Here is a 72,089-nt window from a genome sequence, read left to right on the forward strand (position 1 = left end):
TGGTATAAGCTTTATATACCCACGGTCATGTGATGCTGTGTTTAACCAATCAGAGGTTGTTATTTTTCCAAGCTGTGTTATAAATACTGTATTACTTCGAATTAACGCCTCCCTCGAATTAACGCCTCACTCAGATATCAGCTTTTTAATAGACGCCGTCCTCGAATAAACGTAAAGAAACGTAAAGGAATGTTTTTCCACACTGCTATAGGGCAGCAGTGTGGAGTAGTGGTTAGGGCTCTGGACTCTTGACCAGAGGGTTGTGGGTTCAATCCCCGGTCGGGGACACTGCTGTTGTACCCTTGAGCAAGGTACTTTACCTAGATTGCTCCAGTAAAAACCCAACTGTATAAATGGGTATTTGTATGTAAAATAATGTGAAATAATGTATAATGTGATATCTTGTAACAATTGTAAGTCGCCCTGGATAAGGGCGTCTGCTAAGAAATAAATAATAATAATAATACCCCTGCTCAAAAAATAAAGAAACGCTCAACTCTGGCCATGATGTACATGTGACGCCCCCAAAGAGAAACTGCAGCCTCAATCCACCATGTAATACAAACTAATGTACACACACCTTAGTAAGCAAATTTTATTTTATGGTACAATCCCGACAGACAACCCAAGAGTAACTACTTACAGCACAGCAGTCCTTCACGTATTTTTTGAGCTGTCTGTTTACCTCGTCCTCAGCTTGGATGGTGAAAACTTATTAAACTCAGAGGAACTTAGAGCTTTGCCGGTCACTAGTCTAAGCGCTATCCGAAGATATCTTCTTATAGGGGGTTTAGTTTTTTATTTTTTTTTTTATTTTTTTTTATTCAACTAGAATTTTACTCAGTCCTGTACAATTATATTTATAAAAAAAAAAAAAAAAAAAAAAAAAAACGTGCTTACTATATGAGAAGATTTAGTTTCGGTTTCTCTTACAGACAAATTACAAACAAGCAGGTAAATTACAGCAAGAAAAAATATATATGTAACCGAGTAGGATATATTTTAGTTTTATCAGAAATCAAACCGATATTCAGAGGTAATATTTTTCCTAAAGAAAAACAATTGCATCACACTCAAATACCGTTCTCTCTCCTCTCCTTGTCCCACCCCATAAAAAACAATACACACTCCTGATTCGCTGGTACAGTACTCCTCTGACCTCCCAACTCCCACCTAATTGGCTCTCGTTAACTGTCAGTAAACGTACTGTATTCAAGCCCCAAAACACACAAGAGTATAGTGCTGCAGCTCTAAAGTATACATGGAACATTTCTAAACAAATTTCTTTCTTAGACATTACCATCACGGTTTCTAATTGTACCATAAATACTACAATCTTCTACAAAGAAACAGACTCTCATTCATATCTAAGATACGACTCCTCACATCCCAAAGCTTGCCGCAACTCCATTCCATACTCCCAATTACTAAGACTGAGACGCATTTGCAGTGATGATAGTGATTTGTGAAAACAAATGACATGTGTGCATTTTTCAGAAAACTGGTTTTCCAGACACTATACTAGAGAAGCTCAGTTAAAAGTATCGACAATAAACAGAAAGGATGCCTTGTACAAAACCAAAACACAGAATACCAACAATCGTATTCCCCTTGTTCTTACATATCATCCTATGACCAAAAAAGTACAACACATCATAAAAAGAAATTTTTGCATTCTTCAAGATGATCCTTCTCCAGCTCCTATTTTCAGTAACCCTCCTTTAATGTCAAACAGAAGAGACAAAAATCTAAGCGAGCATCTGGTCCACAGTAACATTCGACCCAATCTGGACAGTCTTAAGGGTACGTTTCCATGCAATAGGTCATGCTGTGCAACTTGTAAATAAATTCACAGCAACACAGTAGTTAAGGGAGCAAAATCCTCATTTACTATCCATGATACTTTTACTTGCATTAGCAAAGGAATAGTATATTGCATTGGCTGCATCAAATGTAACAAGCTATATATTGGTGAAACAAAACGACGCTTGGCTGATCGCTTCGTGGAACATCTGAGAAGTATACGAATTAACACCTCTACCTTTCCTGTCGCCAGACATTTTAACAGAAATGACCACACTATAGAAGACATCACAATTTGTGGGATGGTTCAATGCTATGGAACTAATGCTGTCAGGAAACAAAAGGAATGTGAACTTATTTTCAAACGAGGCACTTTGGAGCCATTTGGAATGAACATTCTATTCTGAGGTCATCATCATCATCATCAACATTCTGGAATTTTGTTTAAAAGACTACTTGTTTGTTTTTTTTATCAACTTCTTAAAGCACTGTTTTTTTGTATTCAGCCGATGAAACGTCCTGATAATTGATTTGTAATCAATTATTCTACCTTTTTAAGTACCTGAAATATCCTTTTCTTTTTTTCTTATATATATATATATATATATATATATATATATATATATATATATATATATATATATATATATATTACACGTGTGAATAAACAGGGCTGAATTGCAACGCAAAACAATAGAAATAGGGTGTATTTTGTGAACAAAAAAAAATCATTTCCAGGGACATGTGCTAAGTGAAGTGGCACTCCCCCCATCCCCCCCCCCCCCCCCCCCCCGAGTCGATCATATCAGTGAAAATGGGCAGGTTCACCAGCATCATACAGCAGTGAACCTAACGTGAAGGCACTACCTTAAAAGTGGCTTCACGGCTTCAATAACCTGCAACAGACACACGTTGTCAGCAATAAAAGTTCATTTGAAGTGTGCCATTTAAAAAGGTTGTCATGAGAAATGTGGTAAAAGACAGAATAAAAGAATAGATAGATTTTTATGGTATGTCAACACAGTAGGTAAAAATGTTTTATTTATTTAATCCCTGAATAACCCTTAGTAATTATGCTCTGCAGGAATACATATATATTGTAGAATATATAGTAGACTATATGAATGGAAATGTTTTAACAATGATTATACATATGATTATGATTACTATATAATAGAGGTAGGCAACCTCTGTCCACGAGGGCCATTATACTTAACATTTAATTGATATAACTAACTGAATAAGAAAATACTGAAAGTTTCAATAAACATATAAGCAAAAGTACAAACATAAATATGTTGGCATCCATTGCTGTCTACTGCACATTACACATTATTATCATGAGCAGTATTTATTACTGTAGTCATATTCCCCAAGAAGTTCATATCCTAAATATTTTTTACACAAGTCCAGCAAACTTGCTTTTGACTCTCAGCCTAAGGGCCTTTATACACTAGACGCGACGCAAAGAGCGACAGGACAAAGTGACACGAGAAAATCAGTCAAACCTATGCTTTTCAATAGCACCCTTTAGACGCCACAACAAGCGACGTCGCCACGACACGAATTCCAAAGCGAGCGATGAAACAATAAATAGAACCTGGTCCTATTTTGTGAATTTGTCGCGCGACCACTACACAACTGAGCAATCAGAAAACAGCTTAATGTCATGTGGTTTGAAATCAAGCAGTTTCACTTTGTGACGGGTGCCCACCCCTTGTGTGTATTTTATTATTTATGTAGGTATTCATTTATTATTATTATTATTATTATTATTATTATTATTATTATTATTATTATTATTATTATTATTATTATTACTACTATTATTACTACTATTATTATTAAATATATTGTGTTTATGTGTGGACGGACGAAAGCCGTCCGACATGATTATTTGTTATTTAAGATAACGGCGAAAAGCCGTGCGTTTGTGTTTTGTTTAAAACCTCGTGCAGAAGGTGACCCTCTCCCAAGTTAATTCATTGATTAATTGTTGCTAATCGGGAGATGGTCACCTGTATAAAAACCTGCAGCTTTCTGCGCTTCAGGAGAGTGTCAGAGGTGAGACGTGATTCGTCATGAATAGAGAAACAGTTGCTATATCTAAAATATACTTGTTTAGAATTGTTGTTTGTTTTACTTTGCCCAGAGTGCCATTTGCTTTGTTTAGTATGTTCTTTTGTTTAAACTGTTTATTTTGTTAATGATTAAATACGAGCGCAGCATCGCCGTTTTGCACGTACACCATTGTTATTGTTTTATTTCCTGGTCTGACTGCACCACCCACACGCACCACCCACACGCACCACAAATTTCCGGCTGTCGCGTCGTGTCTGTGATCGCTTCTGGTGTGCACAGTGATCTCAGAGAATTTGTCGTGTCGCTCCAGTAAAAATCGTGTCGCGTCTGGTGTGTGAAGGCCTTCACAGTCTAAAACAAACCAAGCATATAAATGTAATGTGTATATATATATAATTAATATTTGCATCTCGCCTACTCTTAAGAACCCATGTCCTGCAATAATGATGAGCACTAAACAAACTTTGCTTGACTCTATGATTCTTTAATGGTTACATCATTTAAAATGATCTTATTTTAATGCAATGAGGGTAAACTCTAGGTCCAGTCCAGTATTTTATTAGGGGATCTACAAAGTCCACAGTTGTACCTGTTCTTGAAGCCTAAGGTTAAAGAGGTTCTCAGATGTGTAATTTTGAAAGAAACATCTTGTATTGTGTATTTTCATTTTAAAACGTCACATGTGGTACTACACCAGAAAAGAAAAAGCTCTCAGTTTGCGTGCCTTGCCCTATAGAAAATCCGGTACACTAGTACTAGGTCATTAACCATTAACAGTGTTTCAGGGTCAAGCATCAAACTGGTTGCAAAGCATTTTTACTGGACTCTCCGCCTTGTATACTCTGGAACATTTGTTAACATTGGGTCGATGGTAGGGATATGAAGAAAGCTTCCACTGCCGTAAAGACATGGATATATGTAGTGTTTACATTGGATCTGGATGAACAGCTGGTGCTGCTTACCCAATAAAAATAAGTCCTGACAAAGTTGACTATGATATTCCAATCTCATGGTGGTCCCGAGTGGTTGGTGCCTTGGTGAAATGTCTGTGTGCCTTGTTTGTTTAGTCACTGCCAAATAAGGTACAGTTGCTTCAGCTGTTTGGTCAGTTAGTCTGCAAAGAACAGGAGGGGAGGGGAGTAGTGTGTGCGTGCGTGCGTGCGTGTCTTACAGTAAATGATCTTTCTCCAGTTAGCAGGACTGGGGATTAAGGATGGCTCAGTGTTGTGGGGGTGGGGGATAGATTATTGTACCCCCCCCTGGCTGAGCCATGATGTAGGGCACCCCAAAACAGTCTAAACAAAATCCTATGCTGACCACCTTTACATAAATATTGAACATCACTATATCACCAATGATCTGGGAGGCTGGCAGTGGGCACCCCAGAAACAAATATCTTCCACAATGTAAAATGACAGTATCTGGACGTTTTCTTCATTCACAGGTCCTTTTCCTGAATGCCTTCAAACACGTCGTCTTCTTTGCTTCCCCGGACTGTGGACTTGATTCTTGTCAGTGCTGGTCTGGCTTTGTCAGTCTAGAAATAAAAAAAAAAGAATGCATTAAAATGAGAATGAAAAAAAATGAATGTATGGTGTTACAGTTTTGATACCCACATCTTTTAATCTGTTTTTTGACATGGTGCTGGAAAAGGAAACCAGTGATGTTAATCTTCAATATTTTGTTTCTAATTTATGACATTATATCTATCTATCTATCTATATGTCATAAATTAGAAAAAATATTGAAGATTAGCATTGAAGATTAACAAAGGGTGTCTGCTAAGAAATAACAAATAATAATAAATAAATGAATAATAATACCCACATTCAAAAAGGAAATATCTTTGTTTTTCCCATTAGGTAAAGCATTGATCTATAATAGCTAAACACATTAATGAAATTATCTGCCAGATTAAGTTCATTTTGGGTTATTATAATAATAATAATAATACAATTCAGAGGGTAGAAAAGTGTTTTCCATAAAATCAGACCCTAACCACTAACAGTTAATACAATTCAGTCATGTTACATATTCCATCTTGTGAAAACGTTGTTTTTTTCAGTGGTTCCTGTGACTTGCAGAAGCAACTGGGAGCATGATGTGTGGTTGTGTTAATATGGTATGTGGATTACTGGAATTTCTTTTTTTAAACTGTAACCGTTTATGAGTTAATTTGGGAGATGCAACTGGGAGCAAATCTTTATATACTTCAAAATGCAAACATCTTTAAAAATATATTTGACAGACTGGCTTGCTATTACAAATATGGAATGGATCTGAAAGCAAAACAACTGGCTGCATATTTTATTCTGAAGCAGTCAAATTACAGAGGCCGACACAAAGTGTATCATTAGCAAATAATTCAACCTCCCATGCACACTTTCAATGTAACGTAACACCAGAGAATACATTCCACTGAATATATTAAGAAAGGGTTGTCTATTTAAGAAACGTTTTGCACCCTCCTAGCTGTTGATAATCATTCTGCACAGTTCTGCTTACCCATGCAAATAAACAATAATATGATCAACATTTTGCATCTGAAGGGAATGGGAAAATTCCACTTAAAGTCCACAGGGACTAACTGCGTGCACTACAGTTTTTAAACAAAACCGTCACACAGCCCCAAGTTCCCATGTTTTGATGCCAGGCAATGAATTGGTGTCAGGACAGGGTTGTGACAGAGTTATGAAATTATTTTTGTTTTATTTTCTTAAAAAAAAAAAAAGTAGGGGGATTTATAATATAAACCAGCTGTTCTAAAGTACAAAAAACCCCATGTACCAATATTTTTTTTATTTATGTTCAAATATCTAAAGTATTGCAGGGAGATGGCCTTGTGCTTTTAAAGAAAAGGTACATGCTCAATAAATCAAAGATATAAGGTAGGTTAGAATTGCTTTCTTTTTTTTTTTTTAGATATGACATTTTCTTTTTAAACTTAATATTTTCTAATTGTGTTGACCTGCCTTCAGCTCACAAATTATTAGTTTGAGAAAGCAGGGAATCAAGTTTTTCTGAATTAGTTAAGATTTTGTGCCCTTAGAAAAGCCTTGCTCTATTTTACCATGTCTGTTGCCTAACCTTCAGACTGCCTTCCGAGACTCACTGCAGTACCACATACTGTCACGCTGATGCCTGCTGAACAGTAAAGCTGCATCCACACTCGACGCGAGTGATGCAGATGAATAATTTAGAAGTCACTGCAGTCAAATGGGAATATCCACGCCAGCAGCAAGCGACGTCGCTTTGAGAAAATTATGCATCGCTAAAATAGAACCTGTTTCTATTTTTTTTTTTCGTTGTGCGACTGGAATGAATCTGACCAATCAGAAGCAAGGTTAACACCCTTGAAACACGTCAAACACACGCCTCAAAACACGTCAGGACTCAAAACAAGTTAATCATTTTATGTAGTACCAGTAGTCGTGGCTTGCATGTGGTGCATTTAGCAGCACCGAGACATTTTCTTTCCGATTATGCAAATTGCATAAAAATAGGTTTATTAATAAACAAAAATAAACCGGACCATACATGCAGTCTATATATCCAGCATTTAAATGAAAAACGTGCACTTTTGCTGGCTTTTAAAAATGACACAAAAAAGGTCCCACATTCACACAACTTGAACGTGACCTATTTTCAAAACTATGGATTTTTTTTGGTTTGTTTGTATGTATTTATGATAAATAACCTTTTGTTCACTAAATTGTTCTGTGGCAGAAATCTGTGACAAGAACAATGTCTCTACATACGCATAAAGTGAACATATGCATAAAGAGATTCACCAAACAAACAAAAATATTATCGAGGTCCTACTATTCTATACGTTGTAAAACAAAGCCAGCAACACGTGTGTATTCTATGTGACTCATCCCAACATTACCAAGCTCAGAGTTTTGAAAATGATGAGCCATGTCTGTTCACCAGACTGTTTTAAAAGTAAAAACTAAATGAAAGTCTTTTGTCTTGCCATGGCACATGTCCTTGTTCTGTGTATAATTATTCATAAGTAAATTAAGTCAGAGACGGCTCAAACACTCACCCATGATCTGATGCTTCACAGTCTTCAATAGCGTTTACGATAAATTAGAAAAACAGATTTGCAGAACGGCATCAGTAGTAATACAAGGTAAGTGGTGCCTTGCGCATAATAACACGGATAATAACTAATAATAATAATAATAATATTAATAATAATAATAATAATAATGTTGCACTTTAAAATACTTAATAAAAAGGATCAATGAAGGAATTTGTAAAGGAACACAATCGAGATTGCAGTAAGTTGTACATATAAATGTGCAACAATAAAGTTCCTATTGTCCAGCTGTCTGCTGATATATGTACCGAGCTTCAAATTGGACTACTACTGCTACTACTGGTACCACGAAAAAAAAAAAAAAATTGAAATGTATTTGCTTACGATTGTAAGTCGCCCTGGATAAGGGCGTCTGCTAAGAAATAAATAATAATAATAATAATAATAATACTATGAGTACAACTGTACAATTACTAATACTATATGATAACAATAAAACTGTTGGATATATAGGGGTGTTCAATAACTCTGATCTATAGATTTTACAAGTCCAACCTTTATTTTTCAGCGGAGTTGCCGGAGGTCAGGGTGGTAACCTTTTATCAAAACAAGACCTGTTTTGTAATGGGACAGCCCATCCCTAGTATGTCCAATAGGAATGCATGGGGGGCGGGGGCAGGTCATGTATTTATTTCCAGTCTTTTGGATTGTTTCCAAGTCACGTCTGATGTGGACTTACATTCGGTGACTTCGCTCGCGTTGCTCTGTCCAGTGTGGATGCAGATTAACTCAGTAAGGAAAACATTGGTTTAGTTTGGATACTAAACTGCAGGTGATCATGTATCTGACTAAGCAGCCTTAAACATTAACTAAACAAAGTACGGTTGAGGAAACATACAAAATCCCTGTGTTAATGTGTAAATAGTATACTTGCACTTTTGCCTATTATAGTCAGCAGTACAAAACTACAAAATTGAGCACTGTGCCTTTAAGAAAATAAGTGCATGTTATTGTTGCTACTCATATTCGCTGAAGGGAATTAGAAAATAAACTTCCCATAGCTCATTACATTTTATAAGGACCTGTGGCTGCTGTCAGCCACTCTGTGGACACTGGACTACAGCTTGATCTTGCACAACTCAGGAACAGCAATACTGCATTTCAACCAGGGGCCCCTGAACAGGACAAATTCAGTGATATACCGTAGCACTCTAGAAAGACTAAACTAAATAGAAGGGAAGAAAACAATGTGCCAGCAACACAAAATTTCACAAAACAAGGGTATTATAAATTTGTGCCATATATTGCAAATGTATTAATTTATTTAAAAGGGGATTTTTTTTTTTTTTATAAATTTAATTGTTAAACAGTGACATAATTCAATAACTGGTTGAAATGGGAAAATGACTGAAATACGATTAAACAGTATATTTTTGTTATAGTAAAATTCTTGTTTTTACTTTTTTTACAGGAGTGATTAGAAAGAATACAACCCATATATTTGTTACATACATACATACATACATACATACATACATACATACATAAGAAAGCTACTTGAGAATTGAGAAGAATGGAAACTGATTAATACAATCAAATTTGTATTATTTATTCCTAGTCTGTTCTAGGTTCCCTCTCTCTTTAGAGTTATAGGTGAAACATAGATGTACCTAAGGGCTACAGCCCTGACCTAAGACTTGAGGCGGTACGCAATGTGTCCTTGACAAGGCACTCACCTTCAGGTACGTGGGAAAACTCTGCTTCTTAATTTGCACATCAGGCATTTCAATCTCCTAAAAGACATAAAACACAACATATTATAGTTGTATGACTGTTTAAGAAACTCTTGCAACTTAAATGCACAAACATACAGGACAGATGACATTAAAACCCTGTATCCCTGTGATTTATAGCTACAGAAGATCCCTGCTTGTCGAAAAAAATAAATGAATAAATAAATAAATATATGATATGCATGCTCATTTAGAAGAAAAAAATGCATAAATAAATAAATGGATTGCTGCTTCTCATTCAATAACTTACATGACTAAATATTACAACTGCTGTAGGAACAACAGAAGGAACACAAAGACACTGTTAAATGATACTTCAGCACTTACCATTTCATCAACCAGGTCAAGATTCTTTGCTGCATGCTCTGCCTCAACTTGGTGCATGAACGTGCTCAGCAAAAACGCCTACAAAAAACAGTTTCAGCAATCAGAAACATTGGGAACATTAAATAAGGCTTTGTAACAATGGAAATGTTGTGTCTTGAACAGACCATTGTGGTACAGAATCCATTTTTACAATACCTATTACACATTAGTAGAATGGGTTAAATGAAAACGCTTATCAGTTGGTTTCAATAAGCCATGCAGGTTGTCTATTAATTGCGTGCCTCGGCACACAGGTGCTTTTTGATCTTCAGAGGTGATCTCCAGGATCCATTCCCTTTGCATTGTTGTCTATTTAGATGCACAGTTGTGATGTCAGGTCTCCCCTTGAAATGTATAGGAAGACCATGGAAGACATGGTCAAAGACAATGGGTCTGTGAAGCGTCGAAAGCCTTACTTTCAATTTGGCATGTAATGTATGTGCATCATGTTGACCTCATTTTAACCTTTTTTAAAATCTAAACATCCCTTGTTTGTTTGCAAAGAAGTTGACTGCCCTTTAAATGGGAAGCCAATGGCACTGAAGTGGAAAAGGCTAGGCTAAGTCTGCATTACATTTTGTTAAATCTGTCAGGGTAAAATTAATCGCTTTAGGAAGCTTCCTGAAAGTCAATTAGAACCAGTGGCGGCCAGTGGTAAAGATAACCCAGAAAGACCACAACAATCACAGAGCAAAAAATAAGTAAATAAGTAATAACTAAACTCACAGCTGCAATCAGTCAGTAGTCCAAAACAAGGACAACAAAACGCAAATATATAGTCTAGTTAAGTGCATGTTTTAAGTGCGTGTCAATTATAGTCATCAAATGTATTTGACAGAAATTTTAAGTATTTTATCATTTAAATGGTTTGATGTTTTTTAATAGTCAGTTTTATTAGAAACATATTAGTACTCACTGGAACCGAATCCTTGACATTTGTATCCGGTTCATTGGTTCCAGAGAAGGAACCGGGTTCCCAGTTTCAAAGGAACCGGTTCGCACATCTCTATGTGGAGAATTTGGATTTGGTGGATGCCTCCGTGTAAAATAAATATGTTGCATATTATATAGAAATAAAAAAATAAATACATACATAAATAAGAATGTATTTATTTTAAAATGATCAAGTAGGGAGTGCCTCCTCTGACGAGCCGCAACTGACTAGAACGAAGAAATAAATTATCAAGGTTTTTTCCTTTCCTTGCTCTAACCACCTGATCAAACTGATATGAATTGTATGAAAATGAATCCCATCTATACCTTCTGGATCTTCACATATTTCAGCATCACATACTGTGTCTGTTAAACAACTTCAGGTGGTAAAGATGGTTAACGATTAGAAATTCATTCTGATCTTTTCTAATCTGTACCTGGTGTGTGTGAATAGTAATCCATTTCCAGGTGTCGTTTCCATAGCAATACTCAAAACTGAATTCCAGTTTAATGTCATCTTCCTCACTTGGGTTTCCTGTTGATGTTCCCTATTAAAAATGTTTATAAACTCATTACAATTGTTACATAGTGCACTGTATAAAACCATTAAAATAAATTTGGTACAAATATAACATTTAAAACATTTTTAAAAAAAGAAGATTCGGCCCCCCTCACAGATGGATTTTATTTTTCAGCACTGGGTACCATCTCAGATTCATTAACCTAACTGTAGTTATCCTGGGATAAGATGGTTCAAGGGTGATTCCAGGCAGGGTATAAATCAACCCCCAAGTATGTTTAATAAATACTTACAGTTAAAAAAAATAATAAAAAATAATAAGTCCTGTAGTGAATAAAGAACGGGAAAATTGACAACGGATGGTTATGCATTCGCTGCCTTACTGGAGTAATTGAAAGTAGCAGATTGTTAATTTGCTAGCAACAAAAATGTACAGAGGCATTTACAAAGATGCAGTGCATTATTATTTACGCACTCTTGCCTACTTCAATTGCCTCATTTATTTGGGTAGGAAATGCCTTGTCCTTTTTGCTTGGCAACTTAAAATAGTCATTTTCTGCTGTGCGTTACAATCCTGATACTTACCAGCAACCTGACACTCCAACATCTCACTTTGCTGATCTCAAAGCTGGTCTCTTCAGCTTGGTTGCTAAGTAACTGGGTGCAGCAATTAATTTCCTCATATCCCACCCTAACAACAGTAGGGCTGTTTGGCTCTGGGTGTTCACAGATGCAAGCTTCAGCCTGCATATAGCCATAGTGCTTAACTTGCTGTGCAACTTCTAAAAACTGAGACAGAGAGGAACAATTAACTAATGGAAGGTAATGATTCATATTAGGAGTGACTTTTTAAAACAATAGGCACGCATAGGAGAAAAAATATGGCAAGTTGTCTGCTATTTTCTGAGACAACAAAATTGTCCAGAAATGTTCTTCAAAAGAGTGACCCAACAACACAGGCCCTGCCCAGGGCTCACATTTTCTTCTAGCAAGAATTTTTTGAGCCAACATGAACATTCTCATGTCAGCTGCCACACCCCCTTCTCTCTCTCTCTTTGCTGTCTTTAACATGTAAAAATTTGCCGTTCTGCTGAAATATACAAGAAAGAGTTTCCTTAGCTTTGCCCTGCTCCATTCTGCCATGGAGCTGTAAGACGGTCATGGGAAATCATTTAAAATAGATTTAGGGGTGTATTTAACTAAATAAGATAATATAAAGCACAGGAACTTTTGCTTGTTGATACAACTAGAGCAGTGTTACATCCTGAGCCAGATGAGATTTTATTTACATTTTTTTAAATTATGTAATGGTGTGTACAACCACTGCATTAACTTAATTCCAGAATAAAGTACCACAGGTTGTGAAAATCTGTTTTAACGGTTTTTTTTTTTTTGGGTACAGTTTTATAATTAAATTTCCCCTTCAAGTCATCAGAGGGTGAAGTTTGATTATTGTTCTGCAAAAAATTAAATTAACGAGACGGGGTGATCTTCGTAATCATACACAGGTTAAACATGAAGGTAAACCCCAAACTTTTTGGTTTACAAAAAATATATTTGTTTTCAATGCATTAAGGGACTTTGGGCCACATTAATAAAACTATTATCAGAATGGTGGGTGTATATATTTAATTAAATGTGTTACATACTGTATTCTATAAAGTCATCTCATCAATAACATTTAAGTGCTCAATGATAAATACAGTAATGTATAATTCCCACAATGTTAATCGGCTAGTTTAAAGTTAATTTGCTGCATAATACATTTTAAATGTATAAATAATGCTACTAGCATTTTGTTTGACATCATATTTTGATTTCCCTGATATTGTTTTTTATACAACAGATAAAGGGTGTTAGCATTCAGAGTAACGTGTAGCCTATATGTTAGCATTCAGAGTAACGTGTAGCCTATATGTTAGCATTCAGAGTAACGTGTAGCCTATATGTTAGCATTCAGAGTAACGTGTAGCCTATATGTTAGCATTCAGAGTAATGTGTAGCCTATATGTTAGCATTCAGAGTAACGTGTAGCCTATATGTTAGCATTCAGAGTAATGTGTAGCCTATATGTTAGCATTCAGAGTAACGTGTAGCCTATATGTTAGCATTCAGAGTAACGTGTAGCCTATATGTTAGAGCAAAACATACCCTAGTAATAATATAGAATGTCCTAACAGGACACAGTCAACAACATTGTTTGAAAAGAGTTATGTTTGTTGTAGAATTGTAACAAGTTTCAAATCTATAAATTAAACTGCACACTTAATCGAAGTGAAATAGAAATATTAAGCCAAACCTATCAATGTTGTTATTTATAAATGTATAATTATTTGGTTGGGTTGAATAACCATGACAGTTCCATTCTTGTCAGCACAAGTTACAGTACGTATATTTTGTTGAAATCACTGCGTCACTTTGGACAGCAGCATTAACATTTTGTTGATCTCCTTAAGGACTAAGCTTTGTTGTCTGGTCACCCGATTCTGATTTAGAAATAGCTAAAGTATATCAACCATATAGCAGCCTACAGATAACAGTATACCACCTCTAAAGGACGGCACATTCGTCATTAATTGGATAAACATGTGTTTTAAGTCGATACTCTTTATCTCACCTCTTTCTTCCGGCCTGTTTTCTGTAGCGACCTCAGTTTTTCAAGCTGCTCATTTGCGGGTGTCCAACATCCCATCTCCATGTCACTAATAGCCTAAAAAAACATTTAAAAAAAACGCAGTAGCACTAAAACAAATAAAACAAAAACAATACATTCAGTTGTGCAGGACACAATTATGGCACCCTTAAAATGCTGAGTGAAAATGCACTTCAGATAGCAACTGAAACACGAACCACACACTGTAATCACTGGATTGTATTGTTTCTTACCTGTAAATACAGGAGATTCAAGCCACAGCTGTTCTCCATGACTATTCGGTCAATTTCTGGGTCAAAGTAGCTGCAGATACATATGAAAAACATCTATTATTATTATTATTATTATTTATTTCTTAGCAGACGCCCTTTCCCAGGGTGACTTTACAGTCGTCAACAAAAAATACATTTCAAGAATCACAGTACAAGTATTAATACAATTAGGAGCAGGATAAAATACAATGACTTCAGTTCTAGCAAGTACAAGTATGACAAAATACGATTCAACATCGGAGCAGATAACAGTGTCAGTGATAGTTACATCAGGATACGATTAAATGCAAAATACTACAGATTGAATAACACTTGTGGCAGATTACAGTACAGTACTCTGTAAAGTACAGGATTAAATGCAGTAAAATAGGGAGCAGATAAGAGCAAGTAAAGCGCATTAAGGAAGAGTGATAGTGTCCAGAGGGAAAAGAGGAGTTCTACAGGTGCTGTCTGCAGGGGTGAGTCTTGAGGAGGCACCGGAATTTAGAACATGAATTATGCTTTAGAACAGTCAAAAGAGTTTGAGGGCAATATCTTCACCACTTTTCTGCTTTTTATTATTATTTTTTTTTTTATGAAACATTACATTACAATTTTAATTTTCCTTTTTGGTAGTTTTGTTGCAATTTTTTGCACTGGAACAAATGCATCTGACCTATTACTTTTCTCACTCAGTGGCGTATGTATGTATGTATGGATGCATGCATGTATGTAGGTCTCATAAAAAATAACTAAAAGAAAAGAATTGGCTGTTTTATTATTGGAATAAAAACAGATGCCCAGTGTGCATCATGCAAGGCAGAACGTTGAGCCTTGAATTACACAGAAAAGACCACCAAATAAAAGGCAACTCCATGTTACTACATCATTTCAGATCCATTATCACCCAGTATTGGATCTGGAGTTTGCCACAAGATTTGATCAATGTAGTGTTCGAACATATATACATTCTATTTAATTAATGGAATAATCTACCCATGGCAGCCAGGGTGCAACAAATTAATGTATTTTTCAACAACACATACCTGTATATATCATTTGGGGTTCTCTGTTTTATCATGGCAGGGAGCAGATGCTCTTGGTTCAAGGATTTGAAATTTAATTCTATATTTTTGCTGCAATGGGGCAGTTTCATAGTACATTATAAGGCCCCAGCGATGCAGTGGAAAGATTGCCATACAGACATAATTCATAGAACTGGCCCAGAACTACGGAAAAAACCTCTTCCTCAGCTTCAACTTTGTGGTTGCGAAATTCTCAAATTAAAAGGACACATGGGGTTTTAGTTTGAGCAGTAGACACATTTTTGCTAAAAGAAAGGGCCAACATTTATCATGCTGATACAGTATGCTCTGGGCAGACACAAACAGAGGCACCATCAAGAAAAAAAACCATAACAGAAATATAAGGGAACAGTCTGCACATATTGTAAGTCATTGTGTATGGTTTTATACAAGTGAATGTGTGTAATTATTCATGTTAATGAGCACTGCATTACTATAATTTGAATACATTTTTTCAGTAGCTTGTAAATGCAATGGTTCCTGTTTCAGACAAGTAATTCAGTGTGGTAACATTATATTTTATGCAGTTACTATGTCACATTTTAAAATAATAAGTTACTGTAACTAGTTACAATTTTGTTCAAGTTCAAGTTTTTAAAAGTAACTTCCCCAACAGTGGTAATTAGAACAAAGCAAGTACACAGCAGGGTTGTTGTACATACCTTTACATTTATATTCTGCATAAAAAGGACAAAAGTATATTTAAATAGATAAAAGTTGGGGGTTAACTTGACTTATTGCAATAGAAACTACAAAAAAGGGGTAGATCTCATATCTTGACAGTATATCTCACTTTATTCAATTTTTGGTCAGATACGACGTTTTGTTTGTATTACTGTCTAGTCTACATCTGTAAAGAAAAAATAAACAAAGTCACAGTAGTTGGTCCACTCATTATTCTAACTTGGCAGGAGTAACTGCGAGACTCCCAACTTTTATAAAAAGTCTAAGTCTAGCTATGTTGCCATAATTACAATTTGTTGCACAAGGAAATACCGTACAGACTGAAGCTTTCCAATTTCAAACTACTGCATGCAACACAGTTTATTGTTGAAGCAGTGCCTCCTAGTGGATGTTTGACAAAACAACCAACTTGTACTTTATTAGTCCAGGAGATGTCAAATTCAGCAGTTTAATACTGTATTGCTACCACGGTCTGAATGATGAAACCTTGTGCTTAACTTATTCATTGCTTCAGTTCTGCTGAATAGCTGATTGAGAACTAACATTTCACAAAATAATTTTTGACAAGACAGCAACCCTAAAATACATTCCACATGTACCAGATCAGGGACAGAGAACCTTAGAGATAGAACTTTGAAACACAACCATTTACAACATTTTTGTTTTCACTTTTTTCATTTCAGCCACCGTTTGACTGGCTACCCGCATGTTTTTTTTTAGCATGCCCAATTATTATTATCTGTATCCTCGGCTCACCGCTCGCAACCCCCCCGCCGACTCGGGAAACGGCGGCTGGAACACGCGTCCTCCGAAACGTGCTCCTGCCAAGCCGACATTTTTCGCACTGCAGATCCACAGCAATGCCACCAGACCTATAGTGCCGGAGGACAACACAGATTTGGCAGCTCCACTGCAGAACCACAGGCGCCCTATCGGCCACAGGGGTCGCTGATGCGCGGTGAGCCGTGGATTCCCCTGCCGACCTAAGCCCTCCCTACCCGGGCAGCGCTCAGCCAATTGTGCGCCGCCCCCTAGGAACTCCCGGTCACGGTTGGCTGTGACATAGCCTGGATTCGAACCTGCGATCTCCAGGCTATAGGGCACATCCTGCGAGGAGCGCCTTTACTGGATGCGCCACTCGGGAGCCCCCGGCTACCCGCATGTTTGAAGATTACAAAGTGCAATCTGCTCTGGTATGATGAGCCAGCTGCTGCTCTTCAGTTCCACTGTAATCAGTAATTATTTACAGTTGGGAATGCTTTTCTATGGTGTATTATGTAGAGAAAAACAATCCCAGAAACTCTTCTAATTTGGCCTATCTTGGACGTTTAAAAATGTTTAATTATTAAAGTTAGTTTATTTTTGAGAAATACTCCTGAAAAAACACCATGAGATGTTCAGCTGCATCTTTTGTTGATGGCAACAAGAGGGCGCCAGCTGTCTCCCTCGTGTGACCGGCCCCGTCCACACAGTCAACGTGCTGCCCAGAATAGGACTCGGTTCTATTTTTCAAGACAAACAAAGTGTATTTCAGCCAATCCTGCTTCAGAGCAAAGTCACATGTTCAAATGTGGCCAGCTGGACGCATGCATGATTTAGAAATAAGGTCGATAGACTTCTTCATAAAAATCGCTTTTTATGGCAAACAAAAGACAATTATTTTAAACAGGAACTAAAGGAAGCCACTCTTCAAAAGCTGTCCGACGAATTTGGTGAGCTTTTCGCCGGTACGGATCGCAGTTGAATTTAACATATCATCGTTTTCTGATTTTAATCATAGACTAAATGTATAATATTAAAGTTATAATATGTATTTTTATACATTTATCATATTATAAGGTTGTGCTTTACTTTTATTACCCTGCTCTAGTTTCAGTGGTATGGTGTACAATAAGATAATCACTGTTAAACATACAGAACCGCGCTGTTCGCAACAGGTAGTGTAGATGGCTATTGAGAACTGCCTTTGAAAACAAGCTGCATCCTCTTTCTGAAACTCCAACAGTAAGTTTTTAAAGCAGCCTAGATTGGCACTATTACCCAAGGGTGAATCCAGCACTTTATTTTTTTGCTCTTTTTGCTCACTTTCATCTTATCAGAACCAGAAGCACACAGCATGTTTATGATTGGTTTGCAAAACCTTGTCGTTGGAACATTGCCAACTTGTTGACTGTAGGTTTTTTGACGGTGTGACAACTGTACGATTACAGACAACAACTGTCATCCTCTTGTTGCCATCAAAAAAAGTTGCTCGTGGGGGCTCTCGAGTGGCGCATCCAGTAAAGGCACTCCGCCCGGAGTGCAGGACGTGCCCTATAGCTTGGAGATCGCCGGTTCAAATCCAAGCTATGCCACTGCCGACCGTGAAAGGGAGTTCCTAGGGGTCAGCGCACAATTGGCCAAGCGCTCCCCGGGCAGGGTAGGGGCTAGGTCGGCTGGGGGGTCCTTGGCTCACCGCACACCAGCAACTCCTGTGGTTGGCCAGGCGGCCTGTATGCAGTTCAGAACTGCATGGTCCTCCGACGCTGCAAGTTCTGAATATGGCTGCACGGCGGGCTTGCAGAGCAAAACAAAGCGGACGGCTGATGGCACTCATTTTGGAGGATTGGAAAATGAATAAAAATAATTGTTTGAAAAAAAAAAAAAAGTTGCTTGTGTGACCAAGCCTTAAAGGTGAAACATCAGAGTACCTTCTTGGGGAATACAGATTCTAGGTGGAATCAGTTACTTCAGTCACTGGTGAATCCTCAGCGAGTGCTCTTTACTACAACAGTAATACTATAAGAACTAAGACCTCTCACACATTCACATTGTGAACACAATACACCAACTTTGTACAGAATAAGTATTCTTCTTGAGCTACAGCAAAGACAGATTTCTGTGGCTACGTGAGGAAATCACCTACCTTTTTCTGATCATGATCATGCACTGCTCGTCGCTCATACTCTTCAGAGTCACGTAAGGCAGTTCAAATGGAGCCAGCTTTTTCAAAACTAGGCAATAAAAAGTAAATAAAAATAAAATTAGCACATTTTAAAAGCAACCATTTTCTTTAGCTAAGAGCAGATTCACTAATATATATATATATATATATATATATATATATATATATATATATATATATATATATATATATATGTAAGCAGATTCTGCTCAGATTAACTTGGTGTGTGTGTTTTCATTTGAGGTATTTCCAAATTAACCAAGCATCTGTCTTGCCGTGAATGTAGGACTGTGGCAAAGTGGTAATTAGTGAGCAGGTGTAGAGCAGGTGCAGTGCAGGTGCAGTAATCCAACAATGAAAGACATACAACAAAGTACAGGTGAAATGGTTTCTGTATTAAGTAGTAAATCCAAACGGTCTGATGACCAAACAGTAAACAAAACGAGGGCTGGCAATACACAGCATGATGGACGTTCACACAATGCATGATGGACGTTCACACAATGCATGATGGACGTTCGTAAGTGGAGGACGTAACAAACAGCCACGCGAGCGTGAAGGTTTCACTTCCACAAGGAACATTTCTGTTTTTATTCTGTTTAGCCATACTTCTGTTAATTGAGACACACCATGAGCCAGATTGCAGCAGGGATGAACAAACATTTGCGCTGACTATTCAAACCAGAGAAGCTTGGACAGAAGCGTCCGTAACAAGCACGCCATCTTGAAAGCCTGATCTGATGAAATGGTGGTCATGTGAATGTTGCTGCTTCCAGGGCTTTGCGTACACACATTGTGTATTTGCTTCTGTCACCCAAGCCGACCCTGCTTCTTCAAAAAGCAATGTGAAATCACATAGCCAACTCGCATGACACCTGGTCGTGACCCGGGTAGAACATGCCAGTGTGAAAGGGGCTTAGCTAATTGACCCTTTAGTTAGCTGAATAGCAATTCTGTGCCTATGTAATAATCACACAAGAAGCACAAAAGGATACAGGTCCCCAGCAGCTTTCTAGGACTCGAAGCGTCAAGACTTTGTAGGGTTAAATAAAAGTTTAACCTTTTTATTCTAGTTGGGAGTTACAGGCAGGACCAACAGGTCTGGGAACAGGGTCTAAATTCATTATTGAAAGCTTTTGACAGCATTAACAATAAAATTAAATCCATCAATCCAGTTTCCTCAGGGTTCAACAGTAGATATTGCCTCAACAAGTCTTTGGCATTTGTCAGAAAAATGAAACGCTGTACGGTTTGGCCATGGCTTTTGGTACAAGGTCCAGGCTTGTTAAAAGTAATATCGCTGCTCGATAATAACCTGTCAATACCTGTGTGCAGGGGCGTGCACAAGGGGGGGCAAGCAGGGGCACTGGCCCCTCCAATAATCACCCGCAAAATACTGATTATCAATGTAGCTTATCAATGTATAACACAGGACTGGCGTATGTGTCCCCTTAATATTTGAGTCCCGCTGCAGTAGTACAATTAGTGGAAAAACTGCACTTTTTTTTTTAATGATGCTATTCTGAAAACTGTTAATATACTAAAGGGAAAGCACTTGTGAAGCTCAAGAATTTTAATGTAGAGTTCCTGAAATGCAGTACGATTTATTTGTACACCACATTGAGCCTATTTTAACGCTCGGGAACCAGACATGGCAATGTCTTTGCCAGAACTCATGAAGGTCTGTAAAGAACACGACCTGGGACTTCTGTATCCTGATGTAATTGACCTACTGCTGCTTTTGGCCACGCTGACTGTTACAGTTGCAACAGCAGAAAGATGTTTCAGTGTTAAAAAGCTCCACAGCATATGGACTTTCATTGAAATGGCGAGTGTAATGCTATTTATTTATATAACCATATCAACACACACATATATATACTGTATATATTTTGTTTAATGTGCTCCCCCAATAGTGGTCACATTTTTATTCCTGTGTATGCCCCTGCCTGTATGGCAGGGCAGAACAGTAACAAATTTAAACTTTTAATTAGAACAGCGGTTTTGTGTTTCTACCTAACAACATGACCTGAATGCCGTAGATCCTGAAAAAATAAATCAGGTTGTTGACAGTTTTTGTGAGCCATAACCATGGCTGTAGTAATCCTATTGTGGCGCTGGTACAGTAGTTTAATATTAGACACACCGGCTCATACGTCGCACCGGTGTATTTGTCGCTCCCCCTTTTAGGGGCCCCGCAAAAATGCCTACAAAATTGACTAATAGAATTTTTTTTACGGTAATTGAATACTAATTGGGGAATGGCCACACATATGTCTAGCCTAATGGTGCTTATTTTGTTTGAAACATTTATTTTGAGCCTTGTTCCGTTTGTTTATTTTGATTTTTGTTAATAAACATGCACAATAGCGCTTTAACTACAGTTTCTAGCCTCCAAGTCTCATTCTTTCCAGATAACACCTTCGGCCGCGACGCTATCCTGACACACCGTCACGCTTTAAAAGCTGTATACAGTATTATACACCTACCAGAGTACTGCCCTCCACTGATCCCTTCCACCAGGAACAGACTGAAATATTCTAGCATCTGCCTGGGCAACTGCAGCTTACAAAACACAATCTAGAAAGAAGAATTCAGAAATTAGGATAGTTTTTATCTGTATTTCAGAAACAGTGGTTTTAGCTAACAAAAACATTCCATAAATCATTCATTTGCTATATTAGCCTCAAATGTGCAATTTAAAAGAAATTCATAACTATAGCAAACCTGCATTTTCATTTTAATGATATATGGTATTGCACAAAGTTAAAAAACTGAAATTGATGTCACTTCATAGGCCACTTTAGCTCAGCAGTGTCTATGGGGTCAAAGCGTGTTCCTGACTGCACAGCATTTCAATTAACAGGGGAAGCAGCTGGTTAGTTATGAAATGACCAAGGCAGGCAAGACCACCTTAAAGAAAGGCTTGCAAGTGCAAGTGCAGTACCAGATATCGTGTTTTTAAAATGAATACACATGCTACAACATTTTCAAAACTGCACATTTGAAACCTACACAGTGAATCGAGTTTTGTACAGAGTATCGGGTGTTATAAACTCCACACACACACCGGGATGATTCATGGAGGAATAATCGGATGTGTCACGTTATAAAAAGAACTTCACGTTTGTAATCCAAGGCTGTATTTGTTTGTTGATATGTTCCGTTGAATGATAAGTTGCAAACGTGAGCTGGTACCATTGGTCTTTCAATAGGGGTAAAGCTAGAACAGGTTCCACATTCTTTATGCATGCTAGTAACAAGATTAAAAAATAAATAAATACATAAAAAAATAATCACATACTTCCAAGGTTACACAAAGGCATACATACAGTACAACCTCATGTTTTTTTAAAGGTAAATTATGTGTTACATAAACAACAAACATTTACCCTGAACATACCCAAACACGTTTTGCCAACCTAATGATTGTTGCTCAACAGTGTGAATGTGAGAATGAAACAATATTCTTCCCTTTGCACAGCTGGGAGTTGTCCCAATCTACATGGCAGTTTGATATACATGTAAGGGCAGACTTTGCACATTATGTGTGGAATTTAACACTGCCTTCATGTTCATTTAAGTGTCAACTCAAAAGAGTGATTAACTTTAATGAGTTCACAGAACAAGTGACAGCAAGTCACTCGAAAAAAACAAGATCAACAGGCACCTTTTCAGTGCCAGATTACCATATCATGAAAATGCATTCCTAAAGATAAAATGCGGGAATTGTTACTTCACTTCCATTAGCTCACATTATTATCTTATATTCATTATTCAATGATCCAATTAGCCCTCCTGTTTCCATCACACCAACTCTGGATTATATGGACATGAACCCCCCCAAAGGAGTCCACTACATTTACTGTATGGTATATACATGGTAGAGGAAAGCATTTCTGCCTCAGGAAAATGCTTTAAGCTTTGCATTCATAGCAGACATTCTTTGTTGACGGAAACACTTCTTACAGATCCACAAAGAAGGGGATTCCACATGACAGCAGCAAACCTGGACAGGGTCCAGACAAGTAACAAAAGGATGTTCGTGTTGCAGCTGAACTGATATGGCAACAAATCCAGCTTCCTGTATAAACGTCATATTGTCACATGCCTCTGTGTAAATAAAAAGTCCCTCTTTTAAAACAGACAGTAGCGAGCAGCAATATAAGCAAACTGTAGATTTTCTCAGATGACATTTGACGGTTCAGTGCTCGTGAAGTGACATTTCTTGGGAAGCCGCAATACCTCCGTTTATTAAATAACCCAAGAAGTGTGGATTACATTTTTTTTTTTTAAATCCATAACATATATTGCAAGTAGTGAGAATGTTTTTAATGTAACTGGATCTTTAATGGGAAACTTGGTATAGGCGTGATGACAGTAGTTACCTATTCACTTTATATAATTTTTAATTTCAGACATAACCTTCCAGTGACTTTTTATTACTCAAAAGTTTAAAGAATCCCTGTGGTTTAATAGAGGTCTCAGAATGATGTCTAAATTCAAAGCACATCAGGTGCACAAGAGTGTAACCATTAACCTGCCCAAAATGTAGCCTGTCTACACCGAAATTAAAACCAAAAGGTGTGGAGTAGGTGTCGATGCTGGTGAGGTAATTGACAATATGAATCACTGTTAAGCCACAAACAGAGTGTTCTTGAAATTCCAGCTTATGACACACAGACTGCCACTCCTGTTCCTAACATCACTTATGACAGATGCTTAAAGGGCACTTTTAAATAAACAAATATGTCAACATACATCATCCGCCAAAATCTGAGCATGATTCTATTGTTGATAAGAGATCCTACAGAAGTGTGACATAAAGATAGATGGATGACGGACAGCCCCCCCCAGAGTCCAGAATCCAATACTGTCACCAACTTAATAATGTTACTGCCTAGATTTATGACAATAGAATAAGCAGTTATCCAGGTATTTGATAAATAATCAATACAACTAAGCAATAGAAAGAAGTTATGTTTTTATCCTTACCTCCAGGACTCTTTCAGCTGGGTCAGATGACTGAATATCTGCCCTAACCTTCTCCCCATCTGGCAGTAAAACTTCTAGGAGACAATTTTGTACAGGAATCTTGAATGTTTCCTGTAAAAAATATATCTAAATAAACAAATACACATCTTATCCCGTCCTTCGGATGAGACCGAGGTCTTATTGTAAGTGACTCTGCAGCAGTTATAGACGCACAGTTCTCCACCTAGTCTCCAAGTCGCTTTGGATAAAAGTGTTTGCTAAAGGACTAATTAATAATTAATAATAATCCCTGATTAACTTATTTGATATAGTTACCTTTTTGTGCCTTTGCTGTCAAATTTCATGAGAATTAAATTCATGCTAAAGATCTGAATGGAAACTAGATTAAGACTGACATTTAAGCAGTATAGCCTTTGTCACCATGTAACCAAGTGTTCATTCTGTATTTCAGCGTGGAACTGACTAATACCTTTAACTCCTAGTTGGTGAAATGACACTGTGTTTATGATTGAAGAGGTTATATGGTTATTCTTGACATGTCAAATAGTTATGTTTTGCTTTCTGATGACATTATAATACTTACTTAAAAAAAAGGGCTGTCAATTAATTGCAGTTAACGTCTGAGATTAACGCATTAATTTCTTTGGAGATAAATTTATTTAATGCACATTAAATCACACTCCTCTGTCCTGACCCTTTTAGCATTCCATAATTCATTCCCTGAGACACCATTTTAATAATATACTCGAGCGCATGCAACAGTGTTGTCAGATCATAGGTTTTCCCTGCAGATCTAGAGGTTTCACGTTTCAGCTCTGGGCAATCTGGAGGTAAGAAATGGGCAGAGGTTTTTTTTAAAGGTACATTTTTTATTTTAGAGGGGGGTTTTTTTCTGCCTGAAAGCATTTTGTTCCCTAAAATGTATTCATAATGTGCAAGTCCTTGCGCTGTGACATCATGCCAGTTGGCAGCTGCGACCACTGATTTCTATAGAATTTCTCCAGACGTTCGATTTACTTGGACTGCCCAGTATAAGATCACTTCATGTGCAGCAGGTATTGGGGCCCCTAGGTCCACATAAGAGTCTGTGCTGCATAGAATTTGAGTGAGAGGCACACGTTGGGGCCTAATACTTGTTGCAGAGGAAATACATTTAGTTGTAAGAGCCGTGTTTAAGTGTTGTGCCAGTCAGTGAATATATACTCTGGAAAATGATAAAAAAAAAAACCCTACATTTACAGATTTGTTTTTTTTTACAATGTAGCCATGGTGTGCCAATAAAATATTACTGGAGGTTCAAGGTTTAAGAATGATACAAGTACAGTGCATTCCAGTGAACTGCATACATGATACTTGCATATTGCTGTTAACTTTCCTATGAAAATGCACATGCAGTAGATTCCTGTGAATTGCATATCCCGTGTGCCTCACAGTTTTATGCATTTAACCACCCCGCCCCCATATATATCAATTATATCAATTCACCTCAACCTGACAAATACTGTGTCGCCAAAAGAAACAATAGAATCATGTATAATCATGTACACGTGTGTGTGTTTATATATAGTTTTTAACATGGTTTAAATTACATTAAAACACTGAATGCTCATACCTACAGATTGATTACAGATCGACATAAAACTGGATTTGTCATAGAAATTGTTCTATAATATGACAGCAAGCCAGCAAAACACAATGAAACAGAGCAACGCCTATGATCTGTCTAATGACTACTATAATTTTTTTCTAAACTAATAATAATAATTATTATTATAAACAATGACACACACACACATTATATATATATTATACAGTATAATTTGAAAAGCATTAATGTGAGTAATAAACCGACTCCATTGTGATTTAGCAGTTGGTTCAAACAATTTATGGGATCAGCAGATCTTGAAGATAAGAAGGTCCAAGACCATGTAAGAAGAACTTTAAAATAATAATAATAATAATAATAATAATAATAATAATAATAATAATAATAATAATAATAATAATAATAATAATAATAATAATAAAAATAATAATAGCATCAGTAATAAAACAAACTAATGAGATGGATGCAATAATTGTATCACTTAAATATGCAATTAAAACCAAGATTAACTAAGATTAAAAATGTAATTGCGAGATTAATCGAGATTCATTAAGTCAGTAAAAACAGAACTGCAAGGTTGGCAACCCTGTTGTTTAGTCCAACATTATTTACTTGTATGTCTTTTATACACAACAGTAAACTATGTACACAAGAAGGTTGACTTGCAACTATTAGAACTAAATACCAGGGGCAGCAGTGTGGAGTAGTGGTTAGGGCTCTGGACTCTTGACTGGAGGGTCGTGGGTTCGATCCCAGGTGGGGGACACTGCTGATGTACCCTTGAGCAAGGTACTTTACCTAGATTGCTCCAGTAAAAACCCAACTGTATAAATGGGTAATTGTATGTAAAAATAATATGTAAAAAATAATGTAATTGTCTGTAAAAATGAGAGAAAGCACCATTAAACAACAATAATGGCTCAGGTTCAAAAAAAGAACTCCGACACTGCCAACTGGGGAAAGGAAATTTCTGTTTTGTTCTGTCAAGCACCTCCTTGTTGTTGAAGAATGTAAAAAAAAAAAAACTCCTACACAGAAACATTAGTGTTTCATGATGCAGGAAATATCTTTCCTTTACCGTAAAGGACAGTTTTAAGTGTTTTTTTTATTCTAATTTTTGGTCTATGATCAATGGAGGACAGGAATGTGAAGACTGGGAATAATGACAGAGCAGTCCAATCACAGGCTGAATAATCAAGAAAATTCCTGGGCAGATGTTATCAGCGAGTGAACAGAGGCCATTGCTTCACTTCTCGTAAGAAAATGTTTTTGAAACTCTAAAAGCTGTCAAATTTTGCACAATTGTGTGGTATATAAGGTATGTATCTGTTCTGTGTTTAAATCATCTATACATCTGTAATAATATAACAGTAATATTATTATTTACTTCTTAGCAGACACCCTTATCCAGGCGACTTACAATTGTTACAAGATATCACATTATTTTTACATACAATTATCCATTTATACATTTGGGTTTTTACAGGAGCAATCTAGGTAAAGTACCTTGCTCAAGGGTACAACAGCAGTGTCCCCCACCGGGGATTGAACCTACGACCATCCAGTCAAGAGTCCTGTTCACTAACCACTACTCCACACTGCTTACTGAAAAACCAGCTCCACTGGGTGCAGGGATTCAGAATATTCACATGCATGAAACCCCTTTAGGGCAAAAAAAAAAGACTAGATTGCCAAGGTAAACTGCTAATGTATTTGCTTAGATGTTGCCATGGTAAAGCTGAAAATTTGTTTGACAAATTCGTTCAGGGCAAATTGGCTGACGAGGATTATTTAAAACATAAAAGTCACAAAACCAATAGGACATCTTAGTGAATGCTTAAGACCAGTTCAAATTTAATTACCAGGGATGGAATTAAGAAACCCACTGCATTGCAGTTTGATGCATTCATGGCTTTACCATGAGCTTAATAAGATACGTCAAAACTTGTGATCTTCAGTACACAATGTGGAAGCTCATTGTAAAACCTGGAATGCTTCAAACTGCTATGTAATGACAATGTTTGTCCATTGCTGCATTACATGAAAACAAAACTGTTATAGATTCTATCAATTGATAAAGCCACACTGACACTGTATTACAGATATATACTACAAAGGCACCTATAATTGCTATTTATTTAGTTATATGCATTTTGTATTTACCATAATGAATACATAGGACGGAACTAATTTGCAAACATTTATAATTTTTATATTAACATTCTAGTCAAAATATAATTTGCTTACCTGTTGCATTTTTCTTAAAAACGTATATATTTCGTGCTTTGAAATGCTTGAGTTGGCACTGACTGAAAAGGAAAACAAATAAAGTATTTACCATAAAGGGAATATATTATGTTTATTTTAAACAATAGAATGGAACAATCTCAACCCAATGTGAAGGATGCTCAAGCCAGCCCGCCCCAGTTTAGCACGTGTTAGGATTTTAACATGATCGTGCTGGGCTTACGGCTTTCTAGACAGAGAAAAACAGAATTCACAGACCTGGAAAACCTAGAACAAAGCTTGAATTAGGTTGGACAGCACCAGGCAAGGTGTGGGAGTCACTCCAAAAGCATATGTTTTGGAATGTTTGAATGTATGTATGCATACCAAAGGTGGCAGGGAAGTTTGAAGCAGTGTAATACAATGGATTAAACAGTTAACTACTTAAGGTGGACCAGGTGTATTCGCGAAAGCACATGACTCTGATCTTTGGCAGATCACTTGGGTCTCATCAGTACTTGTATGGGAGAACTTCAGAAAAGTCCTGGTGGATTGCCTAGTTGGAAGAATTCTTCTGGGAAAGAGGTCAGTGAGTTTATTTCAGCATAACATATTGAGATATTTTGTCTTTTAAATGGCTTAAATGTAAATGACTTAAAAGCACAGAACTGTGTGTTATGTGTCAAAAGTATCAAATGCAATTGAACAGTACCCTATCCGAGCAAGAACCAGTTAACTCTATTATTTTTATAATAATGTGTCAGACACACTGGTTTCAGAAAAATGTGATAGCGATTGTAATAATAAGAATAACAGCCAATATATATTGTGAACAAAATGTAATCGATTTGATAAAAAAAAACAAAAAAAAATTGTGAAGCAATGTAATGGACCCACCTTTCTGAAGGTACTGCTCCAGTAGGAGTCTTCGTTCATCTTCCATAGTCTCAGTCATGGAGAGGTAATAATTTGGGGGAAAGGGTGGAAGACAGTCCCCAAAGACCCTTCTCAGCTAAAGCATCATTGCAATGAAAACAGAAAATCAACAACAGGAGATGAAGTATCTCATTCTATCAACGACACAGTTTATGTCAACTACTTTGAAAACCAAACTAGATATGCACACACGCATACATAATATTTAAAAATACTAAAACGGTGTACATGTTTGCTTTATTCAAATACCATTTGATACTGTATTTGAATCAAGTAGAGTGTAAAGACCAGTACACATCTAAGTTAAAGGTAATTGCACTAATACAAATGCTATGTAGAAATAGTGTCTTTTAGGTGTCAATTTAAGGGATTAGAAAGTTAGAAAATAAAGGAAAAAAATAAAATGAAATTAGTAATGACTTAAAATACATTTTTGTGATTACCTCTTCATCCCACTTGTGCATGTCGCTGTATTTCATTTTACAGTACAGCAACCCGTCCAAGTAAACATGATACACCTGCAATACATTTAACATGCATATATATAAATAAAAAAAACCTGTTTTTTAAATACGGTATATATAAACAAACACGTAAAAAAAATAAAAAATACTTACCACAAACCGCCCACCGATCTTATCTGTTTGTTCTTCTATAACGGGTATGTTGAAGTGCATCGTTACTTTTTAAGTTCGTGTTATATCTAAACAATGCTTCCTTACTGTCTCACAATGCAATCTAGCTTTCTCTATACCATACCAGACAAATGTACGGTAAAGAAAGAAAGGGAAACATTGTGCTCCTCCCACAGACAGGTGCGCACATTCCTGTGACGAAACAGCGACAAAACTAAAACTTAAAAAAAAACAAAAAAAAACTGGTCGTACCGGAATATCATTCCGAATACATTACGTTTTATTTCTGTGGACGTGGATTTCAAGCATATGTCATTTGATTTCATTAAAGTTGATTTAACTTGTTACTTGGCTGTTTCCCGGTAGGAAGTTATGGTTGTAACTGGGGTTGGTTGTCACAGTGCTCATAACTATGACACTAGATGGTGCAGGCAGGTGATACTAACACTGAATGTGTGTTCTACTGTCTGGAACTCAACCATCTTGTAATATGAGGTCAATTCCATCTAACGTAAAGGTTAGCATATATTTCATTTTTTTCATACCCAAAGTAAAAAAATGTATATCTTGTTATTTATGTTATAACTCTTATTGGAGTAGTATTGGAGTTTGTTTGAACTGATGGCCATGTTAATAGAACCAGATACTGGCTATCTTTTGGTGTAAAAACAAAACCAGTAGGTTCTCCCAGTAGTACCGAGAGAATTAAATTGTCATGTGAAGTCGGGTTGGGGCAGGTTGTCACATTTAAATCCTATAGGAAGAAGTCTTTCTTTCTACTTTTTTTACACCAACATGTGGGATGTGTCACCATATAATGCTTATTTAAGTTATTTACTGTTTGTTCTCCAGTTCTGTGGAGGCTGTGGTATTATTTTGTAGCATGGGTAAACATTTCAAATATATATAGGTCTATGTTTTTCATGTTCACATAAAAAGTAAAAATACAACTTTTTCTGTCATTGTACACTTATTTAAAAAACAAACAATGTTGTTTTTTAAAAACAATGTTATTGTCTACTGTAAAACCAAGGACATACTTTGTGACAACCAACCTCGGTATGGGGCAGCTTGTCACAGGTGACTGGCGCATTTTCAATCGTCTAAATACCATATTTGGACTAAAGTTACGCTAAATAAAAAAACATCAGTTTGTACGTGAATAGTTATTCTTCACTATAACGACGAACAGAACCTCGCAGAATGTCACCAGATTGAGGAAAATAATAAAGAGTAAATAAGTGTGACAACCAACCCCGGTCTCCCCTACATCATCGACGTTGTAACACCTGGGACTCTTCCCTAAATGCGAACCTTACTTAACCCGTTAAGTGCCTTGGTTGGTCCTTGTCTGAGGACCACTTTGTAATTTATTGGAGCACTTTTATATCTACTTCTCAGAACAGTAGTGGTCTGTGAACCATTTTGACAGAGGCCTGAAGTACTTTTTCAAAAACGTGTCCCATTCACGAAACACATTGTTTTCCTCAGTAACACAGACGAGAGGTGGGCAGGGGGACAGCTTGACCGTAATCCTCATTCTTTTTGGGCACTATGGAGTGTGTATTAAGGAGAGAAGGCTCAGATTCACTTGGATTCAAGGTAAATTTCAAATTAACAGGCAGACTAAGCTCCAACGGGCACACTTAAGACACGGGGGTATCATGTGGAGCCCACGATTTCTGGTAGTCTTTCACTGCGTCATTTAGCACGCCTCTGCGCTACTGCATCTTCGTTATGTGCTTGTTCACAGTGCTGCTCTGCTTTTCTGTGTTCGATTAAATCGGGATCTTTCAGCTGAATGCCAGTCCGAAAACATGCAAGTAGTGGGTTACGGAGACTGGATGCGGAGACTGCAGAGCTGGTGCTGAGACTAAAGAGAGCTGAACAACAGAAAACAGCCAAAGAGATGCAGAGAGAAGCGGGACTAGAGAACCAAGGAAGAAACCAGAGACTGCACTTAGTTGGCTGTAGCACACAGACAAAACAGTGTGCATTTGACGTTCTTTTCTTTGGTTATTTTGTCACAGTCTGAGCAGTACTACGCTGCTCAGCTGTACCACTGGCTGTAAAAGCAACACACCTTGCCTCATTCGAGAGCCTGACATTACCTGTGTGAGTGCTTTCATTTCCCACGCAACACTACCATATTTTTTTTTAGTATTTTATTCTGTAGTAACAGCTTTGGTTACAACACATATACATGAAAATAAGACAAATGCAAGACGTAATACTACACCAAATGGTGTCAGCAAGCAGTATTGTAAACAAAGCATCAACTAAATCTTACTGTTCTCACAGCGACCCCTAGTGTTTGAATCATATTTCGACAGTTATACTTTTTTTGTTATTTTAAATGGATACCAATAGATTATGTTTTTACAAAGATGTACACACTAGAGATGGTACTATAGATAATTCTGGAAAAACCCAAAACACGTTATTTATCTTTTTTTTAATTTTTTGTACTGTGGGTTGAGGGACTAACTTCCCCAAGGGGACAAAACAAGACATCTTTAAATTGATCCATCAATGACCACCTAAGAAGGGGGGCACACAGAATGACCACTTACAGCCTACTCATGGATTATTCCAGTTTTCACATCAATATCAACATATAACCTAATCCAAAGAAACACAAATTGAAATGCTTTTCATTTTTTGTAGCCTGAATTTTTACCTTTACATGCCCCTTGCCTCACTTTGACAATGAAGTAGTCCTCATGGCAATTGAGGCACCTGATTGGGAAGCTTCCCTAATTTTCTTGTTTAAATATCACATGGTTTGGTATAAGTTAAATGAAAATGTTTTTTTACATTAGAGAGTAACATGAAGACGGGATTCCCGCGGTACGGGAGGTAAATTTTGCGGGACGGGATGGTACAGGAGTGAAGCTCACGGGAACCGGCGGGACCAGGAAATAAACAAAAAATAAACCTCTCAGTACGGTCAAGAACGGGATTTAAGCTTCCTGGAATGGGAAGGAACGGGACTACTCTAGCACCAGCGGACAGGAAGAGTGTGTTTTGCTCTTTTAAGTCATAAGAGCCTGACATGGAACTTGACTGTTACCATACAAAATTTGGACGGGACAGGATTACTCTTTCATGGGATGGGACAGGAACATTTTGGACAGGACTGAAGTTTCATTCCCGTGTCACTCTAGTGTACATATTTGTCTTTAAAAAAATTATAATTGTACCAAAGCCCAATCCAAAAGAACACAAATGTTGTATTCATCATTAGCGCGGCAGATTGACACCATCAGTGTATCGGGGTGAAAAAGGCAGTTAAATAATAGGATTTTTTCCAATTACGGATTTCTGTGTAATGTGCCCATTGCCATGTAATATATAGTTCCCTGTGAATTCAAATTTATGAAAGTAGTGCAAGTCTACTTCTACAAGCATAGGCATATATTTAGTGTGGGATAAAAATGTAGTTTTCATTTCCCTAGGAGGATGGCCGGACACAAACCACTCGCCTCTTGCAGGGCCAATGATTTAGTGGGACATCCTCCGGTGGCAAATAAAAACTGCATACCACGAACGATCATTAAGTATCCTCTATTTTATCCCTTAAATAAATATAGCAAACGATTGCCTTTTGACACACTACCTGCATTTATGAACCTGACAGCCGGTTGAGTTTGCCTCCAGTAAATTACTGAACAAAGTGCATAGAACTGCACGATTTCTTTAGAATGTCTTCAAACTAAAGATGGCTCTGTCCAGAGAGAGGGGTGCATTTTACAACGTTATTTCTACTAATACACTGATGGTAAAAATAGAATGTCTTTAAGAAGTGGAGATACACAATTTAGCATTGACTTTTTCAGGTAAGCATTTAAATATTTAGGTGCATTTATTGTACAATAAGTGATGAAAATGATCAATTTCGATTGAAATGCTTTTTTCTGCTTTAAATTATGAAATATCTTAAAATACTATTTTTAGAGCATGAAATAAGCCATTTAACAGTAAAAAAAATTAATACACCCCAGCTATAGCCGTATTGTTCTTCACCCTCAAGGGCAAGCACCAATGTTCCTCAACCCACTCTGTTGTATTAAGACGACATATTTCCATCCAGGACATACTTACTGGCAATCCCCCCCATCTATCTTGTACTTCTAAATAGGAGTTGAATTGATTCAGAAGGTAGTTGCACACCAAATCTTTACTTGGTTTAAACAGCTGGTTGAAAAACAATACATTTTTCTCGACATTTAACAGTCTTGGTACACTGCCCAATTTAAGAAGGAAAACTTGCAAGATAGGCTCTATTTGGAGTAGCAGAGGATGTGAGATTCAATTGGGCAGAAACAATAGCTGGACATCTAGAAGATTTGTTTTCTGTTACAGAATAGACTTTCACTTTCAACACTAATCCTAAACTGCAGACATATGCCTATCACTTTGTATCTCATAAAACAGGTGGTGAAAATTGGGTCAATCTGAGCTGAGGGCCATATAAGTATTAATGACTTGGCCTTTAGAGCTGAGCTTTGGAGTGCTGTACAGTCTTTATTCACCAACAGGGCTTGTAACTCCCTATGGGTAATGTGTATAGCTCTAGGTTCATAAGCCAACTGTTCAACCATGAAATTACAATTTGCCAATACAGGAACACAAACATACAAAAGCTTCATGGAGTGCAGTCTGAACTCCATTCACTACACAACTGGAGCAGCGGTGTCATTTGAAAGTGTTTCGAAGTTTTGGATGTGTCATTTCAAAGACAAAACTTTGAAAGTGGCATTACATAAAGTGTACATGCTGGCAACACAATCACTACCATCTGCTCTAAGTTTACTGCATAATGACAAAGACTCAGATGTTTTAAACTGTTTTATTAAAGCAAGCATTTTTTTTCAATCCAACTTTTTTCCCAATGCTCAGCTATCAAATACCACTGCCAACTAAAACAGTGTTGATATTCTGAGCATTTCACACAGTAAAGGAATAAAAAATAAAAAGAAAGGAATGCTTTCAGTTTCATGTACTGTGGTGAAAATTATCAAACCCCGGGTTTTTATAATTTTTTATTAATTCTTTTTCATTTTTTTTATTTTTTTTTTAAATATATATCTAGGTCTAGCTTTAGCTTCTCCAGACCCGGCATCAATTCTGTAAAGTTTCCTTTCCTTTTTTATAGGTTTTATTTTTTTTGCAATGTTTTGAGTGTTTTAGCATTTTTCAATGTTTAATTATTATTTTTTTCTTCGGTGAAGCAAGTTGCTCTCATTAAGGCCCCCCATACCTTTGAAAAAACAAAAACAAACAAAAAAATTGTTAAACCAGCTCCCATCATACAACCAGGTGATGCATTCACTTAATCAAATTAATCTAAGGTACATGTCACATGGCACCTAGGATAAACATTGCAGGCATCATGAAAAGTTGATCCTTATGATCTGCATTTACAAATAGATTTGTATAATGCCCATTTAGTTTCAACAAAACAAGATGAATGGTTCACAAGATGTAAACTTCATATCAGTGCAGTGCAAAAACCATGCAATTTACAAAAGGTATCAAATTCACATAATTTCAATCTGATGGCAGTACTGAACAGCAAGGCATATTTAGAGAATATTAAATTCAGCAAATGTTTCCTTCCATTTTGATTAACTACTGCAGTACCCTTTATATATATACATATACACACACATATATATATATTAGCTCAAAGAGCCAGCTGCCCAACGTTTCGATATGTTGTACATATCTCTCAAGGGAGCCTGTGTTTGAATCAAAACATTGGGGGTATTTATAGGTTTTTGACGGCATGACAACTACTTGTTATTGTTTACATTCAAATCCATGATTTATTCTTACATGATGTAATGGTGTTCTATATATTGTGACATCATTTTTACTTCTATCTTTGAATCTGTATTAATTCTAATTAACACTACTTTATATAAACTTATATTTTTATTATATCATGCAATGCTGGCTCTGAGGATCAGTCTAGATTTGGCCTCCCCAGCGCATCAGCATGCACAACTTTTGAATGAATTTTGTTTAGTTATTTAAATGTTATATATTTATTGAAGTTAGTTCATTCTTTTCTGTTGAGTCCTGCTGGTATAATCGTGTTCAGTCTATTTATCCATTTACTTTCTTTTATTCTTCTGTATGTCGCATTGTCTAATTTGAGCTGCTCTAATACTACAAACTTTACATCATTTATGTCATGTCCCTGACTGGTGAAGTGCTGTACTATTGGTTCATTCATTTTTTTATTTCTAATTAATGAAAGGTGGTTCTGAATTCTTTTATATAAAGTAGTTCCAGTCTCTCCAACATATTTGATTTGATCACATTTTTCACAGGCTATTCCATAAACATTGCTATTTTTACAGTAGGTATTAGTTTTTAGTGGATATGTGGTGTTCTTATGTTTAATTATATTTTTACTTTTGTCTATGTATTTACACACTTTACACCTACTAGTGCACATGTTCGTAGAACCTATTTTGTCAATTATTCTTTTATGTTTACTGTGAACTAAAATATCACCTAGATTAGCTTCTCTTTTGAATGCTACAACTGGGGCCTTAAGAAATATTTTTTAATTTTTCTGAATTATGTAGAATCCGCAAGTGTTTCCAAACTATTTTAGAAATATTGGGCAAAAGTTTAGAGTAAGTCATTATTAATGGGACTCTTTTGACCTTTTTATCTCTATTTTTATAATCTAGTAGATCTCTTTTTAGTTTATCCACTTTTCTTAACTCTGTCTCTAATTCTTTCTTTGTATCCTCTTTTTTTAAGATTTGTTTAATATATGTATATGCATTTGACATATGTATATGCGTGTGTATATATGTCAAGAGTCCAGAGCCCTAACCACTACTCCACACTGCTGCCACAGTAGTGACATCAGTGATAATTCCTCAAGGAAAATCTACTTTAACTTTGACCTATTCAACTCAGAGACATCACTTTCAATTCAAACACATAAAATGTCTCGTTTTCAATCACTCTACAAAACCCACAGTGTATGTGTGTATCTCTCTCTCTCTCTATATATATATATATATATATATATATATATATATATATATATATACATATATATATATATATATATATATATATATATAAAAATATATATACACACTGCATTAAAATATTTTAATTAAAAAAAAGTTAATTGGCTTTACAAGAATATTTACCCCATTTACCTTTGCTTAGACACTTGGAACACCAGCTGAATTGGTTACAGATTTCTGTGCCGACTCTTTGGCCTGATGGGCCTGCAGTACAGCTACAGCTTCATCAACCTGAAAGGCAGGAGGAAAGACTTTAAACCAAGCACACAATAAAACACTGCGTCACGTATGAAATGGCATACAAGGGGAATCTAAAAACTACTGATTTACTGCCAACCCAAAGCATAAGATGCCACGGAACTTAATTGGCATTATTAGGATGTTGCATTTCACATAAAAGTATTAGATGACAATTTCCATTTGTTCAAAGTTTGTTAGTCACTTGTCCCCGGATTCTGCAGCTGCACATGCAAATGTAACTTCAACCTGCCATAGCTATGTACCTGTGTTTAGAGTCCTTATTTACTATTTACATTTCCAGGGTTATAGATGTGAATACATGGTCAAGAATTTAAATATCTGAATGACCATTATCCAAGTGGGTCATTGCAATTACACATGAAAAGGTTTACTGTAATTCGTTTACAGCATTAATTTAACACAGCTGTAATACCAAGGCTGCTTTGTATTAGGACTGACCTTGGATCGCAGAGACTCTGGAGACTCCAGCATGTGCAGCAGCTCAGAGTTGTCAATCTCCAGAAGCATTCCAGTGATTTTTCCAGCTAGACTGGGATGCATTGCCTGGATCAGAGGGAACAGACGCTCACCTGCAAAACACCCACACTAGTTAGCACAAGCCTAGGTACAAGGTTTACCAGTGATCTGAACTAAAATACTGTTCAGCAGCTATAAAATGTATTCATATGAAGACAGCTTTTAAAAGCTTGATATAGCAGGCACAATTTAGGAAAAGCGACCTTTAAAATTGCTTTGAATACAAAATCAATGGTTTTAATAAAAAAAAAAAGTAGAAGTGAGGGGCAACTACAATAAAAATAAACTTATTTTAATACAATAGGCTTGGTGCCAAATATTATCTTACACATGGCAGATTGTTAGTCTTATTCATGTCAACTTACCCAGCATCTGCTTTTGCTCCTGTGGAGGAGCAGAGGCTAGCATGGAAGCAGTCAAAGGTTCCTGGCCTTGCACATGGACAGCAGGCTGAAGAGGAAAAGTGTTAGTCAGCTTTGGTGTTTAATAAACACATTTTTTCGCAGATTATAGCAATCCGTCACGTATCTGCCCATCACATACCTGCCCTGATCAACCTCTTCAGCTATGTTAGTTTATTATTGAACAAAGAAATTAGTAGACCCCACCAAAGCTTTCATACATTGTTATATGTGTTCTGTGCGCTGCCATTGCTGGTAGTGTCAGGTGAGCTGTTCAGTGTGTTGATATGTAAATAAATCCTGTTCGCCTGTGGGGCTTATCAACTTCGACCTCAGTCTTGATCGCCTGCCTGTCACTCAGCAGTGAATGCGTGCACCCACGTGGCAGACAGCTACCCTGTCACAAGCATTAATACAATGTATCTTTCTAAACAAGGGATTTAGGGGAGCTCCCTAATAAAAGCTGGATCTCAAATTATTGTGTGAATATAGTAATTGTTACAGCTGTGTATATTGGTATTTAAAACAGGATTCATTTACCCACCTTTTTACATATGCGACGGATTAATGTTATACAATACATAAAGTTCCACTTTTGATTTGACAAATCTACATTGTAGTTTAATTTACTATATTTACTTAATTCTCAAGCAAGACTGCAAGGGAAAAAAATGGGTCAGAATAAATGTCCCTCAAGAATTAAACTGACTGCACCTAGAACAGCCACACTGCTCACCTGCTGCATGGAAACCTGGGGCTGAGTGTTGAGATGCTGTTGAGGATTGCGGACTCCAGCAGCGTACTTGTACTGTGGAACACCACGGACCCCGGGAGCAGCTGCAGCAGCCGCAGCAGCAGCGGTAGGGCGTGGTCCCATCACCTGTGTTGCTGTATAAGGAGAGAATTAAAACACAGCTTTAGATGTCTGGATTCAGATACATGTAGAATAACTTTACAGTAAACCGTATTTCACAAAACAGCAGTTTAATTTTATGTTTTAATCTTATTAAAAGCCATCAAGATTTTCAGTTGGCAAACAAAGCAATAGTTACGGCCATCTAAAGCCAAGTCCCTTACTAAGTTTAACAAAAAAATGTACAAGCTGTTCTCCAGATATCTAAATTAAAGTCAAGATATTTATGGGCAGTAGCAGAAACAGTTAAACAGAACACTAACCAACTCGCTGAGTGGACATCACACGTGGAACCCCCTGAGAGGAAGTTGGTCTCATTGCACTGAAGGTTGGTGCTCTTGGGGCTGAAGGTCGGAGGGCATTGGGCATACCCTGGAAATCTGTATTAAAACAATGTTATTAATTTATATATAGGAGATAGATAAATAAATACATTCATTTTACACCCCAACAGTTCAACTCAGATGGACACTGGGTCAGTGAAGGAAATCACTACATCATATTTGAGGCCATCGAAAAAATTAATGTACTTACGCTGTGGCCTCACACCCTGTGTAGTCCAGCGAGGGCTAGGTCTCAGCTGTGCAAGCTGGCTTGTTGGGTAGTATGCAGCTCTGTTCTGAGCCTGTAAAAGAAATCAAAAGAATGGGTTATCCACAGTACATATTACACTTGAACTGGGGATGCAATGGTTATGACTTTCAAAGATTTTCACAAATTCAACAAACTAATTTTTGCATAACGAAAAAGTGTTGGCAGTCTCGATACTAAGCCAGCGGCATTTTCTAGAGCTCATCACACACTTTTCTGCAAGCAGACAGTTAATGTTGGCATCCCTTAATTCTAATACTAAAGTTACGACAAGACTTGCCTGATTGATTCAGGACAGACCTCAGTACAGATAAGTCAAGTTTGTTAGATTACTATGTAAACCTACATATTCAATGTTAATGTTAAACTGAGTTAGTTGAGGTACAGAACCCTTGTGAAGCTGAAATAAGCAGTAAACTGGGCAAAGATGCACAGGGCTCTCCAATACTTTCCCATTGAGGGTCCAGGAATCAACTAAAACAGAAGGTCCCAGAGAATTTTGGGGGCCCCCCAGTGAACGCTGGAGACCCCCCATTAACACTAGCACCGCCACAGCTGCTTTTTGAATGGCTTTTGCAATTCAAATTTAAATATCTCTGCATATGTGAATCTCGTGCATGTCCGTTCTTAAGTGTTACTAAATATTTGAATTAAATACCCGTACGGTGTTTCAGCTGCGTAAAAATGAAGTTAAGCACTTGCTTCTTCATCCGCCAGACCCGCAGTTTATGCAGCATATTGAAATCAATACAATATAGCAGACAGTTTAGAATGGGCTTTGCAATAAAATCAACGTCACTGTAAAATAACGTATTATAATCCTGTTGAGTGCTTGAAGCACTGATGAAAGTCATTCTACACATCTTGCTTACACATTTCTCAGGCAGAACGACTGTGCCACCCTGAGTGTGACAGTGCAAAAAAATAGAAAAAAATGCGTATTCTAAGCTCTGCACAGACCAGTGACCATCGGGACTGATGCTAAACGAAAGCCAGAAACTCTTGCATTTTACAATGTAACTAAGTACGGTGTGGATATACTGGATCAAATGGCACGGCTGTATTTTGTCAAAGGTGGTACTCGCAGGTGGCCTGTGTTTTTTGTAATATTTTGGACCTGGCAGCCATCAATGCTTTGGTTTTGTACAAGGAGTGCACCGGCAACACAATCACTTGGAGGGACATCACTTTGCAGCTAGCCCTGGAGCTGCGGCACAAACATTGATGAGGCATGAAAGCCGGCAGGCAAATGCCCCTCAACCTTCAGCCAGCGCTGCACCCACTGGCACACGGAATAAAAGAATGCCAGGTTGCTAAATGCAATAAAAACAGAACTTTGATGTCTGCGCCAGTTGTGAAAAGGCAAGTCTGTGGCAAATGCACTGGCACAGTTGAAAAGCGTGTTTTCTGTGTAGATTGTACTTAGAAAGGTGTAATAGAACTGAACAGACAGACCGCCTTTGAACTCTTTCACTCAAAGCGCTTTCACGTTGCAGAAGTTATCTTTGTTTTATGCTATTTCTATAACTTTATATTTTAATTTTATATGTGCATACAGCTTTCTACACCTGTTTACACAGAAGGTTATTGCGTAAAGTTTTATTTTATTTCAGTTTGTTTATGTAAATGTGCTCTTTGAAAATTTAAAAAAATGTAGTTTTCAATGTAAATAGTGTTTCTGCTCTAACTTACTCTACTACTAATTACAGAAGCTAATTTAGACTATTTTTATGCACCACTGCCAGATTTTGCTGGTACCCTCAAAATCAGTATCCAAATACAGCAGCTCATTTAGCAAAACCTGATAACGCAATTAACCCCAAAATCACAACACGTGCACCTAATAAAAATGTATCCACGTAGCACTAAACCAGTTATAAAAGGTGTCACTTATCAGCCACCCTATCATTTTACCTGTGGAATGGCTGCCATGAAGTATCCAGAAGGAGGTGCTTGCTGGTAAGGGTTGATGACTGGATTTGGAACAGCTCTGACACTGGCCATCCTCTGCATGTACTGGTTGGTCAAATGAGCCTGTCGCTCCTCCTTGCGCTGCGCCAGAGCAACGTAGAGAGGCTTGGTAGCGACAATCCTGCCGTTCATTTCAGTCACAGCCTTGGTGGCTTCCTCCGGAGAGGAGAAACACACAAAGCCAAAGCCCTTGCTACGACCACCCTCCATCATGACCTGAAAAAAAAAAAAAGATTATTTAAGATTATTAAAAGACAGACATTTCAGGTATTACTGTATATGCATAGTTTAAGATTCAAGACTATATGCCCCTATTTACATTGGTGCATTTTATCAGTTCAGCCAAAGCTTTAACTGGTTAAAAAAATGATACAACAGGAAATGTGTTCATAAAACACACTAATGTAAACATTTAATTTTCTTCCACAAAAAGGGCTGTGTCCGTCAACTGAAACAGCAGCCAGGCTCTATATTCTAAATAAGTTCCAACTAGAGAAATATATTTGCTCTTACCTTAGCACTAGTAATGGTGCCAAATGGTGTAAACTCCTTGCGCAGACGCTCATCATCGATGCCATCATCAAGATTTTTCACATACAGATTGACACCCTATCAAAAGAACACATGAATTAGTATGTCTGACAACATACACCATTATGCCATACATTCGGATATGCCGGACACAATGTACAGTAGCAAACAAATGTATGGTATACTTCTACCATAATTCAAAGTAAAAAGATTAGGGACAAGCATTTAGTAATCTAATAGATTAATGAAAGTGGCACACAATTTCTAGTTATTTAACAAATAATCAAAAAACAGTTTTCAATAAAGTTAGTTCAGGACAAAAGTATTGGCACTCCTGCTTTAGTATTTTGCGTCCTCCTTTTGCTTTAAATCACGGCATTCAAACATTTATTCATACTATGTTACATAGTGAAATCTGGGCCCATTTTGTCTTGCATATTTCCTTCAGCTTTGACAAATTGGATACACAATGCTTGACTACAGCTTTTTCAGATCAGTCCAAAACATTCCACTGGATTGAGCTCTGGTGATTGCAAAGGCTATTCCAGAATTTGTAGCTTCATTTTCTAGAAGAATTCCAGTTGACAGCAGAATGCTTTGGGTCATTGTCGTGTTGAAGATACTGTCTGCCAATCAGCCTACGAGCAGATGGTATCATTGTACTTTGTAGAATACATGGCTGCATTCATTCGATCTTCAATCTGAATGTCTCCAGTCCCTTTACTGCTAAAAAAAACTCCTATACCATGATCAAACCACCTCCATGTTCAACTAAGTTATCCTTTTTTTCTCCAAACATACTGTGGTCCATCACTGGACCAGAGAATTTTGTTGAAGAAAGCTTCAAATACTTATGAATTCTTTAAAAGTGCTTTGCAGTGAGGTCTACATCCATACAACTCAAAGGCACGTGTTCAGGTGCCTTTGTACAGTTCTTTTCATGCACTATTATGCCGGATGCATCTAAATCTTTCTTTAACCCTTTGCAGTCCATTGTCGGACCTGGTCCGACATTGCAATTATTCCTATCAGGTCCATTGTCGGACCCTTTCCGACATCACTATAGAAACGCAAAAAACGGGTTTCTAGTCGAGAAAACCATTCAATGGCCGAGTGGGGGCGACAGGAGACGAGTCGAAAAAAAATAAATAAGCGTATCTCATGAATAGTCATACATGGCCCTGGTATCAGATAACGGGGCGGTCATAAGTAAACAAGCTGGCTGATAGTGCGTCAGCGCACAGAGAACATGGACATTTGCAGAGCTTTTTTGAGATGTTATAGCAATAAAATAATGACTTGGATCACATTATTGAGGAGTTTGGTGATAAAGCGAGTGATCAGGAGATGATTGATCGGTATGTACAACTATTATTTATTTCTTACATAGGTGAAAGCTATAGCGAACGAAAGGGTGGGGCGGGGCTGGAGATGCCTAGTGAGTGCTTTGTTGATATGCAGAGCCTTTTAAACCCGTTTGACTGTGGAAAAAAATACTTTTAAACAGCGCGTCTAAAATTAACTGCGCGTGTGAAAATAAATTGGACCCGACATGCCTGACAAGCACTTAATAAATGGACTGCAAAGGGTTAAAGCCTCAGCAATTAATCTTGGATTTCTTTCAGCTGCTCGGATGATTCTCCTACCTGCTGTATCCGTAATTCTTTGGCCATCCGATCTACAACCCATTTCACAAACTTGCTCAGCGTCAGCTGGCCCGCTGTGTGTCAATTCAATTTAATTGTCTAATCTCGTCCTGCGATAAAATGACTCGGCATTATTATTGTTGCCACTTTTTATTGTGCACCTCCCGGCACCAAGTCATGAGAAAGACGTACTAGATCATTGGTTAATGACGGGCAAACCAAGGGAGGGACGCTATTAGACCAAGCTCAATATGCATTTCCAGCAATTTTCAATCACACATGTTCACTGGCAGTGTCGCTGTGATTTTTCCTCTGCGAGCCCCATGCAAACTCAAACGTTTAAGAAAGGAAGAGCGGTCTAAAGCGGTAGCAAAGTGTTCTAGGATTTACCTAATGTTCAGATAAGAAATGGGTGCACAATAATTTGTCCGACAATAACAAACTTAGTTGTTAAGTACTTTACTGCAGAAAGGACGAGATTAGACAATGAAATTGAACTGACAGAACAAGCTTAAAATTGCAATACTTTAAAATGCAACTGTGCAATACACATTCTAACACCTCATGTCTCCAGTGCATATAAATAGCTAATTTATATACACATTTCAATGACCGTTGCTGTTTTGTAAAAAAAAAAAAAATACATTCACTACTTTACATAGTTCTGCTTTTTAACTAGTAAAATGTGTGCTTTCAAAAAAGGGGTATGGGGGTTCTCAATCCTTGAGCAAGGTACTTTACCTAGATTGCTCCAGTAAAAACCCAACTGTATAAATGGGTAATTGTATGTAAAAAAAATATAATGTGATGTATAATGTGAAATAATGTGACATCTTGTAACAATTGTAAATCGCCCTGGATAAGGGCATCTACTATGAAATAATTCATTTTAATTTTACTACTGTATTACATACTGTATAGGCCTGCAATGTGTACAGAGAACACGTACTTCAGCGCAATGATTTTCACACATTTCAAATAAACTGAGCACTATAAATGTGTGTCTGATTATTGTTTTTCAAACCAGACACCTAATTTCATACGACCTACCTATCTCCAGACATATCCGGTTTAACGAAGGACTACTGTACCACTGTCAAGCGCTACGAAATAGTAATCAACACACTGCTGGTAACTAAGAGGAAAATGTGCAATGACCACAAATGAAGCGTTAGTCTTTAAAATACACTGTTGGCAAGAACGTTTACACACCTGGTAACGGGTCATTCTGTCCTGCTTCATTTGCTCAAACTTGCGCTTAAGCTCTGTCTGGCGTTCTACTTTCTTCTGAGCACGACCAACGTAGATTTGTTTTCCATTGACCTCTTTCCCATTCATCTCATCCACGGCCTTAAACAAAATCATACTTATTAAATAATTTCAAAACACTATTGACCAATTATTTCCACAAAAACCTCAACTTAACACTAAACTGTTTCCATAATTGGCTATATTTAAACTTTAAAAATAAAAGGCACTTTAAATTTGGTGCACACAATAATTTAATTTACTTACTTTTTGTGCATCTTCATGTCTCTCAAAGCTGACAAAGCCAAAGCCCTTTGACTTTCCACTGTCATCAGTCATTACTCTGATACTCAAGGCTGGTCCTGAAATTGCAGAAAGGTTAAATCCTGCTACTCTTAAGGGAGCTTTTGATAATCCACCTCAGTTTTTGATTTTACAAAAACCACAAATTTAGTCCATCTAACAAAACCTACAGACTAGACAATGAACTAACACACTTAAACTCAGTGTCTTAACCACCATCAAAATAAAAAAACTCAATACTTACCAAAAATTTCTTTAAGCTTCTCATCGTCCATGTCCTCTCCAAAGTTCTTGATGTACACATTTGTGAACTCCTTCGCCCTAGCTCCAAGCTCTGCCTCACGCTCCTTGCGAGATTTGAAACGCCCAACAAATCTGTAAGACGATTTAATTGAATACTTCGGTTACATTCATATTCAATAGGGGTGTAATGATTCATCAAAATATCGATGCATCGCAATCCTTTATAAAACTATCTGAACCACAATCCATGGATTATGTACCGCGAAATAGCAATACAAATGCCAAATTACGTTTTCATTTGTAATCCGCCACATGTACTGATCAGCAAATAAAGAAAGGGGTTAGTTCTATTATCTAATAGTTGAACATAAGTTTTAATGGGTGGGATTGAACTGCACTGCCTGCTTGTTTCTGAAGGCGGAGACATTTTCAGGAAGTATGCAGAAACAGACACAACAACTTGTTTAAAGCATAGAAAAAGAATGGTTACACACTGCAAATCCAATGTATTTGACAGTTGTCTCGTTTTTATATATGTTTTTGCAACACTTATAAATATCAAGAAACAAGTGGGATATAAGCATACACTATTTCAGGGACTTGATGTATCTGTACATTTTATTTTCCTTATTACAGGAAAATAATGGGGAAAAATTATTTATATATATATTTTGAGAATAAGCGAGAGAAGTGTCCATTGTTGCTTATAAAAGACCGAGAATAAACGTGTCATTGCAATCACTCAGGTGAAACATCTTAAATTTGCCAAAACATCAATATTTTTTCAATAATACTTTCAGGAAGTATCAAAGTCCCTAGGGTCATAGAATAACACGTTTTTACACACATCTCCAAGCAGAATACATAATACAATATATTTGTTTAAAAAAAAATCTTATTACATGCGAAAAGTTTATGTTGTGTGTACTTTAAAATGCTCCCCAGTGTTCTGAAAAAAAAACGGTACTGTAAAAAAGATTGTTAGTGATTTTTATAGGGAGAGAGTCAACAGCAAAATAAATAAATAAATAAATAAATAAAATAAAAAAAAGGAACTTGTCCTCTGGGAGAACCCCACTGAAACGCTTGGTTAAAGGGTAAATGCACAAAGGCAAAAGTGTCTGCCAACAGTCGTTTCAAGATGGGAGTAGTATAATGCTGAACAGTGTCACTTTAGGAGTCCACAGATTTATAAAAACTTGTTTTGGGTTATTGGAGTATGTTATCCTGTTTTTGGATCGTGGGAGTAAAAGATATAGACCAATCCTTTGAAATTGGAAGACTGTTGATAAAATGTATTCACTAATTTTCTTCAGGATTAAATATTTTAATACTTGTATGATGTCATAAATTGCTTAAAAAACATGTATCGTATCATCATATTGTATCGTGGCTTGTGTATCGTGATACGCATCGTAAACAGTGTGTCGTCTCACCCGTAATATTCAAGGCAACTACAAGTTCACAGTTTTGCAAATTAGCTCAAAACATACAATCTGTCAAACTGACATTTGTCTGTAGCACTGATATATCCCCAATATCCATTAGTTTAAGATGTGGGGCACATTAACGACAAGTTTCTTGTAGCAGCCATTTTGGCCAGTATAGTCCACAGAGAATGACATACTGAATTTGACAAGGCTGCATTTGTTTTTTTGGAATTAAGACAAACTGATGGTTTTACTTACATATTTTTCTGGATCCTGGTTCCTTTTCTAAGCAGTATGCTAAATCATCTTGGTTAATAAACAGAATTATGGGTTAAATGTTACTAACCAAATGCTTAAATTGTGTACTCAAATGGCAATTCGTCAGTACTGCAAAGAGATTTCAGTACTTCAGATGTACTGAGAAATTACAAGCGTCTTGGTTTAACTGCTGCCCCTTTTCCTCCTTAATCCATATGCAAAGTTACTAATGTAGTAAACTATCACTAACAGATATATACTTACACTTTTCGGTCATTGAGAAGCATGCCGTTCATCTTTTCAATGGCTCTTTCTGCAGCTTCCTGGGTTTCAAAGTGCACAAATCCATATCCCTTTGAACCATTTTCATCACATACCACCTACACAAAAATAAATGGTATCCATCAAGGAATGTTTGTCATTGTACTGTACAGCAAGAAACTGGGGTTGCTATACATTTCACACAAGTCAGTTTGCAACCATGAACACTCTTAATAGGACAACCATGTTTATGGGAACAGTCCTTATTTCTTACCATATTAACATTATGTCCTGTGTTATGTTTCAATACAAAGGAACTACCTCCTCCAAGATGGCTTTGATTATGTTGGGCTTCTGATTTTCGGTTTTAACTGATAACCCCCCCCATCATACAAAAAAATGAAATTGGTGGACAGCCAATAAACACCAGAAAAACTGTGGAAATGGTTAATCATCAATTCATGCTGACTTTACTTTTCCCATTAAAAAATAAAACCTACTACAAAAATAATAAAAAACACATTTCCCAGTGCTGCTGGGCAATGTCCCATCTTCCTGACTTGTACATCATTGATTCATTCTGAATACTTTAAACCCGCCCCAACTACCAAGTGACAGCCATTCCTACATTTCTATTGGAGGCTCAGCTTGCAAGATGTAAATCGAGATTACATGGAGGCTTGTTAGCAGGATTTAAAGCTGTATTACAGTTACGATACAGAGGATTTAAAACAATTGTGGCGAAATGCAAAAAAACACCAACACACAAAACCCAGAAGAATGTGCCCGTGACCATAGGGATTTCATTGTGGAAAACTGCAAAGGAAAGACGGTACAACTTAAGTGTGCAAGTACTGTCGAGTTACTATACATATTGTGACAGGAAAAAAACAAGCATTTTGTTAAGTAACCAAAAACACTAACTTCATACAGTATATCAAAAACAAAAGCCCTGAAAAAACAATTCACACAAAACTCAAAAGGCTAAAAATAAGCAATGAAAAAATACAATTAAAACCGAAAAACAAAAGTCCTAATTATATGCAACTGTGCTCACTCACCTTACAGGAGAGGATATTTCCAAAAGCAGAGAAGGTGTCGTATAGAGCTTTGTTATCTATGGATTTGTCCAGGTTCTTGATGAAGATGTTGCCCACTCCACTCTTCCTCAAGGAAGGGTCGCGCTGAGACCACATGATACGCACAGGCTTTCCCTTGATGACATCAAAGTTCATGGTGTCCAAAGCACGCTCAGCTGAAAGAAATGTAATATTTAAGTTTTTATCCACAAAGTCTAGTATAGTACACAAAGGAATTTATTTCAAAATAACAATGGAAATGTGTTAACCCAAACCTTGACCTTGCTCCAACTCAAAGTCTTTAACTACTTAATTGAACACCTCGGTTAAATGAAACTTAGTAGGAAGGTGCTTCTAGAATGCTCAATCTGAACTTGAGTGGAATTAAAGTCACAAGCGCCTATCACTGCTTCAAAATATACAAGGGTATATAAACAGACAAGGTAAGCAAGAAAGTATATTACAGAATAGTGAAACCTGATGGTCAGGGACTGTTCTTCCTCCTTATCATAAAATACTCTATCCAGCCCTCTATATATAAAGTTTCATATTTTTTTTTTAAAAAGGGGCTGTATTATAAGTTGAGATCTGTTTGGGGAAATCCATAATTGATTATTTAAACAATGATTTTACAAACACCACTGGTCCCAATTTAGTTTGGATATAGCTGTACTGTATATGCAAACTGCAAATGGTTTACTTAACCCTGCAAAAACATTAGCGATAACATGTTGAAAAAGTAGTGGTGGATTTACTAAAAACATGAACTAAATACTGCATCTTCATAACCACAGACTAATAATCTAACAAACTGTATCACAACTGGACTAAAAGGTCCTATAGATATACTTTTTTTTAAATGCATGAGACGGAAGGACATGCAATACTCCATATACCTCCACATTATGATACATGTAATAAACTCGTGATGTCCTTCATAAGCTAAATTACAACTGGATAAGATGACGTAAAACTTAAGCGAGGCATGTGTGGCCACCTCCATTACATCTTTTTGGTATACAAAAATCAGCCCTCCCATTTATAAAGAAACAGTATTTGATTTGGTTCATTTGGTGGTATTTCTGTATACGCAACATTTAGCAATGCTTTTTGCATGAAAACCACACCACATGCATCATTAAGGCAAGATTAAAAGTACATGAATGTCTAAATGGTTTAAAAACAAAGCAAATTTTTGCCATGATTGTGAGGTGCAATACCAGCTCAGATACATTTTATATATATATATATATATACACACACACACATATATACATATATATATATACATATACACACATACACATCTATCTAGCTATCTATCTATTATTATTTATTTCTTAGCAGACGCCCTTATCCAGGGCGACTTACAATTGTTACAAGATATCACATTATTTTGACATACAATTCCCCATTTATACAGTTGGGTTTTTACTGGAGCAATCTAGGTAAAGTACCTTGCTCAAGGGTACAGCAGCAGTGTCCCCGACCGGGGATTGAACCCACGACCCTCCGGTCAAGAGTCCAGAGCCCTAACCGCTACTCCACACTGCTATCTATCTATCTATCTAGAGAGCGGATAGAGAAATTATCTTGTACATTAGAAGTTAATGTAAAAAAGTTGAAGTACACAGTTATTTATTACATTTACTTAAAAAGGTACGGATTAAAATTAAGGTTAGGGGTAAAATTATAATTACCCAGGGTTCTGTTTACATATGGTACTGTATGTGCCATTTTACTTTGGACCAATTGCTTACTTTTAGCTGAACTTGTCTAATTCCCACAGTTAATTTAGTGTGTATGCACGGTCCCCATATTAAACAAATACACGCCACACAACCCACCGCCGTTTGTTAAATTGTCTATTCTTACAAAGAGCCCCACCCACGTGAGGAGACGTTTTGCTTACCCTCATACAACATGAAGTCAATGTAATCCATTCTGAGCATGCTTGTTGGTAGGGGCATAAGGTACTACATGAAACGACCAACAATTCACAGTTTAGAATTTTCATTCACAATTTAAAAGGCAACAAAATCTGACGAGACATTGGGTAGCACATAAGTCATAGTATGCAGTTCGTCTGTGAAAGGCAATTGGCACTGAACAATTTAAACTACCAAAGGCGGCCTAACAGTTTTTGAAAAACAAAAATGCACTTCATAATTTATTTTAATGGCACCTTGACAAGACAGTCAACTTTTTTCTACGTAATTACTGGTGGACTCTGAACAGCAGCCCGCAACACGCCGTTGCTTTCCTATACAGTCGCAGCTAAAGCCGGATAACAGTGGACTTAACATTTCATAGTTTGTCCAAATCGATCAATATATAATTTAGTCTTGCGATCAAAACAGATTAAAATAGCGTTACTTCGCATGCCATTTTATACTAGTAGTTGCTCCTCAATTCTCAAACACATCGTTACTGCGTGTGCGACCTGTAACAATCAACTGAGAACATGCAACAACCTCCCAACCCTAGTTACACATTGAAGGAGTATCCAGGCCTCATTGAGAGCAGGCCTACTTTCTACTTTTAAAAAAATAGGACAGTAAATCAAATTGCTTTTGAATGATATACATGTTAAGTTTTATTTAATAACTGTATATATTTTATAAGTATACAGCAATACCTCAGAATACGCGTGTCACATGGCATATACATCAGTAGGCCGCTTGGCAGGTCTTCGCCAAAATTACGACAAGTTTCATGTCTGAATATTGATCGTTAGTATATCAATAAATCAAATATTCAGAAATGTTATGTTCCCTCGATACTCACCATCAGCGGGTTGCTGGAAGTTGACGTAGGCATAGCCAAGCGACCTTCGGGTGATCATGTCCCTGCATACCCGAATCGACAGGATGGGCCCAGCGGGACTGAATTTCTCGTACAGCATGGCCTCGGTTACATCTGGGTGGAGATCGCCGACATACAGGGAGGCCATCGGGTAACTCGGAGCGCTAGGATTCATCTTCGTAAACGCAATGGGTTATAAAACAAGGAAGTAAATTATGAAGCGCTACCTTAAAAAGAGCTTCAAGACTATTTTAAAATTACTTTGTAAAATACCAAATCTTTTTTTTTTTTTTTTTTAACCTTAGAATTTAAACCTAACTTAAAAGAAACGCGCGGCTTGGTTCCTTAAAATAAAAATGTGAAAAATAAAAACAGAAAAAATCTTAACGGCGTATCGGTAGCCCAAATATACTTCAATATTTGGAAAAATAAGCCAGGTTCTGATGTATTTTTAAGATTTCTCTCAAACCCACATGGGCAGCCAGGTAGCCGCGACAGAGAAACGAGGAGATAAAAAGTCTAACGCAATTCGAAAATCAAGCCGAGGCCTTTTTCGTCTTCAACACGTCGATATTTGTTTTCGTTATTTTTTTCTTCCTTGCTTTACAGTTCAGTAGACGTTTCCTTGCTTCACCGTTTAATTTTTATATTTTTAGTTATTTTTGTGTTTTTAATTTTTTTTTTAGTTTTTTTTTAGTTTTTTATATAATAGGATGTGTGCCGAGGCTGGCTCCGGAACACACACAGAACTAACAGCCGGGGTTTAGGGGGAGGTAATGATTCAAACGTGTCTTTATTTATAATCTTGCATACGTCATCAGAATGAACCATTTCCCAACGGCCAGATGGGGGGACTAAAATTATGGTATATCCCACACTGCCTTGTCTAAAATGTTGGAAGGGAAAAAGTCAGCAGCTTTATCATATATATACAATAATTGTATTGCAACAAAGGCCTGACACCTGGACCGTGCGTCTGTGTGTGGACTTTGCTGAACTGTGCTATTGCAGTACACTGCAAATTGTGTGCAGGACAGATTGCACGTCCCGCAGCTGTGCTATTCGTGCAGGCTTGGGAATCATTACGTTATGTTTTACTGTTTGTGACGATGCATGCAACTCTGCACCAGCAATGACATCTACGGAGTGTGGTAAGCTAGACCAGGAATTCAGGGGATTGTTGGGTCCACCGGGGGACGATGTGCAGACAGCCTCTCGATTGTACCTACAGTATGCTTATTACTTTACAACATTGTCGCAATGTTGTGGGATCTGAGAGGGGTTCTAGCTGCTTGTAGTTGTAACTGCTGAATTGCTGTAACCTACTCTAACAATAAAAGCGTTATTGTTTGGAAGATTCCTGTTTGTTCTTTCTTCAATAATTTATTACCGTATGTTCTCAAAGTATCCTTAGTTCACATGTCATTTCTGTTTCTGTCCCAATTAACTTTATCCCACACTTGTATGTATTTTGATAATATGTGTCCAGCATGGCTCCCTAGACAGGTCCTTAGTGATCACTACACATTGTAGTCAAATAAAATAGTATAAAAGTTGGCTGCAGCTGTTGGTAGTAGCAACATGATTGTTTGGTTTAAAGAAGGCCTTAAGAGTCAGAAACCTCCAGTGTTCCTGGAGCTGAAGCAAAGTTGAATGCACAGAGAGGGAAATAATTTAAGAAAGTCATTCTATTAATCATATTTTAGTATAAATTCAAACGTGGTTGTGGGACACAGCAGAATCCACTTTTCAGAAAGGAATAGAGCTATCAACGATTCAACAACCTTGTTTTAAAAACAATAGCTCTTCTCCTCTGTTCTACTCCATGTAAGATGTCTTACCACAGATCAGGCACTGCTGATCTGTTTTCCCTCCTTCCCTTAGACCAAACTATCCCAAACTATCTCTTGACGTCAAATACAGTAGCACATTGGTATGGAACATGGTACTGCAGCAACAGAATGCTAGAGTGTATAGGTTTCATGTTATTGTGGTACCATAAGTATGTCAGGATATGTGGACTCGTGAAATTGTTGCTGCCCTCATGCTATGTATGTCAGATCATTTGTAAAGTGTAATAAAGCATAGTGAAAGCATGGTAAAGGATAGCGAAGAATGGTAAAGCATATTAATAAACATGGTGAACTATGGTAAATGCACAGTATAACAATGGGAAAAGCATGGCAAAACTGCAAACATACTGTGGTAAACGTTTATAAAGGATATACCGGTTTACACTTTAATATCCCTTCGAGGGGACAGCCTGGCTAAACATTAATGGACGGCATTGAACATATGATCAATGGCTTCTTTGTTGACAGGGATACAAATCTACAAAATCAGCAGACAGTAAAAATAAAGATGTTCTTTTTAGACACAAGACGATAAGAAAGAATCTTGGGAATGTGGACCTATCACAATGTCAACCCCAGGGCAGTATCACATTGTCTCTTGCATAACCCCAGTGTTTTAGATTTTACAGCATCACCTGGCAAACTATCCCAAGCATATTTTATTCTCTTTTTAGAAATAAAAACATTGCTTCACAAGAAAGGCATTAGAAATGGGGAGGGGTGCGAGGGCTGAGTGGAGTAAAGTCATTTGTTTAACAAAGGTGATGCTTGTAGCCTCAAGCACAAGCCAGACAAGTAGGAGTCAACTGTTTTCCACAGAGAGTTATTTACATACTTTCAGTAGGTGTTTAAAAAAAAGGGAAAAGGCCTGGTCTCTAAAGGTCTCGTTAGTGTTTTTTAGATGTTATGAAGAAGTGTTATAAGGGTTAGGTTACTAAAATAAATAAAGGAAACATGTGAAGGAAGGATGGAATTACATGCGTCGACCTTCTGAGAAAAAGGATGATTTCCCTCTATCCCCGTTAAGATTATGGAGAAATAACAGTTTTAGACTCAACAGAGCTAGAATAACCATGGATTTATTTAAACAGACATGATATGGAAATCTTTAAAGTTTTAAAGCTAGCATGAAACAACCTAAGTGCATGAAGAATGAGTTTATTTTTCTGCTGCCAGGGATGCATATCAGGCAATATATGGACATATGTCATGCTTTACAGTTTTGCATATACTGTGTTTACTTAATCCCGGCCATTGCAATTAATATTTGCATGTTCGTGATAGCTCTAGTTTTGAATTTACATTTTTAATACTTTTATGACATACAGTTTTCTTCATGTACCAGATAGCAGCAGCAACTTTTATATCTATAGCATTGTCTTTAAAATGTCTGAACATTCCCACTTAAAGCCTAGATAACAAAAAGATAACCAAACAATCGACAACAGAAGAAAAACAGGGGAAGTGATAATAGTGTCAGTGCAAAAGGAAACTTGATTCACAATATGTCACTGGCTCTTTACCCTAAATAGACACTCTGCTGTCACATGTGCCTGTGATGAAAGTATGAGGGCAGTAAAGAACATCTAGGAAAAAGTAATTTGAAGCGAATTACTCTTTAACAACATTTGGGCTGCCATTGCAATTGTAGGATAAAATGCTCATTAAAATGCTTTCAAGTAGTGAGATGTGATGCTTACTTACGGTGGCTTAAAAATATATTTTGTATGAAAGGGGTCTCAGTGAGGTACAAATGGGATGGGTGTGTAGTTCATACAAAGTAACATTCTGTACTGAACAGACTTTACAATCAGGTCCACAGAAACATACATACATACATACATACATACATACATACATGGCATATACAGGCAGCAGTGTGGCGTAGTGGTTAGGACTCTTGAACGGCGGGTCGTGGGTTCAATCCCAGGTGGGGGACACTGCTGCTGTACCCTTGAGCAAGGTACTTTACCTATATTGCTCCAGAAAAACCCAACTGCATAATTGGGTAATTGTATGTAAAAAATAATGTGATATCTTGTAACAATTGTAAGTTGATGCCTTATAGACCGGAATTAAAATAGTTTTTTTTTTCATTTATCTACACATCCTACCCCACAACTTCCAAGTGAAAAAAATATTCTAAATATTCTAATATTCGAAATTTGCAGAAAATTAATTAAAAATAAAAACTGAAATAGCTTGGTTGGATAAGTGTCCACCCCCCTTGTAATAGCAATCCTAAATTAGCTCAGGTGTAACCAATCGCCTTCAAAATCACACACCAAGTTAAGTGGCCTCCACCTGTGTTAAATTGTAGTGATTCACATGATTTCAGGATCATTTCAGCAGTTCCTTTAGGTTCCCTCTGCTGGGTTGTGCATTTCAAAGCAAAGACTCAACCATGAGCACCAAGGCGCTTTCAAAAGAAATCCGGGACAAAGTTGTTGAAAGGCACAGATCAGGGGATGAGTATAAAAAAATATCAAAGGCCTTGAATATCCCTTGGAGCACGGTCAAGACGATTATTAAGAAGTGGAAGGTGTATGGCACCACCAAGACCATGCCTAGATCAGGCCGTCCCTCCAAACTGGATGACTGAGCAAGAAGGAGACTGATCAGAGAGGCTACCAAGAGGCCAATGGCAACTTTGCAAGAGCTACAGGCTTTTATGGCCAAGACTGGTCAAAGTGTGCATGTGACAACAATATCCCAAGCACTCCACAAATCTGGCCTGTATGGTAGGGTGGCAAGAAGGAAGCCATTACTCAAGAAAGCCCAACTTGAATCCCATTTGAAGTATGCAAAAAAACACTCTGGAGATTCTGTAGCCATGTGGCAAAAAGTTTTGTGGTCTGACGAAACTAAAATGGAAGCATTATGTTTGGCGCAAACCCAACACAGCGCATCACCCAAAGAACACCATCCCTACTGTGAAGCATGGTGGAGGCAGCATCATGTTATGGGGATGTTTCTCATCGGCAGGGACTGGGGCACTTGTCAGGATAGAAGGGAAAATGAATGGAGCAAACTACAGAGAAGTCCTTGAAGAAAACCTGCTGCCCTCTGCAAGAAAGCTGAAACTGGGACGGAAGTTCACCTTTCAGCATGACAACGACCCAAAGCACACAGCCATATCTACACTGGAATGGCTAAGGAACAAAAAGGTAAATGTCCTTGAGTGGCCCAGTCAAAGCCCAGACCTAAATCCAATTGAAAATTTGTGGCATGACTTGAAGATTGCTGTCCATCAACGCTCCCCAAGGAACTTGACAGAGCTTGAACAGTTTTGTAAAGAAGAATGGTCAAATATTGCCAAATCTAGGTGTGCAAAGTTGGTAGAGACCTATCCCAACAGACTCATAGCTGTAATTGCTGCCAAAGGTGCTTCCACCAAGTATTAACTTGGGTGGGAGACTTATCCAATTATGATCTTTCAGTTTTGTATTTTTAATATATAACTTTTTTCCCCTTAACAGTGTGGAGTATGGTGTGTAGATATGATGTGTGGCACTGACACAACAAAATGTGAAAAAAGTTCAAGGGGGTGTAGACTTTCTATAGGCACTGTATATATACAGGTATATTAAAATATTCTTTGATACTGAACCAAAATCTTGCTAAAGTAAATAATGAACTAGGACTGTAGAGCCTGGAATTATTGATTTGCGGATTACAAAAAATATTAAAGAGTTTGGCAATTCACTACTTTTTCCTAAGGCACTGATAAAATGTCTCCTGAATTACAGACACGTGTACTAAATAAATAATAAAAAAACAACTTTTAAACTGGAGGTGCACTTGAAGTTAGTTACACAGCTAGCTTTCCTTGGGTTACATGCAGTGTATGGCTGCCACATCTACAAAAACAGTATTGCCAAAGCACACTCTTGCTCTTGACGTTGACATCAAGACATGTCACTGCAAGCAGTTAAAAGGTGGTAAGATCTGAACTCTTAACACCAGCTTCATTTTAAGCAGTTTATTTTCCATGGCATGTTTGGGAAGCCTTATCAAAGTTTACCACAGTCATTTTGCATGGTAATTTTGCAGTAAATGGTTTAACCTTGGTTTGTCGTGTTTTTTTTAAATATGCTTTACCAACCCTCTGGGCTTTACAATGCTTATTTTGTGCTTTACAATGTTTTTACTATGCTTTATTGTATTTTGTTATGCATTTAGTCTGGTAATTACGTAAGTATATTTAAACTTTTTAAAATTCCTTATTACATCTTTTGATCCACTAAGGTAAGTAGAAAATCAGGAGAGCTAAAGCTTTTTCTTCACCAGGGAGCCAAACTGCTGAAACGGCAGCAAACTGGTGTTGTTTACAGTGCTGTGGGCTATTTGGTCCTGTATTTATAGAAGCATGACCCAGGAGTCATGTGGTTGTGTAGTTGATGTGAAAGTCACTGCATAGTGAAAAATGTTACAGAAGTGTGGTTAATGGTTGTGCTGGAGTTTTCACAATTTAAACAGTTTAGTTTACAATTTAACACACAGACAAATATGAATTTTATTTTATTACAATTTCTTTCAATTTAATTACATTTTATTTTAAAAATAATTTTAGAAACAAAAATCCATCCAATAAAGAGTTTATGTGAAACGATTAACTCGATAATGATCACAAATTTAAATTGATTAATTTGTATTTCCCTAAAACCATTTCCCCCGAGCTAAAGGTTAATTGAAATGGGCTCAGACAGTTCTGGATAAATTTAAATAATTGTATTCCCCCCTTTTTTTTTTTTTTTTACAGTGCATTCAGTAGACGACACCAGTTCTGAGCTGTACATAAATCTGAAAAATATATAAACACAAAAAAATACATAAACACACATTTTACTGTACAATGGAATCTAGGAAAATGATTCAATAAGCAGTCAAAGAGTTGGTTAACAGCATTGGTAGGAATTCTGGGAGTTATTACAGTTTCCAACTCATTCCTCAAACCCATCGTGAAAAGCATATTGTATATGAAAATCTGTTTGTAAAAAATGTTATAAAATCGAACACCCGGAATTCTAAATTGGGAGAAACTCTGGAGAACAATAATGATTGGAGACACTAAATACAAAATAAAGACAGAAAAAAGACTTTAAATCACTCATGACTTAAAGCTTAGTGAATACAGCCCCAATGTGATAACATCCTTAAAGAAAGGGAAAGATAACATTCCTTTTCTTTAATAGTTTTTAATTTAGTGCGTCCAATTATTATTTTCCTGATCAAGATAAATCATATCATCAAACCATATATATATATATATATATATATATATTAATTATATATATATTTAAAAAATATATTGCAATACATCCATCCCTTTTTCAACAGAAGTAGAATTTAACCATAATTTGCCTGTTGAAGGACGAAGGATTCCACTTCAGAGAGTGAGAGAGACAGAGGGATTGCGATTGCCACAGATCAGGTTTTACTTATTTACACAACATAGCAGATCCAGTTGCAGCAATGTTGCAATAACGTGCACCCCCACCAAGCTACCAACTACTGATCCAGGGTGAAAACAAAGGAGATGGATCTCAGCTCCTCTTTCATCCATGTGGTCAGACTCAAATTGACAATCAATTATTCAATTTCAGTCTGACCACATTCCACACATAAAAAGCCATCCCTGACACAATTCTTCCCTTTAACAAACTTTCCCAGACAAACTATAACAAGCACCCTACCACAGTGCCATACTTATGAAACTGTAACTTATACAAAACTCAGTCAAATAACTTACTCAAGAAATGTGAATGGTCTGTCTGATTGGGTTACCTTTATCACAGAATACATTGACATTGCCTACCTGCTATAAGTGTAGCAGATCCTGGTAAGACATGGCCAAAATATGTTAAGCAGATTGAGGACACTAAGTAATCTAGTGAACCAAATTGTGTTAAATAAAAATTAAATAACATTATTAGCTGCAACATTTACAGCTTTCTGATAGGTAACTAATAATGTATAGCTGTATGATCCAAACAAAGCTGGGGTGAGCACAGATAACACTGTATATTGTTAGACTGGCATGCCAAAAACAAGATTGGTCAATGGGATGACCTCCTGCCAAACAGAGTAAAGCAGCCAAGCTTTGTGTACAGGGAACAATGACAGTGTGAAAACTGCAAAGTAACACATTCTGCTGGATGAATCCAGGATATCTGCCACGCTGTTCAGTCAGTAGAACACATTCTGCTGGACGAATTCTGCTGTTCAGTCAGTAGAACACATTCTGATAGACGAATTCAGGGTCTCTGCCATGCTGTTCAGTCAATAGAACATATTCTGATGGACAAATTCAGGGTATCTGCCACATGGTTCAGTCAGTATAACACATTCTGCTGGATGAATTCAGGGTCTCTGCTATGCTGTTCAGTCACCAATGATCACAGCAATACTACATCCCCATCGACACTGACACTGAATCGGGATTCTTGTAACACTGGTCACAGAAGCAGCAAGGGGCATTTCTCAATGGTGCACTAATGACAAAGTGCTGACATAGTGGAAGACAGAGAGGGAAAACTGGCAAACCTGCCCTTTGAAGCCCTCTTTTTAACAGTATTTTTGTAGTTTTCCCATGGCCATACTATCCATTTACCATAGTTTAAGCCAGTTTGCCATGTTCATTAATATGTTTTACCATACTTCTCTATTCTTTACAATGCTTACCTATGCTCTCCCATGCTTTCACTATGTTTCATTACACTTTGCCATGCTTTTACTATGGGGAAACCTTTATAAGGTCTGGTTTCTCACACATACATTACAGAGCATATGCAATAATAAGCCTGCAGAGAGAACAGCAAATTGTGTGTCTGTTAAGAGACAGTCTGTAAATGAAAAAAAGGCTGAGCTCAGTGTTTTAACTTTATACACAAAGCTGTATGGACCTTTCTCAAAGGGGTCAAGGGAGTCACATACCCTATGCTTTCCTGTTTATGCAGAATAAAGAAAAAACGAACTAATTTCCTTACCTTGTGTAGCTTAGCAGCCTTTTTGAATACGTAAAAATAAAAAGAGAACAAGAAACTGCACCGTTAATAGTAAAGATCAGCATAGACAACGTTTCTTTTTTTCAGTAAAAAGATTGTGAGCACACTTTTGAAGTAGCCAGCTGACCAGAATCTCTCCCTCTCCCGTTAGGAAAACTATCTGCATGTTTCAGTCCCCTCCCTCCCACTGTAAAGTTTCAGCTCACCTGCCATTACTATTGATTGCTTTGTTCTCTTTTATTCTGTCTCCATTTTGAAGTGGCCCCCTAACTGCTGCCTGTCCCGTTTGCATCAGTGAAAACACTTGGTCAAACATACAGCACAAAGATAAGTAACGCAATCCCCCCCGACCAAAATTTTCCAGTTGCATGGAGAAAAAAAAATGCAAATATCGGTGTAGGGCCAAAAAGTGGTACATCGTCAGAATGCGGTTCTCATACCAAAACGTGACCCATATAAGGTCAGAAAATGGCACACTGTCAAAAAGTGGTATATCTGTATTTCAAATCTTTTAATGCATGTGGCAGTTTATGTACCAATTTTTTTTTTCGTTTTTCAATACATACACTGATAGCGGTATAGCCTACAGTACAATGTGAAGCAAGAAAGTGTTGAATCGGCTACTGATGTATGCTTGCTTTAAAAATATACATTTAAGAAACATTAGTTGTGTTCATAAGTTGCTACAGACCTTAACATTGCGTTAACACAATATGCAGATTTAAGCTCGTGGAATATACATTACATGCAATTGTGTTTCCTCATTTAAACATATGGGTAGAATATATAATACTTGTATTAAATGAGGTGTATATGCCTGTGTGTACTTTTACCAAGGACTCAACATGGATATGTTATGTTGGCTATAGCTAGACAATAAAGTTTGGAGATACAATAGTGTTTGTAGTATACCTATTCACTCTGTATAGAAATGTTACCATGTAAATGTAAGCTACATTAACATGTATTATTATTATTATTTATTTCTTAGCAGACGCCCTTATCCAGGGCGACTTACAATTGTTACAAGATATCACATTATACATTATTTCACATTATACAGATATCACATTATTTTTACATACAATTACCCATTTAAACAGTTGGGTTTTTACTGGAGCAATCTAGGTAAAGTACCTTGCTCAAGGGTACAACAGCAGTGTCCCTCACCGGGGATTGAACTCACGACCATCTGGTCAGGAGTCCAGAGCCCTAACCACTACTCCACACAGTCGACCCTGGCTCTAATGTTATAAGAGTGTCATTTAGTGTGATGAAGTGCCATTTGTTTTTCATCAGGGAAGTCCAGTGGGTATATTTCCTGACTCCCCTCACATGCGATTATGTCATAAACATGACTGAGGTGACTTTATGAAGCCTAATCAACATGCTGACCGCCCGATGTACATCACTGCAGTCCTAAATACCAAAACACTATGAAAACACCTATACAATATTTCCATTACACACATTCATAATAAACACCATATAGCCAAAGACGGTACCAGTTGTGAGAATTATTGTAATTGTTCAAGAGTATAGTGCTAATATTGATGCATGATATGCGTAACAAAAAAAGGAAAAATACACAGAATATTAAAATGTTTACACAACTACAGTATACTGTACTGCATCCCTATGATAAAAATCAAACAAACAAACAAACAAACCCGTGTGGACTCCACTTGGACAATTGCTGGGAACTACACTATTACGTCTGTTTGCAAGAAACAGGCTTAGGGAGTCTCCTCATTGGAAAAAAATAAATACAAAAATAATAATATTTTCAGCAGATCTTTAGTTTGCGTTTTTCCCCCTGGATTTGACTTGTTTAAAATGCAGTTATTTTTCAGTAAATGAACAATAAAAATAAACACTTTTGTTGATATCATCCAAGACATGCAGGGCCGATGGGTAGAAGTCAAGAAATGGCAAAAACCAAAATACTGCTCAGAGTTATCATTGTGATCTTAGTATAGCCCCTGCTGGGAAACATGGAACAAGAATTGCATAGCAGTTTGCAGGACTGGCAGAGCTACACCCCTGTTATTTTCTGAAAAGCAACTGACACTGGAGATAGCAGACTGCTGGTTCCAAAATGCATATACTGCTGACAATTGATGAGGGCCAGAGTCACAGAACTGTGAAGCTACAAGGGAGCCCAGGACTCTAAAGAGAGATGTAGGCAGAATAGGCCATAAATTAAGAGTCCAGTTTTAACTGGCTGGATTGCTTGCACTCATCACTAGATCTTATACACACGACACTACTCACACGCACACTGACCCTGAAACGGGCATAAATCAGCTGGGTGTAGTTTCGAGTGATTGGCCCACAGGATTGGGGAGGGGAAACCAAATCTGGGCATTACTATAAAAATGTAATGTAGCTTTTGTTCACTGAATCTTTCTTTGGATCCGAGAATGATTCCCTGCATATATTAAAATAAGCCTAACATTTATTAAAGAAATGAAGTCTGTGCAGTTTCTTACGAAGCATTGATACTCACTTTAAGTTACGTCAGCCCCATACCTTTAAAGCCTATTGCACTTAAAATACGCATCTCATGATAATAATTTAAAAAGTTATATTGTCACCTTTTAAAATTAGATCTCCAGCCATACAAGGCTCTAATTAAGGGCACATTGATTCAGAAGAGCTATGATTGATGACTGCACAAATCACTACGAATAAAACAAACTGCAGATCACCCACAACATATGTTTACAATTTTAGATAGCCAGGAATAATCGTCCCAATAAACCGTGGATTCGAGTGCATGCAAATTGTGTGCGTCTCCTTCTTTCATTTTCCACGGTACGCTACGATATAATTTGGCCACTGTAAATCATTTCGGGAACAAAATGCCAATATTCATTATAAGGCGAAACACAACTAACGCTGTCTCCAATTATGGACCCTGACAACCGCGTTATAAATTCACATAAATTTGCTGAATTGTGAAAAAAACATTATAGTAAAAATAACTTTTAAGGGCCAAACTCAGTACACGGTACCCCTTTCAGATTATTGTTTCCTTGTTTTCTGAACTAAAATCATTAATGTATGCCCGGGCAAACGCAGTACACAGCGTACCACGTTTTAATGCGTACCGCAAAATAACACTACACCTGTACTATCTGGAGGGCCTGAATTGTCCTGTTCCTCCTTACAACTGGGTTGTTTTAGTTAGATTTATAACATTGATTATATATTATTTTAGATCCTTCACAAAGCAAAACAGGTTTTGCGTCTTCAATAAGGCGAGGAACAAGAAGTGGGAAGTTTATTCCCATTAAACCTTGACTTCATTTTACACATGCAAGGATTACAAATCACAAAAAACAGCATTTCAGGGGCGCAACAAAGAGGTGGGCTCAGGGGGCTGGAGTCCCTCCCTTGGCCATAGACACGACTACAAATTAACGATTGTACAATCGGATTTACATGTTCTGTACGGAAGCAGTGTGGCAAACGTCATTTTCAAATAATTAAAAACATGCATGTAGTACACAGCTGACAAAATGCGGTAAGGTGGTTACCGTTTTTCAATTAAGAAACCCTCACAATTCTCTGTGTAAAAAAAGTGCCTCCTATTTTCTGTTCTGAATGCCCCTTTATCTAATCTCCATTTGTGACCCCTGGTCCTTGTTTCTTTTTTCAGGTCGAAAAAGTCCCCTTGGTCGACATTGTCAATACCTTTTAGGATTTTGAATGCTTGAATCAGATCACCGCATAGTCTTCTTTGTTCAAGACTGAATAGATTATGTAACACAATTTTTGTTCCTGGGTAGTAAGTGTTATTTCCTAATTGCTTATGCCTCAAAAGTATAGAAAATGGCTATTATTCCCCATAAACTTTGCTTTTGTGACCAGGACAGTGATATTTTGAAATTTACCTATTTCCAATGAGAAAACGGGCAAATTTGTGTCTTTTCGTTCACATAAAGTCAGAAAAAAACAACATATGAATCCAAATTAACATGTATTTATACTAAAGTAATACAAAAATGACTACGAAAGATTTAGAAGTGAGTAGTTTTTCGAGATTTACGATTATACTGTAAATCACTTTCACGAATCAGCCCCCAAATGTAGTCTCCCATCATGTTCTCGTTATACTGTCCTTGGTAACGGCGTTCAAAGTCCAGTATATCCTGGTGGAAGCGCTCGCCTTGCTCCTCCGAGTACGCTCCCATGTTCTCCTTGAATTTATCAAGATGAGCATCAAGGATATGGACTTTGAGGGACATCCTACAGCCCATTGTGCCGTAGTTCTTCACCAGAGTCTCAACCAGCTCCACATAGTTTTCGGCCTTGTGATTGCCCAGGAAGCCCCGAACCACTGCGACAAAGCTGTTCCAAGCCGCTTTCTCCTTACTAGTGAGCTTCTTGGGGAATTCATTGCACTCCAGGATCTTCTTTATCTGTGGTCCGACGAAGACACCGGCTTTGACCTTTGCCTCAGACAGCTTAGGGAAGAAGTCTTGAAGGTACTTGAAGGCTGCCGACTCCTTATCTAGAGCTCTGACAAATTGTTTCATAAGGCCCAATTTGATGTGCAGTGGTGGCATCAGCACCTTCCGGGGGTCCACCAGTGGCTCCCACTTGACGTTGTTCATCCCCACAGAGAACTCGGTCTGCTGTGGCCAGTCCCGCCTGTGGTAGTGCGCCTTGGTGTCCCTGCTGTCCCAAAGGCAAAGATAGCAGGGAAACTTGGTAAAACCGCCTTGGAGACCCATCAGGAATGCCACCATTTTGAAGTCTCCTATGACCTCCCAGCCGTACTCATCATACTTCAAGGCGTCCAGCAAGGTCTTGATGCTGTTGTAATCCTCTTTGAGGTGCACCGAGTGAGCCAGGGGAAGAGACGGGTACTTGTTACCATTATGGAGCAGCACGGCTTTGAGGCTCCTCATGAGCTGTCAATAAAGAGGCGCCACTCATTCTGGTTACAGGCGATTCCGATTGCCTCGAACAGACTGGTCACATTGTGGCAGAAGCAGAGCCCATCTTGACGGGTGAAGAAGCTGGAAAAAGGTTGGTGACGCTTCCTCTGATCTGCGACTTGCACACTTTCATCCAACAAGTTCCACTGCTTGAGCCTAGACGTCAAAAGCTCGGCATTGGACTTGGTGAGACCAAGATCTCTAATCAAGTCATTGAGGTCTTTTTGGTTGGGGTAGTATGGGTTTCTCTCCTCAGCTCCACCTCTGAAATTGTCATCTGGATCTACAACATCTTCCTCGCTCTCTGACTTGCTGCTCTCTTCTAAAGCCGGCTGCTCTCCGGAGGAGGAGTGGGTACGGGGAGCTCATGGCAGTGTGGCACCGGGGCGATGGATGAAGGAAGGTCCGGATACGTGATAGCAGGTGCATTCTTGCCAGTCTGACGTTTGGAAGGGTCCACCATGCAGAAGTAGCAGTTGCTTGAGTGGTCAGTGGGTTCCCGCCAAATTCTTGGGATAGCGAACTTCATGGCTTTCTTTTCCCCTCTGTACCATCCTACAAAAATACATTTATTTCACCCAGCACTGAATCTATCTGGAATGTTCTGGAAAATAGGTAAATTTCAAAATATCACTGTCCTGGTCACAAAAGCAAAGTTTGTGGGGAATAATAGCAATTTTCTATACTTTTGAGGCATAAGCAATTAGGAAATAACACTTACTACCCAGGAACCAAAAAAAAAAAAAAAAAAATTTGTTACACGGTGTTTATTTTAGCCTGTCGTCATATTCCACTACAAACATAATTTCTCCGGTTCTACAAGTCTTCAGAGTGATCGTCAACGACTCATTTGAAAGGTAAGAACTTGGACTAATTAGCTGTGATTTATGTATTTATTTAAAATGTTTTATCCATCAATTATTATTATTTTTTTTTTTTACAGAACGTTCCCTTAGTCGTCACGCCCCCTTACTGAATCTGACGTATTTAGCATTTAGTAAAAAGGAAAACCTAACTTTTTATCCACAATAAACATTGCATTTCATACTTAATAAAACATAGCTTTTTATATAAAAAAGAAAGCTATACTAGTACAAGTTGCTGAACAAAGAGAAACGTCACCCTACTGGTCGCTTTAGACTTTATACAAGAAAACGCTTTATTAAAGTAAATACCGTACCTGTAAGAATAAACATAAAACTGTTGAGGGGATACAGTCCTCAAACTGCAACACAGCTCACTGTACACTAAGAAATATGTATGTCGGTGGTTACTGATTAAATAACGAAACGCGTGGAAAGCTTCAAACGGCAATTCACATACACCTCGAGGTCAGGAGAATAAGTGTTAAAAAAAAACTTTTAATACTCGGTTTTTCCACATTCTATGCATTTACAACGGTGTAATACAGATTAAAATACATTTAAAGCTATTTACCAACAAAATAAACCAAGCTTATATCTTTTTTAAAAAATGTAAAAGACCAGCGAAGCACCACATACCCTACCTGCAGCTACACTGCTGCAGGTTCAACGTGACAGAGCGTAATACACAAAATGGATGCCGAACTGCAACTCCTTCAATGCCAATTCGTAGCTACTAGTTTGTGATCATACAATTTCAGCAAGAATGTAATGCAAATTTTAACTCCGTAACACACGCGTACAGGTGGAAAGTGCGGACGTGATAAATTCTGTGTTTTTCTTTTACAGTTTCCAGCAAAAAATGTTTGATGAAAAGGGAGGACTTCTCAGTGGTCTTTGTGGTGCCCTTGCCAACATAAACTTCAAAATCATTCCACTTGTTCCTGCACGGACAAATACCTTTGTCCCCCACTTGTTTTAACAGGCTCTAAGTCAACCATTCTCCATGCTAGAGCTCTGGCCCTCTTTACATGGTTGTTTGTTTTTTGTTGTTGTTGTTGTTGTTGTTGTTGTTGGATTTTGCTTTTGTTTTCCTGCAATACTAAAATGATCTTCATCAGAACTGGTGTCATTGTGCACTTCTGGCTGAGGAGCATAGTCAACAATCTCACTATCACACCTTTCCCTCTCATCTATTTCTACCTGAAGGCCAATATCTGGATATTCAAATGCACTTTCAGTCCCTCCCTCATAATCTGGAGTAAGCGTTTCCCTTTCCTCATCTGTCTCAACAATAAAACATTTGAAAGACGTACCTGGTGTAATATACTGATGTGTGGGTTAGTGTAGGGAAATAAGTTCACAGAGACCTTGTTACTGGAACATAACTCAACCAGTTTATTCTGTAGCTTACCTTTTAATGCTTCGTCAAATCAGTGCGCACATCCACTCATAACCTTAATTTAACTTTTCCACTTGAGGGCGCTACACAATAAGTTACATGACACAACAGCTGGTATATTTTTAGACAATTTCTGCTGGCAGAATCTATAAGTTATACAATATAAATATAGGATTTCATGACTAAAAAAGAACATATATAGACACACATATCAGCAGGGAGGGATATTAAAGGGAGGGAACACAATTACAATGGGAGTTACAGTGCAACAACAGGAATTACAGTACAACACAAATGCACAAGGCGTTACACTGCCCCCACCTTAGTCTTTTTTTGTCCCCAGAAAGTCCACAGGGTGCAATGTAACTCGTAGCCGCAATCGTCCCCCTCCTCCCTTAAAACACAGTCCCTCTCCCCTCATGTCCGGTTTTTCCACTCCAGATCCCTGTAGATGGGTTAGCGGGTGGCGCTGTGATGGAGGTGGTCTTCTCTCCCTTTGCAAGGCTGGTCCTGGGTCTTTGGTCCGGGATGCTCGTTTAACCCCTGGGCTTCTGTAAGGGTGTACCCATTTAACCCCCTTCCTACCCCCTAAACCCGGGTGACCTTTGCCCCATTGAGGCTCCTTTACAAAGAGTAGCAATCCTGCAATGCTGTTGGTGGTGCGGTGCACTCCAGCAGGGACAGTGCCGGCAGTAGCAATGCTGGCGGTGGCACGGGACCCTCCGGTGCTTGCAGCGGGCAGCTTGGCAGCGGTGCTGGGCATCCTGGCACTGCCGATGCTGGCAGTAGCAATGCTGGTGGTGGTGCGGGACCCTCCAGTGCTTGTAGCGGTGCTGGGCAGTCCGGTGGCGGCTCCGGGCAGTCTGGTGGTGGCGCTGGGCCCTCAGGCGGCAGTTCTAGGCAGTCAGGTGGCGGCACTGGGTCCTCAGGTGGCGGCTTTGGGCAGCCTGGAAGTGGCGGGGTCGCTGTCACTTGCCGGGATTCCTGGGGTGGGACCGGCAGCAGTCGTCGCTCCTGCTCCCCACTGGCGCACCGCTCCTGGCTTGCACCCTTTGCAGGAACCCTGGGATGGGGGGTTGCACTGGTGGTCATTGCTGCTCTTGCCCTCTGCTCACGTCCTTTGCAGGAGCCCTTGAAAGGGCTGGCTCTCGCTGCGGCAACGGCTTCTCTTTCCCTGGCAGCTGGGCCAACAGGACCTTCCTTTCAGGCGCTGGAAACGGCACCGGTTCCCTCGCTTGTCTTTGAGAACAGCTGCCCCTTCTCCTCTTTTGCTTCGGGGCAGGCAGTACCTCCTGAATTCCCCGCAGGCAAGGCACCAGCCTTGATCCTCACGGCCACCAAGGAGGTCTTCCAGTCTGCCATCCTGGGATGGGTCAGGTTTGCAGCGGATCCACTGGTCCATCTCTCCTAATTGCTCCTGCTTGACGCTGTAGGTTTTGTTCTTAATCCCGTTCCAAAGCTTTATTCAGACGCCTTTTTCCAAACACACACACAGAGTCCACAGCTCTGTCAGCTCCTCAGGTTACACTCATTGAATGCAACAACCATGGCAACCAGAACACAACAGCAACAACAACAACAACAAGGTGTGGCAGCACCTCTTATAACCCCAGCTCCGCCCCTTTATTCTAATCTTACAGATCCCATTGGTCCTCAGCCACATATTTCGGGCCAATGGGAACATGTGAACACACAGTGACTCACAGACGGGACCAATCACAAGGAAGACACAGACCACGAGCAGCACGACTACCACGGATAGACAAAGGACCAATCACAGGGGAGACATAGACCATGCATTACAAGACTGATACAGAGAGACAAGACAAATCACAAGGAAGACACAGAACATGTTCCCGTGCAGCCCAGGATTACACAGACACAGACGTAGACAAGAGGTAAACAGAACAAACGGTGAGAAATACAGAGCAGGGAGGGAACACAATTACAATGGGAATTACTGTTCAACAACACGAATTACAGTACAACACAAATGCACAGAGCGTTACAATATTAAGGCTCACTGACTCCATTTGGAATCACACATTTTCAAACTTCATAGAAATAACCAAAATAATTTAAAAAGTAATAAAACACATTTAGACTATGTGTACATACATTACATTTTCTTCTCAAAATAACTAATAATTAAATATATCAATGAACACATACCTTCAAATCATACACTCTGAGTCACATGACTAAGCAAGCCCCCTCTCTCCTATATCCATCAGCATTGGTCCAAATTATAACCAATTGGTGCCTTCATTACTGTCAATTATCACATTTATTATTTGACTATTTAGCAGACACCTTTATCCAAGGCAACTTACAGAGACTAGGATGTGTGAACTATGCATCAGCTGCAGAGTCACTTACAATTACGTCTCACCCGAAAGACAATGAGTCAGTGGCTGAGGTGGGATTTGAAGTGGGGATCTCTTGGTTACAAGCCCTTTTCTTTAACCACTGGACCACACAGCCTCCTGTTTTTCTTAAGCAGAAACAGTGAAATCCTCGCCTCTTAAACAACGATTCCATTTGTAATCGCTGGGCTGAAAAGGCTTAACAGTAAGGCAGTAACTTTAGCACTTTTCCTGAGTCAATCATTTTATGTCATTGTAGGTGTATCAGTCAGATGTGGCACAGCTCACTGTGGTTGCAGCTGAAGTAGACACGTGTTGCTTCAAATGGGCAAATGTTCCAGCAGAAGAAATGCCACAGAATGCAATGGAAACACTGGTACACTGTAATGCCTCAATCTATCCGAATATCGCCCGGCCACTGAGAATTATGGCTACGCTGCCAGTATCAACTGCTATGGCAGAGAGAATCCTTCAGCACTCTCCAGCGAATTAAGAGCTATACACGCTCAACTATGGGAGAAAATCGGCTGACTGGATTAGCACTACTGGCAGTGCTCGGCAGACAATGGGATTGACTCTCTTCTTGTCCCGACGCCTTGATTGTGTACTTTAATATTATTTAATACAACAACACTGCAGAAAAAAATCATTGGTAAGGAGCTTGAATCTTCCTAGCAACGCTCAAACATGAACGGGTTGGGGAAAACGTTTCACAAACCACATTAGATGTAAAAGTAAGCGAAAACTATACACACCAGAAAATAACAAGTTTTTCCCCTTTATCTTTTCTTTTATATATAAAATAGCTGTTTGGCACCTCCTGCTGGACATTTGTTGATAAAGCAAGAAGACTGCAGACAAGCCGCATTTTTCATCAAGTTGGAGAAACAAAATTAAACACGTAGTATAATTACATTCTTAAGTATTTAGCTTAATCTGATTTAGTCAGTATTGTGTGAAACTTGCCTTTTGCAACATAATTGCCCCATAAACACAGTCATATACAAATTATAACACAACATGCTGTGGAAACACAATGACCCCAATAGAGGGCAGCACTGGCCAATTTTCTTCTCCACAGATAAGGCCTGTTTGCCCTTTCCTCTTCCTGGTAGGCAGGCCCTGTCTCTGTTAACCAGAGTAGATGGAACCCAGCCTTGCATGACCTGAATATGCCCTGCTTGACATCGCTCTGATGAAATGTAAAAGGTTTTCCTTACATTTTTTTTAAATATGTTTTTACACTGAGTGGTTTTAGTATCAGCTACATTGGTGTTCCCTGTAAAACCTTACCAGTTTAACTAAAAAAAGAATCCCTCAGACACCAAGGAATTTTAGTTAAATTGATTTTAGGAGCTTCAGGGGGCAGTCCTGTGACAGGGTCATACCTTCTGAGACAAATTTAAAGACAATGTTATTTTCTTTTTTGAGACAAGGTGTCACAGTCGGCAGTGGAATAGCTTGGATTCGAACCGGCGATCTCCAAGCTATGCCAGCTTTTTTTTTTTAACCAGCTTCATTGCATTAAATATGTATATTTTCAACTTATATAACCTATATGTGTAAGGACACTAAATGACACACATATTTGTGTTTCTCTGTGTGAAGAAGCGCACACAAAAGGATCTAAGAGTAATTTAACAAGTTTCCTTTTATTGATCCGAATAATCAAATGTTACATATTGCTTAAAGATAACACACCGTGGGTTTAATAGGACAGAAAGACAATGGTCTGGTTTCAATTCAAATCACCCCAGCTAAACTGCTGTTTACATTCCCATTGACTCCACCTCAAAGACAAACATTCAGTAATCTACTCAGAAACAGGCTAGTAAGATCTCACAAAAACATCAAACCCTCATCTATAATTGACAGGGTTCCATCCATGTTCATTTATACCATTCTTAAGGGAGAGAAGTAGCAAATACAATAACTGCCCTGGGATATGAATCACCAGGGTTTCAGTCATTTCATATTGCTAGGATTCAAGTACTGTACTTATTTCATGCAAACTACTTCAACTACTTGACATGGAAGGATATAGATTGTTTAGTAAAAACAATAATTAACAATAAAGGTTGAGAAGCACACTGTTGTTGAACCATTTGTGTTCAAAACATAGTAATAAGATCTTGAGTAACTATACCAACGTTTATCATTTTCTTTTGTATTTTTACGCAAAAGTAAGTTCTATTTTTGGTCAGTGAAGTGATATGCACTGTTATACAATGGGGTGCAATGTGTAGCAAGGCTCATTCCTGTTGCTGTGAAGCGCCTTCTTGTGGAAGCAACAAATACACTGGGAAACCTCTATCAAGGAATGGTTTTAGCATGATATATTAAGTGTTATATTCTGCAGGAAATATGGCGTTCTTCGTTTGTCCATACATTTGAAGACGTACATTTTTGCATAGATCTGGTTATATAAGTTAAATTGTGATGAAACTTGGTGTTAACATTATTGAGTATAAGCCTGTACATCCGTCCATCTGTGTGTGTCACACATACGTGTGTACATGTATCCTGAGAACACAAGAAGTTATTCTACATACTACACATCAGCCATTTTAA

The 72,089-nt window shown here is 37.9% G+C and overlaps 2 protein-coding genes and 1 non-coding gene across 3 annotated transcripts; all 3 read right to left on the bottom strand.

The window, feature by feature from the left end:
• Nucleotides 1-2,805: 2,805 nt before the first annotated feature.
• On the bottom strand, nt 2,806-29,742 carry LOC117394222 (sorting nexin-31-like). The gene is made up of 14 exons (XM_033992308.3): nt 29,540-29,742; nt 29,366-29,440; nt 28,884-28,998; nt 28,008-28,069; nt 24,155-24,265; nt 21,649-21,739; nt 19,121-19,208; nt 14,429-14,498; nt 14,160-14,252; nt 12,128-12,331; nt 11,460-11,570; nt 10,051-10,128; nt 9,667-9,723; nt 2,806-5,422 (listed from the first exon to the last, which is right to left on the bottom strand). Exons 1-14 carry the CDS (start codon nt 29,597-29,599, stop codon nt 5,324-5,326), a joined length of 1,314 nt encoding a protein of 437 aa, XP_033848199.2. The 5' UTR covers nt 29,600-29,742; the 3' UTR covers nt 2,806-5,323.
• A 4,653-nt stretch (nt 29,743-34,395) lies between these two features.
• LOC117394618 (polyadenylate-binding protein 1) lies at nt 34,396-51,862 on the bottom strand. The gene is made up of 15 exons (XM_033992966.3): nt 51,061-51,862; nt 48,256-48,449; nt 47,198-47,313; nt 45,247-45,377; nt 44,967-45,061; nt 44,664-44,801; nt 41,788-41,883; nt 41,218-41,490; nt 39,247-39,337; nt 38,976-39,092; nt 38,536-38,687; nt 37,764-37,848; nt 37,321-37,451; nt 36,754-36,852; nt 34,396-34,820 (listed from the first exon to the last, which is right to left on the bottom strand). The coding sequence occupies exons 1-14, from the start codon at nt 51,251-51,253 to the stop codon at nt 36,760-36,762; spliced, it is 1,905 nt and encodes a 634-aa protein (XP_033848857.3). The 5' UTR covers nt 51,254-51,862; the 3' UTR covers nt 34,396-34,820; nt 36,754-36,759.
• Nucleotides 46,755-46,891, bottom strand: LOC117395084 (small nucleolar RNA SNORA5). Its single transcript, XR_004543461.1, has one exon. It is a non-coding gene; the product is annotated as a small nucleolar RNA SNORA5 (small nucleolar RNA).
• Nucleotides 51,863-72,089: the final 20,227 nt, after the last annotated feature.

This window comes from Acipenser ruthenus, chromosome 3 (assembly GCF_902713425.1).
Source record: "Acipenser ruthenus chromosome 3, fAciRut3.2 maternal haplotype, whole genome shotgun sequence".
Classification (NCBI taxonomy): Eukaryota; Metazoa; Chordata; class Actinopteri; order Acipenseriformes; family Acipenseridae; genus Acipenser; species Acipenser ruthenus.

Coding starts and splice junctions, on each gene's coding strand:
- LOC117394222 (XM_033992308.3), bottom strand. CDS start 29,599: ATGCACTTCAACATACCCGTTATAGAAGAACAAACAGATAAGATCGGT. Junction 12,332..14,159: donor AAACAGGCCGGAAGAAAGAG/GTGAGATAAAGA, acceptor TCTCTGTCTCAG/TTTTTAGAAGTTGCACAGCA. Junction 11,571..12,127: donor GTTGGAGTGTCAGGTTGCTG/GTAAGTATCAGG, acceptor CATTTTTAATAG/GGAACATCAACAGGAAACCC.
- LOC117394618 (XM_033992966.3), bottom strand. CDS start 51,253: ATGAATCCTAGCGCTCCGAGTTACCCGATGGCCTCCCTGTATGTCGGC. Junction 47,314..48,255: donor GAAATATCCTCTCCTGTAAG/GTGAGTGAGCAC, acceptor ATTTTTGTGTAG/GTGGTATGTGATGAAAATGG. Junction 39,093..39,246: donor ACAGGGTGTGAGGCCACAGC/GTAAGTACATTA, acceptor GTTTTAATACAG/ATTTCCAGGGTATGCCCAAT.